At 37.9% G+C, this 72,089-nt stretch overlaps 1 protein-coding gene and 2 pseudogenes across 2 annotated transcripts in view; all 3 read right to left on the bottom strand.

Annotated features, from left to right (window-relative positions):
• Nucleotides 1-1,788: 1,788 nt before the first annotated feature.
• On the bottom strand, nucleotides 1,789-29,919 carry LOC145800290 (pyruvate decarboxylase 1-like; annotated as a pseudogene).
• A 16,163-nt stretch (nucleotides 29,920-46,082) lies between these two features.
• Nucleotides 46,083-54,864, bottom strand: LOC145800291 (receptor-like protein 7; annotated as a pseudogene).
• A 16,403-nt stretch (nucleotides 54,865-71,267) lies between these two features.
• LOC145801056 (uncharacterized) overlaps nucleotides 71,268-72,089 on the bottom strand; it is a 6,778-nt gene continuing 5,956 nt past the window's right edge. The window contains exon 3 of one of the 2 annotated variants that reach the window (XM_082891235.1): nucleotides 71,268-72,089. This exon is cut by the window's right edge and continues 308 nt beyond it. In XM_082891235.1, coding sequence (XP_082747361.1) covers nucleotides 71,560-72,089 — 530 coding nt within the window. In that variant the 3' untranslated portion in view covers nucleotides 71,268-71,559. The other variant, XM_082891236.1, reaches the window with a different exon arrangement.

The following is a 72,089-nucleotide window of genomic DNA, read 5'->3' on the forward strand; positions in this document are numbered from 1 at the left end:
CTCCTATGGTGGTGTGATGGAAGGAGTGAAACTTAAATCTTACACCTTCGTTCTAATGAAGAAGACTCTTATTCATTGAGTGATATACAATATATAATAAATGTTTTATTTTATTTTTTACTTATTTGAATTACACATAAATCGTATGTGCTACTAGTGTGTGTATATATGTATATTCATTTTTAATTGTTTTTTGATTGAAGATAATATACTTTTTCATCATAATTAATCTAGTGAAAAAATATAAGATAAATTATACTAATCTTTTTTAGATTTAAAAATAATACATCAAGTCTGATAAGTTTGATTTTGCAGGACTTTCAAGTATATATTCACCAAACATTCGTTAATCTGCCAAAGTCCTCATAAAAGTCATCTTTGAAAGTTCATTTTCAAAAAGAACTTAAACTACGAGAAGCTATAACAAGAGAAGTGATTGAGCCCCTCAATCACCAACCCCCACCACCTCCCACACACACGTGGGGTTGGTGATTGGAGGAAGAGGAAAAAAAAAAATATAGCCAATCAAAGGCCAGAGGGGGTCATGGGGGTCACCCTGGAAGGGGTCACCCCTGGAGGGATCCAGATCATTTTTCCTACAACAAACATCTAAAGTGCGAAGTATTTACAGTAAAAAGTATGTTGAGAGACTGTGTTTGGTTTAATTTAATATGAAATCATTTGTATGAAAATTCAAAACAAACCCTCTATTTACAGTAAAAAGTAGGTTGATAGACTCTGTTTAATTTATGCTTTGAGATAAAAAAAAATTAAAATTAAAAAAAAAATTGAGAGAGTTTAAAAAAAAAATTAATTTGTTTAATTGTATATTTTAAAAACAGTTTTGGAGCTTAGAAGTTTGGAATAATTTGATATTTTGTTATAGTTGAATAGATATATGTGAGAGAAAAAGTGATTGAGAATGAGAAAGGAGAACGAAAAAGTGATTGATTGATATGTAAAAGAAATAAAATAATTTTGAAAATATTCTTTCAAAAAATTTTTAAAAAAAATTAAAAAATTATATCTTAAAATACAGACCAAACAATGCGTCATTTAACAAAAATGCCGGAAAGCTATGCCCTTCTCTAGTGCAGCTAATTTTGTATAGACTTTTATTGCTATTTATAAATATCTAGTGTTTATTCCTCCAAAAAAAAAAAAAAAAAAAGATTATTTTCCTTGCTTTGAGTTTGGAAAGTTGTTATTTGGAACAAGTTGATACATCACTTTTTTATTTTTCTACATATTTTTTTATAAAAAATTAAAAAATTACTAAACAATCTCTAAAATTAGTCCCTTTTTTATTTTATTTTTTATGGTGGTACTTATTTTTTATGAGAGGGAAGGTTAGAATAAAACGACGACAAATAAATACACCATTCTGTCTCAGAACAACACTTCAGTATTATCAACTTCAAAAAGTAGTTTGAGAGACATTATTTATGCATCATTTTCCATTGACGAAGATATCCAAATCCATTTACTCCATTTCATTTTCATACCTCTCCATTTCCATCTCTCTCTCTCTCTCTGCATTGGTCCATCCAATTATTCCAAACATCTAACAGTCAAACTAAAAGGAAAGTTTTAATATGAAAAAAAAAGATAAAAAATGAGGCAAAGAGATCGGTAGATGTTAAAAATCAAAGGGAATATACACAAAAAAAATTCAGCAGAACTATGCAGAATACGCGAACAGGTGACTCAAGCGAAACCTAGAACTTAATATACCCAAGGAAGCATAAAAATGTTGTTCTATCCACTTATAGCAGCAATGATAAGTATTTACTGAGGGTTCGGTGGTCGGCTATTTGCAGCAGAGACTCTGGAGCCCCATTCAAGCAGCCCTTTGCTCGTGTCATCCTTGTGAACAATCACTTCTATGAAGCACAAGCAATCACTCTTAGCACCCATTGCTGTATCAATTGCTTCGATGAGCTCTTCCTCACAGCGCACCTGCAACAGTAAGGACAAAAAAACAAAAAATAAGTTTTTTTGATCACTAATCGTCCCATTTCAGAGTTGATACATCAAAGCGAATGTGCATTAAGCTTCCCAACTCACCTTAGCTGTCCAACACTTGCCTTCACTGTTGTGGATTGCATGGACCAAATCAGTGTAGTTCCAGTTCTTGATCACATTGAAAGGACCATCATGGCTCTCAACTTCTATGGTGTATCCCCCATTGTTTATAAGGAAGATGATGGTCCTCTGTTCACATCTCAACATTGTTGACACATCTTGTGCAGTCACCTGTGAAGCATTCACCAAAATGAGTGTTAACACGGACAAATTCAGGAGATAATCAGTAGTGAATTCCATTATTGCAGTACTTAAAGTTTCGAGTCTTTCATATTGTGTATGCAAGGTGATATAAGCTGAAGATATACAAGCATAGACAGCAATACAACACAACCCTTAAACATACGGTGGGAAATATTGCAGAGGAAGTCAACAATCTTCCAGAACATTGGGAGAAACTCATACAGATTTAATTTGAATTGGAAGAAGCATTCTCTTTCTTTCCCGAAATAGAGATCTATGTCGTATTTTTTGAGATAAATAGGAACAGCAGAGAAGTGATTGCCAGAATTCATATGAAGTATCATTAGGAAAATTTACAAGAATCAAAACTGTTAGGTTTTATTCTTGGCAACCCCGTTTGACAAAACTCCTTTCAGTTGTATTTATTTTCGCATTTTTATTTCAGTGAGGCTATGAGTGTTTAGATGTGAATCCAACCTGAATTGTACCTTTCAGAGAAGTTTGTGATGCTAATACTTTCAAGATTACCACTTCGCTGATTATGACGGGGGATCGAGCTGCCCGGTCAGCTCGCGGGGGTCTAGGGGGCAGCCCCCCTTGGCGGGTCCGGGGCAGCGCCCAGACGGGGTCGAGGGGCAGCGCCCCCGAAGCAAAATGCAAAAATGCATTCCAAGTTGCCTGTCCGCTCGAGCGAACACTTCCCTGCTCGAGCGGAGAATCCCTGGTTCCAGCAGTTTTGGTCGCCTACAAAAGTACTGAGATATGTGATTTCGTGCTCGAGCGGGTTCTATAGCGCTCGAGCGGACCTCTGTTATATCACGCGCATATTTTGCTAAAGCCGCTCGAGCGGGCTATTGGGCGCTCGAGCGAACCACGCGAACACAGTTTTTCGGATTTCAATAAGGATTGGGTTTTCTTCCAAGTCTAGGATTACTTTTGGTTTTCTATAAGTAGTTGGTTTTCTCCCAAAACTAGACTACTCAAGTCCTCTAGATCTTCTTTTTGGATTCTAAGGTTTATATCTGGGGATATTTTGTTAGTTTTCTTTGATGTTTTATTAAGTATTCAACTCATGGTTCAAAGAGAGTACATCAAAGGTTTGTTTGTTCTACAAAAGAGAGAGTTGTTCTTCGGTGGATTCTGAAGAATTCGAGCCTGAAGCTTTGGTGGATTCCGGGGTGGCTCATCGTAAAGACAATTCCGAGGTGAAGACGGGTTGGAAGAGGCACATAGAGGTTGGTTCAATTAGGCGTGAATTCGCTAGGTAATTGAGAGTATACCTGTATAATTCCTTTAAATCTTCTTAGTGGATTGTTTTGTAGCTGTTGCCCGTGGTTTTTTTATCACAGTTGGAGGTGTCCAATTGTGGTTTTTTTCACGTAAAATCGTTGTCTCTGTGTCTTGATTGTTTGATTGAGACTGTTATATTCTGCTTAAAATTGATACATAATCACAAATCAATATCTAGGAGGTTTCTAGATTTTTCAAAAACCATATGGAACACAACAAAGATGGATATGTATGCATAAATACCTGAAAGCTACCATTACCAATGCAAGCAATCACTCGCTTATTTCGTGCAGCCTGTGCATATCCAAGAGTTGCACCTATAGCCCAGCCAATTGATCCATATTGCATCTGGAACTCGTACCTGCAAACCCCAATTTCACAATGTTGTTGAATCATGAAGTGTAATAAAAAATAAAAAGAAACGCCACATTCTCTCAACCACTTACCCACATCCCTCGGGCAATTTCAGTTTCTGGCAATTAAACCAAGAGTCCCCAGTCTCAGCAATCACAGCACTGTCACTTGACAGCATCTTCTGAATGTGGTGGAACAGAACATTGACCTTTAAGGGCTCGTTAGGCTCACACTTGAGAGGATGTCCCTCGGGAACATAGATCATATGGTAATTATCATAGGCAGTTGCGTTGCGCTTAAGCCACTTTGACAGAGTTCTCAAGAAACCTTTCATCGTAACACACCCAAACGCAGGCCCATTTCCAATCACCACACGTTTAGGCTACACGATGATCACCTTCTCTCTCTTCAGAAGCAAAGAGTACCCAACAGAGTTGTAGTCATTGAAAATGGGTCCTGCAAAAGAGTAAGCATCGGCAGATTCGACGATTTCTGCACAGAATGCGGTGCTTACAACACCCCAGTAAGTCCCAATGAAATGGGGATGGTTCTCCGACACAAGTCCTTTTGCTGATGGCATCACGGCAACTGGATAGCCACAGGCATCGGCCAATTCAACAAATGCATCAGAAGCCTTTGACACTCGCTTTCGGCCCAGCCACCAACACTGGCTTCACTGCCTTGTTCAAGAACTCTGCTGCTACTTCCACTACAGCCTCCAAACCCATCTGATTACTCAATCTGCACACCATTAAAATCAAAATCAATATAAATTGAACCAAAATATATCATTCATACGTGTACACACTCACCACTGCAATACACACACATATCTATTTATATTAAAGCACACAACTCATAACTTTATCACCCGTTTTTCTATTCCGAAAATACCAATAAAATTAGTAACTGCTAAAACTCCATGTCCAATAATTATTAAATGGTTTTCAAATTCAACCATCATTCGTTAAACTGGTCAAAAATTTCTCACTTGCACAAGTCAGCAGGTGTAAACACTTTCTTGGTCACGCTTTTTTGATTTTCTAAACATAGTCATAACAATTGATGAGTTTGAAAACTACGTGTAACAAAATCAAACTGATTCAAATAATTAAATCTCATGAAAGGTTTCTACACATCCCCTTCATTCGTGAGAGGGAAATTTATATGAAAATTGGGCCGAGCTGGGTAATGGGCCGTTATGGGCAACAGTATGAAGGGCTGAGTAAAAAGGCCATAAAGTTACTCTGGTCCAAAGGGGGCTTAAAGTTACTCCGATCCAAAAGAGGCTTGAAGTTACTCCGTTCCCAAAGAGCTTACGGTAAGCTTGGTTGTCACACACAAAGTTATCCCGGTCGGGACCACGTTATTGGTTATCCCGGTCGAGACATACCATGGTTAGCACTGGGAGAAACCGGGGTAAGAGCAGTGAATGGAAGAGCCGAGCTAAAATTAGCTCGGTCTAGTCTGCGGCTTAACATAGCCATACTTACCTCAGTCATATTGGAGTCCGACCATGGTAAAACCATCTCACTTGGTTTAAGCAGTGAGGGGGATGTTGAAGGATAAGCATTATCTTTTAGGAATGTGATTCTTAGGAGGACTCTATATGGAGGAGTAAAAGTCCTACTAAGATTGTGCCACGCGGAACCTATAAAAGTTCACAACATCACCTATGGAGAGGTAACACAACTTTGATTCTCAAATTCATAGAGCTTTGTATATTTGTCTATTTTTGCTGACTTAGGCATCGGAGAGGTATCCGGCACACACCCGCCGGCCAGCTCACGTTTGTGCTTTCAGGGAGTAAAGCGACGACGTACGGAGGAGCGCAATCTTCATCAACAGGATTATACGATAAGGTTTATTTCTTTCCCGTACAATTGGCGCCGTCTATGGGAAAAAACAGAACGAACAAAACCTCTTGATTAAGTTTTCCTCACTAATTGAATGGCGCACAACGAAGATTTGCCGCAGTCTGCCATTGACGGACAAACCCCAGAGGGGGGTGGGAGGCGCGAGGGATTGCCCTCTATCCCTCCCATGGCGGACTTAGAGCCCCAGCGACAGAATCCCCGGAGGGATACAAGGGGGAGGTGGAACAACAGCCCCCGTCGCTCTCGCTCACAAAGTCCTGAAAGGCAAAGGCGAAGAATCGACCCTCAAGCTTTGGAGGATCGCGTAAAAGAGCAAGATGAACTGATAAGGAAGATGGCGGCGGACATGGAGACCATGAAGCGCCAGATCAAGGGAAAAGGGGTGGCGACAGGAGAAGGGCGCAAAGGCAATACACCTCCTCGCCACTCAGAAGATCGTGGTGGGCATACCATGCCATCGCAAGCAGAGAGTAGAAGCCTCAGGACAGGCGACACTCAATCAAGGACTTCCAGAACTCGTTACTCCAGGTCTGAGAGAACGAGATCATTGAGGTCTTACACTGAGGGAAGTACCTATCGGCCGTCACACACGCACCAGACATCATCCAAGCAAACAGAGTTGCCTAGATCATCCGACTTACGGGCTGTGCTTGAAGAAAGGGTGCGACAGAAGGAGGATGCCAGGGCACGCGACCCACACAGTGTTTTAGCCCTTCAGCGGTTGGCTCCTCGGACGCATGGAAGCGTCGAGGTTGGAATGCCAATGCCGCACCTTGCCTATGAACCAACAAATAAAGCGTTGGCAAGACTACATAGCTCGCCGTTCGTTCCGGCGATTGAGAACGCACCATTACCCTCATGCTTCATCCAGCCTAAATTTACCACGTACGAAGGGAAGACAGACCCTTACATGCACCTAAGCCACTTTCGCCAGGTTATGGCAGTATACCGGCGGAACGAAGCTTTGATGTGCATCCTATTCCCATCTAGCCTTGGCGACCTAGGTTTAACTTGGTTCAAAAGGCTACCAGAAGGTAGCATAGCCTCCTGGACGCAATTAGCGGAGGCGTTCGTGACGAGATTCAGAACGAACACCAAGACGCCAGTGGGGATTGATCAGCTACTCTCTATCGACATGGGCGACAAAGAGACATTAAGGTCCTACAACAGTTGCTACTGGGAGACGTTCAACCAGATAGGGGACTGCCCCACCAATCTCGCCATCGCACAGTACAAAAGAGGACTTCCAGTCAGAAACAGATTGAGGGATTCGATTACAATGACTCCACCCCTCACGATGGAACCCTTGATGGAAAGAGTGCACCAACATATTCGGGTGGAGGAGGATGGCGCTCGTGCCAAGGCAAAATCTGGTGCAACAACAACACCAGAAAAGAAGACTACGGCAAAGGTCGATACAGTAGAACGTCAAAGCAAGAATGGATGAGGCAGGCGAAATAACGAAGAGGACCAAGATAAAAGATGGTTGAGAGTCCGCACTGCCATCACCACGGTATTCAAGAAACCAATCTACCAAATTCTCAGTGAGATACGCGATGAACCATTCGTCAAATGGCCAGCTAAATTGGGAGAGGCGCAAAAGGACTACGACGAAAGATCACGGTGCACCTTCCATAAAGAAAAGGGGCACCACACTGAAAATTGTACACCATTGAGATAGCATCTAGAGGAGTTGGTGGCAGCCGGTCACCTGGACAAATACATTGAAGGAGGGGCGCAGCCAGCCCCCAGAATGACAACCACCCGAACGGAATGCAAATCGACACCCCACCTCAAGGCGTGATAAACGTAATACATGGGGTATGCAAACCTGAGCACGTATGTGAGCTCAGGGGCATGATCAAAAAGGCTGAGCACTTAAGGGAGGTTCTAAGTGCACAACCCACAATCAAGAAAGGAAGAACGGAGGCCACCAATGTCATCTCTTTTTCAGACAGAGACTTGGTGAGGATATATTACCATCACAACGACGCGCTGGTCGTCACACTCCGCATCAAGGATTACGACATCAAGCGGATTTTGATAGACCAAGGTAGCTCGTGTGAGATAATGTACTATGACACCTTCAAACAACTGAAATTTGAGGACAAAGACTTGGCACCAGTTGTATCCCCCCTGATCGGATTCAACTCAATGCCAGAGTGGCCAGTCGGCAAAATTATCCTTCCAGTCAGGTCAGGAAGCGTGACAAAACAAGTGGAATTTTGGGTGTTGAAGGTCCCTTCCACTTACAACATAATCTTGGGAAGAACATGGCTACATGCCATGCGAGTGGTAGTTTCATCCTACCATCAAGTAATGCGATTCCCCAACGAAGCCGGCGTAGTTGAAGAGGTCTTTGGAGACCAAATTATGTCCAAGCAATGCTTTGTCACGGTTAATGGCAACCGCGCTGCCAAGGGATATGTCCATTCGGTGGAAGAACCTAAAAGCAATGAACTGTTCGCAGATGTCGGCAAAGCAGCTAATCAAAAAGTAGTGGAAGACTTGGTAGAGGTAAGAATAGATGAAAAGAACCCGGATAAGTTCTTTTTGCTCAGTTCATCGTTGTCCAGCACTGAGAGATTAGAGGTCTTGGAATTCTTGACCTCTAACATCGAAGTGTTCGCCTAGACGCCCTACGACATGCTAGGAATTGATCCAAACTTCATCTGTCACCAACTCAATGTCCACCCATCCGCCAGACCAATCATTCAGCGCACTCGCAGATCGGCACTCCACCACGCTGAGATAGTGGCAGAAAAAGTGGGAAATCTGCTCAAGGCAGGAGCTATCAGAGAAGTGCACTACCCCAGATGGATTTCCAACACAGTCGTGGTGCCAAAGAAGAATGGCAAATGGCGTGTCTGCGTCGACTATAAGACAGTCAACAAAGCATGCCCAAAGGACAGCTTCCCCCTACCACGGATAGATCAACTGGTAGACCAAACGGCAGGGCACAACCGACTTAGCTTTCTTGATGCGTACAGAGGCTACCATCAGATCGCCATGTACGAACCAAACTAGGAGGTCACGTCCTTTACAACTCCAAGAGGACTGTATTGCTACAAGGTCATGCCCTTTGGCCTAAAGAACACAGGGGCAACATTCCAGAGAATGGTCACCAAGATGTTTGAGCCGTTGTTAGGCAGAACAATGGAGGCTTACATCGACGACATGGTGTCAAGAGCAAGGATGAGAACGACCATCTAAGGAACCTAGGTGAGATGTTTCAGATTCTGAAGAGGCACAAGTTGCACCTTAATGCATCGAAGTACGCGTTCAGTGTAGGATTTGGCAAATTCTTGGGCTTCCTAGTGACCAACCGGGGTATAGAGGCAGACCCCTCCTAGATCAAAGCTATTCAGGATCTAAAGAGGCCTAACTCAGTAAAAAAAGTGCAGCATCTCACCGGCATGGCAGCTGCACTCAACCGATTCATTAGCCGGTCGTCAGACAGACTACGACCATTTTTTCAAGCATTAAAAGCCAAGTTCGAGTGGGACGAAGAATGCGACCGCGCTCTGGAAAACTTGAAAGAATACATGTCTTCTCCACCACTGCTTGTCACCCCAATACCTGGAGAAGAACTCTTCATATACCTGGCAGTCTCTCAGCACGCAATTAGCGCAATGTTGGTCCGTGCGGAAGGAATCCAACATCTGCCCATCTTTTATGTCAGCAAGACATTGCTGGGCACCGAAACAAGGTACTTGCCATTGGAAAAATTGGCCTTGGCCTTGGCCTTGATGATGGCCTCAACGAAGTTGTCGCACTACTTTCACGCCCACACCATAGTCGTCCTCACAGCTTTCCCATTAAAAGCTTTGTTTGAGAGGGCAAACTTTTCTGGGCGAATCTTGAAGTGGGCAGTAGAGTTGGGACAATTCGACATCAAGTTCCAACCTAGAACCGCGATAAAGGCCTAAGTTTTGGCAGACTTTGTCGCAGAATTCACCCCAGGAAGTCATCATATCTGCCCAGTCGACCTGACTGACACAACCGAACTAGGGATAGAAGTTGACGCCGGAATAGCGCAACCCCTGGTGTAGGATACTCAGTCAGACCCCAATGCAGACCAGAGTAAAGAAAGCAAGGAAGAAGCGAACCATGCTACACCAAGCCAAGACTCACCAACAAATAAAGACTGGGTACAATCAGATAGCGAGGGGCAGACAGCAACCATGGACCTTGAAGAAAACACCAGCAACATTCTTGACCCCACGACATCATCTGACCCCTCAGTTGTTCATTGGAGAGATGTGGAAGCTCTTCGTAGATGGAGCATCCAACCAGCACGGCGCAAGACTTGGCATAGTCCTCTTCTCACCAGACGGCCTAGTTGTGGAGCAAGCAGTCAACCTTGGCTTCCCAGCATCAAACAATGAAGCAGAGTATGAAGCGCTTCTTGCAGGTCTCAAAACAACATTCTACATGAAGGCCACCGAGCTAATGGTTTACAGCGACTCACAACTGGTGGTAAACCAAATTTCAGGCGACTACGACGCAAAGGATGACAGGATGGCTAAGTACCAAGACTTAGTCAGAAAAGAGATCAAGAAATTTGAAGTAGTAAGGATAGAACAGATTGGCAAGGAGGAAAATAGCAGAGCAGACGAACTAGCAGGCTTTGCTTCAATGATGAATACATTCATTCCTCATCCGCTGCTAATCGACTACCTACCAAGACCAAGCATTGAAGACCCAAAGCAGAAAAGGTATGTTGCGCCGAACTAGGCCCCTCGTGGATGGATCCCATCATACTATTCTTAAAAGACGGCGTTTTACCGGAAGAAAAGAAAGAAGCCAACAAAATTAGAGCAAAGTCGCAGGGATTTGGCTCTCCCCTTCTGTGGCATTGTACAAAAAGTCATTCTCAGGACCTTATCTAAAGTGTGTTCACCCCAACAAAGTAGAAGCATTCTTGTTCGAGATACACGAAGGTGTGTGCGGAAGCCACCAAGGAGGAAGATCGTTAGCTTACAGAGCCATTTCGCAAGGATACTGGTGGCCATACATTCAGGCAGACTCGGAGAAGTATGTGAAGAAGTGCGAGAAATGTCAGAAGTTCGCACACCAAATACATCAGCCAGCCAGAGAGCTCCTACCATTGACCAGCCCATGGCTCTTCACAATGTGGGGCTTGGACATAGTAGGACCACTTCCAACAGCACCCGGAAACAGAAAGTTCTTTCTCGCAGCAACAGACTACTTCACAAAGTGGGTGGAAGCAGAAGCATTGGCATCAATCAAGGAAAAAGATGTGAAGAAGTTCGTCTGGCAGAATATCATCACTCGGTTCGGCATACCTAAAGCCCTAATATCAGACAACGGCACTCAGTTTGATGGCAGAATTTTTAGAGGCTTTTGTGAAGAATACAAGATAGAGTTCTACAATTCTACACCGGCATATCCCCAAGCAAATGGCCAAGCAGAAGCATCAAACAAGGTTGTCTTGGATGGATTAAAGAAGAGGTTAGAAAAAGCAAAAGGCAAGTGGGCTGAGGAACTGCTTCATGTCCTGTGGGCTTACCGTACCACACCTCGGCGATCAACTTGAGAGACACCATTCTCTTTAGCCTATGGCATGGAGGCAGTAATCCCACTGGAAGTTGGCCTCCCCACAATTAGAAGCGAAAATTTTGATCCAGACTTGAATGGAGAAGCCATAGCATTGGAGCTCGACCTCGCCGAAGAAAGAAGAGAAAGAGCACTGGTTCACATTGCCTCGTACTAGCAAGAGTTATCCAGAAAGTATAACAAAACAGTACATCCAAGACAATTCAAAATCGGAGATTGGGTACTACGCAAAGTGATCGGAAACACCGTGGTACCAGGAGATGGCAAGTTGGGGCCTAATTGGGAAGAACCTTACAAAGTGGTCGGATTAGCTGGCAAAAGGGCATACCACTTAGAAGATGAGGACGGCAAAGCAATTCCCTGGCCATGGAACACTGCCAATCTCAAACTATTTTATTTTTAGCCTTTTTTCAGAATACTTGTAATTTTTCCTTTCGCAATAAAATAAGTAGTTTCTTTTCAGTATAGTTGTTTCCTTCTGTAAAAGATCGTTTTAGTGAGTTAGGGACATTGAAAGCAAAGTTGGCCGGAATAAACCAACTATGCACCCTCCTAAGCCTAGGATAAGGATCCAGGCTGCAGGACGTTTGGTCGGAATAACCAAACACTTTACTCTAGGTTGGCTGGAAAAACTAATCTAGAGGTTGGCTGGAAAAACCAACACCCCTCCTAAGCCCAGGATAAGGATCCAGGCTGCAAGACGTTTGGTCGGAATAACCAAACACTTTACTCTAGGTTGGCTAGAAAAACCAATCTAGAGGTTGGCTGGAAAAACCAACACCCTTCCTAAACCCAGGATAAGGATCCAGGCTGCAGGACGTTTGGTTGGAATAACCAAACACTTTATTCTGAGAGGGCAGGAATAACCAATAAAGAGTGGTTGGCTGGATTAAACCACCTCCTAGTACTCTTCAGCCGAGGTAAGTATCTCGGCTGAAGAATAGTTGGCTGGATTAAACCAACTCTTGGTACTCTTCAGCCGAGGTACGTATCTCGGCTAAAGAGTGGTTGGCTGGATTAAACCAACTCTTGGTACTCTTCAGCCGAGGTACGTATCTCGGCTAGAGAGTGGTTGGCTGGATTAAACCAACTACTAGTACTCTTCAGCCGAGGTAAGTATCTCGGCTGAAGAATGGTTGGCTGGATTAAACCAACTCCTAGTACTCTTCAGCCGAGGTAAGTATCTTGGCTGAAGAATGGTTGGCTGAATTAAACCAACTCTTGGTACTCTTCAACCGAGGTAAGTATCACGGCTAAAGAATGGTTGGCTGGATTAAACCAACTCTTGATACTCTTTAACCGAGGTAAGTATCTCGGCTAAAGAGCGGTTGGCAGGTATACTTGTAGTTGCAATGATTAAGACCGGAATAAAGTATCTCGGCAAGAGAATGTTGTACCTCATCCAAGACTTCAGTTAGAAAGTAAAGTATAAACATAGAAATCAACCGAAATAAGAGTTGGAACAAAAAAGCAGACTTCATTAAAAATTCAAAGCAAGTACAAAAGATGGGGCCTCAGCCCGGTTACAATCTGTGTCCAAAAGCAAAGAAAAGAAAATACAGAAATCAAGCAAAGAGAAGAATAATGCAAAGTCAGGCAAACAGATCACCAAGATCCGCATCAAGTTCAACTCGCAGCCCGGTTTCAGTTGGAAGCTTGGTTTCGGTCGGGAGTATGGTCTCAGTTGGAAGCACGGTTTCAGTTGGTAGTTCGACAGTCAGGTCTTTCACCGTTGGCTCCGACCGAGCCGACTGACAGACGGGATCATTGACAATCGGGGTATCGTTGGGCACGGTTTCTTCTTCATCTGAAACTTCAAGAAACTGTTGCTGAGTGGTAGCAACATACTCCGCCAGTGAGCTCGGTATGAAGTATTGAGGAGGATTAAAGACCTCGGTCTCAGGCCCATGACCGAGCTGCACCACAGCACCCCTCCACCCGCATTTAAACAAGAGATCCTTTACAGCTTCACACTGCTTAATGTATAGGGCTTCACCCTCTTTAAAGCCCCGGTCCTCTGCAGCCTCCAACTTCTTCTCAAGCTCCGTTATTTCGGCTTTATTTTTTCCTTTGAGCTTGGCCAGCTCGCACAGGTATTTGTCTTTCATCACGGCCAGGGCCTTTTGTTTATCAGTATTAGCTGAGGAAACTAGTCCGGTTAGACGGGTCACCTCGGTCTCTAGCTCAGCCGCCTTCTGTTGACATTCTTTCAGCTCGGCCGATTTGGCATCCGTTTCTGCCATGGCCTGCCTTGTTGTTTTCCTAAGTTCCAACACTCGCTTGTGCGCGATATGGTTTTACTGAATAGCCTGCAAGAGGATAGAGAGTAACTTTTTAAACCGAGCAGACAGTTGAGAAAATCAAAAAATAATGAAAAAAGGGCAACTTACCAGCACCATGGATTTTGTGGACGAGCGAAGGGCTTTTAGCTCGGTCAGGTGGTCGTGGTGCCTCATGTCGGCTAAAAGGCAAACACCTTTAGCCAGGTTGAATGCCATCAGGTGGTCTTTCTCTGCGACCACTGAGTCAGAATCCGTGATAGCACGGTTCTGAAAGGTGATTTTTGGAGCCCATTTGGAGGAGGTAGCTTGGTCGGAGTGCTCCGGTTGTGGGCTCGGTGGAGGGCTTAGCAGAGTGGTTTGAGAAACCACGGTTTCATCTTCATCAACAAGACGTTGCTCGGTTTGGGTAGTCCGGGCACGCTTCTTTGGGCGAGATGATGAAGGTTGTTGAGAAAGAAGGGCCACCACACGGTCCCCTGAGTTTGATTGGCTGGTGGTACCTCGGTTGGGTTTGTTTCGGTCAGAAGGGCTCGCAGGGCTCTCTTTTTGGCCATTTCTTGTTCGGCAGTAAGAGGGATAAGGTTGATTTGAGGCAAGGATGGGTCCGGTTCGGGAGAAGCTTCTAGCAGAAAGTCAGTTACCCTGGTCCTTCGCTTTCCACTGTATCGGTAGGTCGGTTCAAAATTCAGTAGGTCAGTCCAACTCTGGTCTGGATATTGCAGCGCGACTCGAAGCACGTTCAAGTTGGGGTAGTTGTATTGGGACTTAAGAAAGTTCCTATCTGCAAAAAAGAAGACAACATTTAGTTCGGTTCACAATCAGAAAACTGAAATAACGAGACGAATACAGTAAAGCCGAGGCAACCCTACCAACTACACCCTTGTTCCAATTTATTCTGTGGCCGAGGATCTGGGCTTGGTGGTCTTCAAAATTCCTAGATACCCAGAAAAAATCATCATCGTTCAAGTCTTTGTCCGGTGTGTCCTTTATTATTTTTTCACGCCAGCGCTTTATTCGTAAGTAGTAAACCCAGCCATCTTCGGTTGATCCTATGGAATACTGGTGGAAGAGCTCGGCTAGACCGAGGTTAAGGCCAGCCCGGCGGTTTAGCTCGGCTATTCCGTTTATTATGCGATAAGAATTGGTGGAAAGTTGGGTAGGGCAAAGTTTGGTTTGCCTGAGGAATTCACAGAGTAAGGGCTGTACAGGGAAGCGTAGACCACACTCCGCAATGGAAATAACATTAAAAGGGACAAAGCCCTGTTTACCCCAAGGAACGGTTTCTAGTTCGGCCACTGAAAGGTGGACGTCATCTGGAATTTGATAGTCTTTTCGAAATTTGGCCATGGCACCTGGTGAGTTTACTACAAATCTATACTTTCCCATTTGTGGTTTAAGTTATGAATAAGTCAAACTCGAGTGTTAGCTCGGTCGAAGAATGATTCTGAGTAGCTCGGTTGAGAGCTCAAAGGAGTGCCTGGGCAACCTAAGTCTGCAAAGTGAAAAACAAAGGTGTTAAGCATAGATCGTTGGACCATGCAACAAGAAACAAAGGCAAGATAAATAAAGTCCTAGCTCGGCTATGTGAATTGCTTCGTGTCTTAGCTCGGTTTGAGCAAAGGGTCTGTTAGCTCGGTTTTAAGCGAAGGTTTGCAAGCTCGGTTTGAGCAAGGGATTTGTTAGCCCGGTTGAGCCTATAGGGGCAGCATTCTTAGTTCGGTTTGAACTAAGAAGGCTGGTTTAGCCCCGAGTTGTAGCTCGGTCATGGTCGAGGCTTTCAAGCATACTATTAGCACGGATCAATAGCCCGGCTAAGATAAGTGAAACAAAAGATGGTTCGACCTGATGAAACTACTAGTTTAGCATGAAGTGCTAGTCCAGTTGGTAGTCTGGCTAGATTGACATCAACTACAAACAACTTCCTAGTTCGGTTATATTGTGATTTTGGATCGAAACCAGTGTTTCTCAGGTTATTTCATGAATACAAGTGATTCTATTACAAAGTTTTTTTCCAGAAAACGCAAGGCAAAGCAAATGGAAAGAATATGTTTTGTAAAAACACAAACAAAAAGCTATGGATTAAACAAATGCGAAAACAACAAAAGCAGAATATATCTATATAGCTTACCAGGTCAAGATGAGGGCAACAGTTGCAAGAAAAAATCACGAGCTTCACAGTTACCAGGTTGAAATGGTGGGTTCAGAGGCTTGCAAGAAAGAAATGGTGAATAGTAAAGTGAGTGATTCAAAGCATTAGGGATTGTTTTGTGAATAGAGAAGGGCTAAAAGCGGGAACTGTTCAAAAAACACGAGGTACGAAGGCGGCGTGATAGCTGCCTTCAACCAATGAAAGCATGCCACGTGTCCTTGGAAGGAGGAGCGATTCAGTTGCTGTGATTGAAGAGACGTTTTGACCGGACAGGTACAGCCCGGTGTGAATCTAGGTCGGCTGGAAAGGCTAAAAGAGCTTTAGCTCGGCTGGAAAAGCTTAAAAGTTTAGCTCAGTAGTAAGATTAAAGTTTTTAGCTCGGCTGGTAGACAAGGTAATCCCTATCATGCTGCGCAGATGGAATTAAGGGGCAATTGAGAGGGAAATTTATATAAAAATTGGGCCGAGCTAGGTAATGGGCCGTTATGGGCCACAGTACGAAGGGCTGAGCAAAAAGGCCATAAGGTTACTCCGGTCCAAAAGAGGCTTAAAGTTACTCCGGTCCAAAAGAGGCTTGAAGTTACTCCGTTCCCAAAGAGCTTACGGTAAGCTCGGTTGTCACACACAAAGTTATCCCGGTCGGGACCACGTTATTGGTTATCCCGGTCGAGACATACCATGGTTAGCACTGGGAGAAACCGGGGTAAGAGCAGTGAATGGAAGAGCCAAGATAAATTAGCTCGGTCTAGTCTGCGGCTTAGCATAGCCATGCTTACCTCGGTCATATTGGAGTCCGACCATGGTAAAACCATCTCACTTGGTTTAAGCAGTGAGGGGGGTGTTGAAGGATATGCATTATCTTTCAGGAATGTGATTCTTAGGAGGACTCTACATGGAAGAGTAAAAGTCCTACTAGGATTGTGCCACGTGGAACTTATAAAAGCTCACAACATCACCTATTGAGAGGTAACACAACTTTGATTCTCGAATTCATAGAGCTTTGTATATTTGTCTATTTTTGCTGACTTAGGCATCGGAGAGGTATACGCACACACACCCGCCGGCCAGCTCATGTTTGTGCTTTGAGGGAGTAAAGCGACGACGTACAGAGGAGCGCAATCTTGATCAACAGGATTATACGAGAAGGTTTATTTCTTTCCCGTACAATTTGTATGCTAAAGATCTTCACAAACAAATCACTAGTATTTATATATATATATATATACTCGACAAGATCAAATTATCGAAGTTTTACCTGGGAGAGATTGAAAATGGAACTGGCTCGGGCTAAAAGTAGGATGTGGAATTGCTGGCAAGTTACAGCTATAGACAGGTTTGCTTTCTTTCAATGCGGTTAATATTGCGTTATCGATCAGTTCATGTGCATCCTCCAAGTTATTCACAACTGCCAAATTGCATCGCAATCCACAATTCACTCAAAAACATTCACTTCAACTAACATCATACATACACATCCACACACACATTTATACAAACAGATCTCACTCAATTGGTGTTCGATCAAGCAAAACTTGCCTTGATTTTGAAACTCAAAAATAAAATATTTTCGAAAAAATTTATTAAAAAAAAAGGGGGGGTGAATTACATCAAATGTCCCTATAGTTTGGGATTTGTGTACTAACTTTTCAATTGTGACACATTTGATCCTGAATTTTGAATCTTGTTTCAAATAAAAACAATTAAAGACACTATTGCATTTTTTAAGGGCAAATTCGTCAATTTGATAAAATATAAATTAATTTAACAAAAATAAATGTCAAAAAATTATTTTTAAATTTTTTAAAATTATTTCTACCTACTAAAGATTAAATTATATAAAATTGATAAATCTTTTAGTCATTTTTTTTTTTACCAAATTAATTTTTATTATGTATTTGGATGATGATCATATAAAATTAATTTTTAAAAATTAATTATGTAATTTTTATTAATTTTTATCAATTTTACATAATTTTATCTATGGTGGGTAGAAATAATTTTTAAAAATTTTAAAATATTTTTTTGACATTTATTTTTGTCAAATTAGTTTATATTTTATCAAATTAACGATTTTGTTTTGAAATTAAGTAATTGTATGATCAATTGTCCTTATTTGAAACAAGATTCAAAATTTAAGGTCAAATGTGTCACAATTGAAAATTCAGTCACTAAAGTGACACGAGCCCCAAACTGTAAGACTATTAGTGTAATTTGCCCAAAAAAAAAATACTAAAAACAAATCAGTACATTTTAGTTTTTTTTTTTAAAAAAAAAAATTACGTAGATTTAAAAAAACAAAAATTCAAAAACAATTCTCAAACACTAAACTCTACGGACCTGGTAGCTAGTAACAGTTTGAAAGCAGCGAAGCTCTTGATTGAAATCAGGTAGTCTGATGGTGTGATGAAGAATTCTATTAGTTCCATAATCATTCGAATTAGGACCGCCGACGATACAGATAACAGGGAGATTCTCACTGTAAGCTCCGGCGATGGCATTGATGACGCTGAGCCTCCGACGGTGAAAGTGACTGTTGGAAAAATGGTTTAATATAGGCATATTTTTTTTAGCCCAATTTGAGTGGGCCCCAAACGTCTTTTGGGGTGAGTCTGAAGAAGTGAAGTGTTCCTTGCCGCTTGGCAAATCACACCGTGAAGACGGAACGTCAAAACCATTTATGAGTGAATGGAAAGTTAACGTCGTTTTTGGATCTAACATTAATTTTTTAGATAAAATTCATTTGAATTTTTTCAATAAAAATTATTTTGGGAATTTAATTTAATTCTAAATTGAAATTTTGGATTCCTAAGTGGTTTCCTAAAGTTTGTAATTGTGGGAATTTAATTTAATTCTAAATTCAAATTTTTGTTTCCTAAAATTTGTACCTCTTCCTTTATTTATTAAACTATTTCAATAGTTTAATATATATATATTTCAAATAGTTTAATAAAATACTATTTCAAGCAGTTTTGAACTTGGTCCTCCAACGGCTACTTTTCAAATTGTTTGGAAGGAAATCAGTTCCTTGTGCAACGGGCAAAAATCTGTTTGAAACAGATTGCATCTGTTCATTTGGTTTTGGTACCTGTTTGAACAAAGTTTGTGCTTATATATACCCTTCAATTCCAGCAGTCTTGGGATCCAATTTTCCATCCAAAAATCAGTCTAGAAAATTCCTTTTATTGTCCAAACTTTGATTTTTGGTGCATTATTCTTCATTTTAGTTTTAGAATAAAATAAAGAGAGTATTAGAACACAGGTTTGGTTCGCCGAACAATTTATTTTGGAGTGCTACTACAAATTGATTAAAGATCATTGTATCCTGGGAGATAGACGCCACTCAACCGTAAGCACTATAGCGGGGCGAATCTGTCTTAAGGACAGAGTGTCACACACTCGACTTGGTCTTTGAATTATTTATTCGGTTCTACAAAATAAATACTGTAAGTTTTATTTTATTTTGTTTGAATTAGTTTCAATTTATTTTATTTACACAGAAGATTGTTCCAACAATCTTGAGACAGATTCGAATTATTCTGTTTACAGAATTTTTCGTTTGTTTCCTTTTCTCTTTCTTCTTTTAAGAAAATTATTTTCTGTGGATTTACAAAATAATATTCTGGTTGGAAAAACAAATAGTGATTATATGCTATTTGACAGATAGTAGTAATATACTGTCTATTTTCTTTGACAACTAGTAGTACGATACTGGTGTCATTAACAATTCAGAATATATTTTTGTGGAATTTTTTCAGAAATTAATTTTGGGTTTTAGAAATTATTTTCTGAGTTTTTATTACTTAAAATTCTGTTTTAGTATTTTAATTATTGAAGTGTTATAGAAATTAATTTTTTGTGTGGAATTAATTTGGTTGAATAAAATTTTATTTTATTTCCAAATTAATTGAAAAATAAAAGTTATATTCTTATTACTTTTATTTTACAGAATTTAATTTCATGTGTGGAATTAATTTGGTTGAATAAAATTTTATTTTATTTCCAAATTAATTGGAAAATAAAAGTTACATTCGTGTTTCTTTTATTTTTTACAGAATTTAATTTTGTGAATTTGGTTTAATTTTCTGTGTAGTGTAAATTCTAATTATAATTTGTTTTATAAATTAGAATTGATGGCTACTGAAACTAATGCCCAAACAAGTACTATTGTGGTGGCTACAATGACGCCAACCCCCTCTCCTGTTGTAACAGTACCAGTAAATCACAGTGAAAAGCCAGAGAAGTTGTCAAGAACTTACTTTAAAAGATGACAACAGAAAATATTGTTCTATCTTACAACTCTGAACCTGGCTCGTTTCCTCCGTGAAGATGCTCCTATCTTGAAAGAGGATGAAACCGACCGGCAAGTGGTTGCTGCGGTTGATGCCTGGAAACATGCCGATTTCCTTTGCCGGAACTACATCTTGAACGGACTTGACAACACATTATACAACGTCTACAGTCCTATCAAGACAACAAAGGAACTTTGGGAGTCTTTGGAGAAAAAATACCAAACGGAAGATGCCGACTCAAAGAAATTTGTGGTTGGCAGATTCTTGGATTTTGTAATGGTTGATTCAAAAACTGTGATCAGCCAAGTTCAAGATTTCCAACTCATTCTGCATGACATTCACACAGAAGGCGTGTCTCTCAGTGAATCCTTCCAAGTTGCAGCCTTAATTGAAAAATTACCAAAAGGCTGGAAGGAATTCAAGAACTACCTCAAACACAAGCGCAAATAAATTTCTATGAAAGAATTAATTGTGCGTTTGAGGATTGAGGAGGACAATCGCAATTCTGAAAAGCGGGCCGGTAAGCATCCTATGGAGTCTAAGGCAAATGTGGTGGAACATGCTTCAAAAACCAAGAAACGAAAGTCTTCTAGAGAAAGTTCATCACAAGGCTCTAAAGGGGGGGGGGGAATAAAAAGTACAAGTTTAATGGCAAATGTTACATCTGTGACAAAGAGGGACATCAGGCCAAAGATTGTCGTAGCAAAGGCAAAAACAAAAGAAGAACAAGCAAGAAGCCTGCTCAAGCCCATATGACCGAAGTGGACAAGATTTCCAATGGTGTAGATGACATCAATCTTTCTGCAGTTGTTTTCGACGCAAATCTTGTCGAAAATCCTAAAGAATGGTGGGTGGTGTAGACATCCCCCGAATGCCCCGGGAGGGAATCCCGTTTTGTTCGCTTGGGTCCACTACAGTTCAGGACTCAAATTGTCACGGTTCTAAATTTGAGCCAAAGAGTCCAAATCCAGCAAATTGTTTTTTGAAAAAAGATTTTTTGTAAAGAAGTGCCAAATATGGACTGCTTTGCCAGATACAGAGTCGCCACCTAAATATTTTTTATAGGGAAATTTAGGAAACCCTGACTCGTTTTCCTAAGGCCACGTGTTGCCTCGGCTCGGGAACTTGGGTACGATTGGGGAAGGTCAGCTATGAGCACCCCCGCTCGCCCGATCCGAAGATCGGCCTCCACTAACCATGATATCTAGTTTTGAAGACGTTATGTGTCCTTATTCTAATTAATTAGCTAATCTTACTATGTGATGCGAACAACACAAAAGTATAGACTAGATCACCAAATTTGGAACAAAGCATTGCATATCTGTTTGTTCGGAAAATGGTTTGAAATTTGCTACTCGCGAGTAGGCTAAAATACGGATTTCAACGAGTTGTTCCAACTCAAGCAATCCAACCTTCACCCACAGGCATTCAGGCAGTTATAACACATAAGCACATAGCCTCATGGTAAGCATGCTATCATGGCAACACTTACACTCATGCAAGGATGCTAAAACATTAATGCTCACCGAGTACTCCAAGCCAAAACAGAAACTAGTTAATAATCATATACATGATCCTAGTTCATGTTAAGATGGCTAATGCAACACATGCAAAATGCAACTACAATAGGCTCGACTATTCTAAGATGGCATATGATGATGCTATAACTAACACGTATTCAACTTGGAATTAAAATACAATGCAGTTAGTATGATGCGCCGAGCCCGGTGAATCCAAGACAAATGTATGGATGCACGCATGCATAGCATAAGGTATGCTAATTTAAATATGCCCTAATACTAACCATAGAAAGCAGGTAAGTAAAAGGGAGAAAGAAATGGGGTTGGAAGACACGCACACACGCACGCACACTTATTACACAATTGCCCTCGCTTGAAGGGTCCGAAATAATAATACATGCCAAATAATGAATTAACTATCCTAGCTAATTAATTATTACAAAACTTCTAATTAATTAACAAATTAATTACAAAAAAAAGCCTAAACATGAAACTAAAGAGACCGCCGCAGCTCTGCCTCGGAATGCGTGGATGATGCCTGCTTGACTCGCCTTGCTCGGAAACCCGGTACCATGCTACTGTTGTCTTTGTTTACACTGCCTTACTCCTCTGAAAATTATGAAAGTTTCCAGGACCCTTCTGAATAACTCCCTAAGTGTTGTGGGATGCCACCGGCCATGATAGAGCATTACCGGCTATGAGAATGTGGCCATCGGCCAAAAATTGAACCACCGGCTGGACTTTGGTAGCCGGTCGGCACTGTAAGTGGCCGGCCGGCCATTCCTTCCTGCAGAACCCTGTTTTGACAGCAGCAGAGGACAGATAGTGCATGGCATGGAAATTTCAAAGCAATGTGTGCATGGTCACTCTCCCAATCATGTTATGGACTCAAGAGAGTGCGGCCCTTGGTCCTCGGGCCACCAATCACGCATTTCGATGCATGATGGCCAAAGGCACCAAGCTTGCAAATCAATGTAAATGCATGCGACAAAACAAATGAATGCCTCATGCCCTATCATGTTGAGATCAAGGGCATCAGCGACCGAGGGTTGAGACGTGTTTCGTCACTTGGAGTACGAACACACCTCACCCCTCTTGCTTGGTTTGACACCCCAAACCAAGCAAAATGTAATGCATGTATGCAACATGGCTCAAACATGCGAAGTAGCTCAAGTATGCCATATGGGACTAAGGTAATGAACATGCCAAATGCAATGTGCCAAACATGCAAGATGCAATGCCATGCAATCTATCATGCAAGCTAGGATACGAAATGCAACTAGCTAAACAATATGCAAATGTGCAAACATGATACAATGCAAGCATGATACCAAAGCAATGCAACACATTAAACATGTGATTATATACAAAGATGGACTTAAACCGAGATGGGAAGGCCTCAGCCCATCCCAAAACAGTGGCCAAGAATACTAAAATAATGGTGCCAATCATGCAAAATAAACATGCCAACCGAAGGGCCTAAGACTAAGGCATGAAAGGCAACTCTCAAGAACACTCAAAGATGACAAAAATGGACATTAAGCACTCATGTTAAACTTTGAAAAGCATGCGAAGGATGAAGCCAAAACATGCTAGGGAATGGGTGAGAGATAGAAGACATTGAAGGCCACAAAGAAAGCATTACTCAACACCTACCCCAAGCAAACATGGCATGGATTTTTCAATGCAAAACAAAGTTTTATCATGCAAAAATGAGCCCCAAAAACCTCTGATATGGAAGTCCAAAACCTCAAACACATAGGCATGCACAAAAGCCCCAAACATGGAGCATAAGACCACATCTCTTCAAGGCATTGAAAGGGTAACAAATGCAATTATGTAAGCATAAAACAAGAACTGAAATGGCATAATAAGTGACTCCAAATCACTAAAATAGCCCAACTAAAGCATGCTTATGACTCACACACCCAAGGCTCAGTACCCAACAGACCTTAAGCATGGCAAAATAATGCTAAAACCTTCTTGGAACCAAACCAAAATCATGCTAGAATGTCATCTCATAACATAATACATATTAGACCAAAACATGAGATTACAAGGCAAGCATATAATGCATGAAATGGACCATTAATCCGACCAAAAACAGTGATATAATATGACCAAATAACATCTAAAAACCTCTGAAATGGAGCCAAAAACAACTAAGCATGCATGCTACCCTTGTGAGCCAAAAAAATTGAACAAATGAGAGACCAAGGGAGAGGGGTGTCCCTCCCCTATGCAAGACTTCAAGACCCCTTCACCACCACTGAAAATCCAATGGGTTTCAGTGGTGAGAAGGCCAATACACAAAAGGTTCTAAAGCTCAACAAAAGAAGGCACAAAAGGGGCCAAACAAGGCCTAAGAGGGGGAGGTCGACCCCAAACACAAAAGAGACCTTAATTAAAGATCTTAAGCATGCAAATACAAGACTTTTTTCAGTTATACACAAAGCTTAAATCAGTATGCAAGATAGGTTAAAAACTAGTGCAAGAATGGGGAATATAAAGCAACTATACTCACCCTTGAAGAACACTTGAAGAACAGCAAGTCCAGCCCCTTTTTCTGATCAAAACCAACCCAAAACCTCCAAGAACAATCTCTCAACACCTCAAGAACCGAAGTATGGTGTAATACTATGTGTTTTAGTGCAAAACTAAGAACAAAACACCCTTTTAGGCCCTCTAACACACACAAATGAAGAGAGAGATGGAGATATAGAGAGAGAGTGGTGTATATATTAGATATATATGTATTATCTCTGGGGTTTTTTTTTTTTTGAACCTCTTCAAAGGAGAAGGAAGGCTCTCTTATATAGACAAGGCCAAGGCCTAAGCTTCCAAGAGAAGCTAACAACAGGGGTCAAGGCTTCTCAAAGAAGCTAAGGAAAAGGGGCCAAGGCTTCTTTAGGAAGCTGAGACAGGTGTCCAAGCTTCTTGAGGAAGCTAAGACAAAGGTCCAAGCTTTCCCAAGAAGCTAGACCAAAAGGGTGCAAAGGGTGCAAATTCCTCCATACACGTGTATGGAGGACAGGTCCGTGCACTCCAGCTGGCACAGCTGGCACAACTGGCATGCATAATGCCTGAAAAAGGCAAAAAGGTGGTACCAGCCAGAAAAGGAGTCCATCGGCCAAATAAATGGTCGGCCGACCACACAAAGTGCCGACCGGCCATCACCAATGGCCGGTGGCAAGAAGACACGGCCGGTGGCCTCAAGCCATGGCCGGTGAGGCGTGGGGATGGCCAACAAGCCATTAGACCTTCTAAAGCAAAAACCAACAAGTGTTTGGTCCAACCAAGCACAAGACAACCGAGTTGAGAGATCTTGAGGCAAGGCACGTAGCCGAGACCTCCGGGAACTCAAAACGAACACGAACGTGGATGATCACCAAGTGTTCAAACGGTGACGTCCAAGTCTTGAGGACGGTCAAAAATGGGGTGTCTACAGGTGGACACTGGTGCTACTCGCCATATCTGTGCCGACAAAAAGATGTTCACATCTTATTCTACAGTGGACAATGGTGAACAACTTTTTATGGGCAACTCCTCAACTTTCAAAGTTGAAGGACAAGGAAAGATTGTTCTCAAGATGACATCAGGAAAGGAACTCACTCTCAACAATATGCTGCATGTACCGGACATTCGCAAGAATCTTGTTTCCGGATCTTTGTTGAGTAAGAATGGGTTTAGGCTAGTATTTGAGAAGGATAAATTTGTACTTACTAAGAATGGGATGTATGTAGTAAGAGGTTACATGTCTGATGGCCTTTTCAAGTTAAATGTAATGACTGTTGTACCCTCAGTTATTAATAATAATACATCTTCTTCTTACTTGCTTGAGTCTTCAAATTTATGGCATGGTAGACTAGGACATGTTAATTATGGATCTTTGCGTAGATTAATTAATATGGAATGTTTACCTAAATTTGATATTGATTCAAATCATAAATGTGAAATTTGCGTTGAGGCAAAATTATCTAAAACTCATTTTCATTCAATTGAAAGAAGTACGGAACCACTTGAATTAATTCATAGTGACATTTGTGATTTTAAATCAATTCAAACTAGAGGTGGGAAAAAATATTTTATCACTTTTATAGATAACTATACTAGATATAGTTATGTTTATTTAATTCGAACCAAAGATGAAGCTTTGGAAATTTTCATTCAATATAAGAATGAAGTTGAAAATCAACTTGGTAAGAAAATCAAGAAACTTAGAAGTGATAGAGGTGGTGAATATGAATCACCTTTTGGTGAATTTTGTAAAGAACATGGAATAATTCATCAAACCACTGCTCCTTACTCACCTCAGCAGAATGGAACTGCTGAAAGGAAAAATAGGACTTTAAAAGAAATGATGAATGCCATGTTAATAAGTTCTGGATTGCCTCAGAACTTGTGAGGGGAAACAATACTTTCTGCTAATTATATTTTAAATAAAGTACCCCGAAAGAAAGTGAATCAAACACCTTATGAAATGTGGCATGGTAGAGTACCATCCTACAAATACTTAAAAGTGTGGGGGTATTTGGCTAAAGTGGCTATTCCTAGTCCTAAAAAGACTAAGATAGGTCCTAAGACCATTGATTGCATTTTCATTGGTTATGCCAAGAATAGTAGTGCATATCGGTTTTTGATTCATAAATCAAAACATTCCGAAATACATGTAAATACTATTATTGAATCTCGGAATGTATCATTCTTTGAACATGTATTTCCAAATAAGACTAGACAAGAGACTAGTAACCAAAAGAGATCTCATGATGCTATTACTAGTCAGGATCAAGAACAAGAGTTAGATCAAAATGAGGAAGAAGAACCTAGGCGTAGTAAACGTGCTAGAACCTCAAAATCTTTTGGTCCAGATTTTCTAACATTTTTGTTAGAAAATGAGCCTTTAACTTTTATAGAGGCTATGTCTAGTCCTAAGGCTCCTTTATGGAAAAAAGCTGTCAACAGTGAAGTTGAATCCATCTTGCAAAATCACACTTGGTAATTAGTGGACTTGCCACCAGGTTGTAAACCTCTTGGGTACAAGTGGATTTTCAAAAGGAAAATGAAAGCGGATGGATCAATTGACAAGTATAAGGCAAGACTTGTTGTCAAAGGATTTAGACAAAAAGAAGGTCTTGATTACTTTGACACATACTCACCGGTTACTAGAATAACATCCATTAGAATGCTAATTGCCATTGCATCTCTATACAATCTAGAAATTCATCAAATGGATGTGAAAACCGCTTTCTTAAATGGTGAGTTAAATGAAGAAATTTACATGGAACAACCATAAGGTTTTTCTGTTCCCGAAAAAGAAAAGAAAGTGTGTAAATTGGTTAAATCATTATATGGTTTAAAACAAGCGCCAAAGCAGTGGCATGAGAAATTTGACAAGGCAATGATGTCAAATGGATTCAAAATTAATGAGTGTGACAAATGTGTTTATATTAAAAACACAGACAAAGGTTATGTCATTGTATGTCTTTATGTAGATGATATGCTCATCATAGGTAGTAATAATGATATGATTAAAACTACCAAGAAAATGTTAAATAAACATTTTGACATGAAGGACATGGGCATTGCTGATGTAATTCTTGGTATAAAAATTACCAAAACATCAGAAGGATATGCTCTGTCACAATCTCATTACATTGAGAAAATACTTGACAAATTCTGCAAAGATGATGATCATCTTGCTAGAACACCTGTAGATGTTAATTTGTTTCTATCTAAGAATGTACAGGAAAGTATTTCTCAATTAGAATATGCCCAAATTATTGGAAGCTTAATGTACTTGATGAACTGCACTCGCTCAGATATAGCTCATGTAGTAAGTAAATTAAGTAGATATACGAGTAATCCGGGAGTAGAACACTGGAAAGCAATTATAAGGGTTCTAAGGTATCTCCGATTTACTCATAATATTGGGTTGAATTATACTAGATATCCAGCAGTACTTGAAGGATACTGTGATGCAAATTGGATATCAGATACTAGAGACTCAAAGTCCACCAGTGGATATGTCTTTACTCTTGGTGGGGCGGCTGTATCTTGGAAATCTTCCAAACAGACTTGTATTGCTAGGTCTACTATGGAATCAGAATTCATAGCTTTAGACAAAGCAGAGGAAGAAGCAGAATGGCTTCGCCACTTCCTTGAAGATATTCCAATATGGCCAAAACCGGTGCTAGCTATATGCATACATTGCAATAGTCAATCAGCAATAGGTAGAGCACAGAGTCATATGTACAATGGTAAGTCTAGACACATTCGTCGTCGACATAATACCGTGAGACAACTACTCTCCAATGGAATTATTTCCATTGATTATGTGAAGTCTAAAGACAACATAGCGGATCCACTAACCAAAGGGTTAGCAAGAGAGTTAGTTGAGAATTCATCGAGGGGAATGGGACTAAAGCCTATTAAATAAGAGTTACCACAACGGCAACCCAACCTAGTTGACTGGAGATCCCAAGATCTAGGTTCAAAGGGACAATCGAGTTGTGAATGATTCAGAAGGATCACTGGGGAGTTAAACTCCTACCCATTTCTATGCTGAAATAGTGATGACTGCAGAGTTTTTGGTTAAGTAATACTTTTAATGATTCTTATATCTAGCTATACCTAGTGGAGTATAGCAGGATACTCATCATAAGCATCACCTATGTGAGTGTGAACTGGGCCGGTTCTGTGAGATTTGTGAAGGGCTACAATTCTCTAAAGCATTCACGAAAGACCAAGTTGTTCAGGGCCAAAATGAACACAATAGTGAGAACTAAACTGTGTCTGGGGATATACTGTGTGAGTTCTATTGTCCTGGTTTACACAAATGGATGAACAGTTCAAGATATCATGTTCACTGGTTAGCTAGTAAATCCGATAGTGTCTCACAAGGGAAGGTTCAAAGCCAAAAGCTACCTACCATTTGCAAAATATTTCCAATTTCTATACTCTCTGTATTTAGATCATGTTATTGCATTTTCTCTCCGTCAAATTCCATTCATGTGGGGGATTGTTGGAAAAAATGGTTTAATATAGGCATATTTTTTTTAGCCCAATTTGAGTACGCCCCAAACGTCTTTTGGGGTGAGTCTGAAGAGGTGAAGTGATCCTTGCCGCGTGGCAAGTCACATGGTGAAGACGGAACGTCAAAACCATTTATGAGTGAATGGAAAGTTAACGTTGTTTTTGGGTCTAACATTAATTTTTTAGATAAAATTCATTTGAATTTTTTCAATAAAAATTATTGTGGGAATTTAATTTAATTCTAAATTCAAATTTTGGGTTCCTAAGTGGTTTCCTAAAGTTTGTTTTGTATTTAATTTAATTCTAAATTCAAATTTTGGTTTCCTAAAATTTGTACCTCTTCCTTTATTTATTAAACTATTTCAATAGTTTAATATATATATATATATATGTACAAATAGTTTAATATATATATTTCAAATAGTTTAATAAAATACTATTTCAAACAGTTTTGAACTTGGTCCTCCAACGGCTACTTTTCAAATTGTTTGGAAGGAAATCAGTTCTATGTGCAACGGGCAAAAATCTGTTTGAAACAGATTGCATCAGTTCATTTGGTTTTGGTACCTATTCGGACAAAGTTTGTGCCTATATATAGCCTTCAATTCCAACAGTCTTGGGATCCAATTTTCCATCCGAAAATTCGTCTAAGAAAATTCCTTTTACTTTCCAAACTTTGATTTTTGGTGCATTATTCTTCATTTTAGTTTTAGAATAAAATAAAAAGAGTATTAGAACACAGGTTTGGTTCACCGAACAATTTGTTTTGGAGTGCTACAACAAATTGATTAAAGATCATTGTATCCTGGGAGATAGACGCCACTCAACCATAAGCACCATAGCGGGGCGAATCTGTCTTAAGGACAGAGTGTCACACACTCGACTTGCTCTTTGAATTATTTATTCGGTTCTACAAAATAAATACTGTAAGTTTTATTTTATTTTGTTTGAATTAGTTTCAATTTATTTTATTTACACAGAAGATTGTTCCAACAATGACGACGCAGGCACCAACGCCGCGGGACCGAGGGAAGCCATCAGCGTAGCCGGCGTTGAGCTCGTTGCAGCAGTCGATGAGGTTGAGACCGGGCTCGGCGAGGAGGTGGTCGAGGAGAGTGAGGTTGAAGTCGCCGGGAACGGAGAAGACGTCGGAGACGCCGATCTGGACGAGGCGAGGTAACGGCCGAGGATGGAGACAAAGCCATTGTGAGGTAGAGTTCCAATGACGTCGGTGGAAAAGATGTTGGTGGGTTCGACTGGTCCGATCGTAGTGTCCATTGATGATGATGATGATGATGATGATGAAAATGAAATAGAAGCACACAAATATATATAGAGTTTAGATTGTGCTTGAGGAAACCAGGAGGTTTTGCCGTTTGTGGTGTTCTGGTTTGGAGAAGACCTTTTGGGAAAGCGGTGGGTGGTGGTGTGTGATTGTAATAACCCACATTCATGTCTTAGTCATGTTCATGTACATTGCATGATTTTGTCTTGTTAAGCTTGCATTTGCAGACTTTGACTTGTTTTGCCTAAGTAAAGGTACCTGTCTTGTATTGTGCTTATGTGATTTGCCTAAGTGTTGTATGCATGTTTTGTTCCTTCCTTGCTATGCCAAGCCTAGGTCATGTCAAGCCTAGGTCATGTTAAGCCTAGGTCATGTTAAGCCTAGGTCATGCCAAGCCTAGGTCATGTCAAGCCTAGGTCATGTTAAGCCTAGGTCATGTTAAGCCTAGGTCATGCCAAGCCTAAGTCATGCCAAGCCTAGGTCATGTTAAGCCTAAGTCATGCCAAGCCTAGGTCATGCCAAGCCGAGGTCATCTTAAGCCTAGGTCACACCTTTGAACCTCTTACACCTTGGACCATCTTGGAACCGCTTTTGTGACCTCCACCATCACCTAGGCATATTGGCCGAGATGTTATCACCTAGGCGTCCGAGATCCTTAATCCTTGCACCTAGTGATCTTGTTCTGGGACTGGAATGACCTAGACCGAGGTGTGGCACATCTAGGCCAAGGTGTGGCACAGCTTAGTCAAGTGTTGTCCTTCCTAGCCGAGGTCATTGTCATCTTAGTTGCCAAAGTCTTATTGTTAGCCAATGTCACCACTTGCCGGAGTGTCATCTCGAGTAGCTTGTTAGATACGCCTTGTCAGAACCTTGTCTTGTCAATCCATCACCTTTTTGAAGAGAACCAACCAGCCGTTGCCACGTGTCCGAGCTGAGAGTTAAGTCAGCCGGCAGGGAGAGAAACCCCTCATTTGTTGTATATTGTTTTGAAGAGTAGAGAGAGAAGCTCTAGAAGAGGGAGAAGAGTTCTTGAGAGAGAGTAGATTTCCAAGCTTGATTCCTAAAGATCCAACCGTTAGATCCGCGTTCTAAGGTTAGATTCTTGATCTGCTCATGATGTTCTTTATGTTTATGATATTGCATTGCATGATTGAATATGATTTGTAAGCCATGCATTGCTTTGAAGTTCGGTTTTAGAAAGAGAAAATGGCAATCATGTGTTCTTCAAGAAAAGTCATGTTTTGATCCGAAGGCTCATGCCTAGATCCATGTTTTTGTGTTTGTTCTTGCATGATTTTCAAGTATGGGTACCCAGGTCCATGTTTTCGAACTCATGTCATGAAATCCCAGATCTTGTAATAACAAGTTATGATTTTAGCATTCATATTCTTCATGTTCTTCATGCTCATGTTCTTCATGTTCTTCAAGGAGGAAACCCAGATTTCCAGGCTTCATTTCCCTAGGTGTGATCACCGACACCACTCTTGCCTAGATCACACACTTAGGCCAAGCATCGTATCTCACCTTGGCCTACCTTACATGATCACTTGCACGTTAGTTTATCTTGCATGCACACCTAGGCTAACCACTGCACACCTAGGCCGACCATGGTACACCCATGCCGGCACCTTGTAACACCTCGGCAGACAGCTGCATACTGAAGCCTAGGTAACCACACCTCGGCCAAGAGGTGTGGGACCTCGGCCAAGACCTCCTGAGTTCGCCCAGCTAGGTCGTTTTAGCCTAGATCATCTCTGTGCATCCATTCCAGGACCTGGTTGGTACCCAGCATGTTTTCCCTAGATGTTTTCCAGCATGTTTTCCCTAGATGTTTTCCAGCATGTTTTCCCTAGATGTTTCCAGCATGTTTTCCCTAGATGTTTTCAGCATGTTTTCCCTAGATGTTTTCCAGCATGTTTTCCCTAGATGTTTTCCAGCATGTTTTCCCTAGATGTTTTCCAGCATGTTTTCCCTAGATGTTTTCAGCATGTTTTCCCTAGATGTTTTCCAGCATGTTTTCCCTAGATGATTTCCAGCATGTTTTCCCTAGATGTTTTCAGCATGTTTTCCCTAGATGTTTTCCAGCATGTTTTCCCTAGATGTTTTCCAGCATGTTTTCCCTAGATGTTTTCCAGCATGTTTTCCCTAGATGTTTCTAGCATGTTTTCCCTAGATGTTTTCCAGCATGTTTTCCCTAGATGTTTTCCAGCATGTTTTCCCTAGATGTTTCCAGCATGTTTTCCCTAGATGTTTCCAGCATGTTTTCCCTAGATGTTTTCCAGCATGTTTTCCCTAGATGATTTCCAGCATGTTTTCCCTAGATGTTTTCAGCATGTTTTCCCTAGATGTTTTCAGCATGTTTTCCCTAGATCATTTGCATTCATGTGAAGCTTGTTTCAAGAGTGCGTTCAATAGACTTTGCCACGTGTTTGTAGGACTTGGACCTTTGCCTTGATCCCGACGTCCCAAGAACTAAGTGAGTGGTATTTTTAATAAAGTTATGTTATAACGTTTTGACAAAGCTTTGCCTTGTTTTGATAAAAGTAATTGATTTAGCATGAATGATTATCCCTATTTGAATATCAAACGCTATCTTGTTTTGATGACATGTCTTGAAAGTCCTTAGTTGCAGGGGACTATAATGCAACTGCACTCTTGTCTTGAAAGTCCTTAGTTGCAGGGGACTATAATGCAACTGCACTCTTGTCTTGAAAGTCCTTAGTTGCAGGGGACTATAATGCAACTACACTCTTGTCTTGATATGTCATCACCCCATGTATTATGTAGATGTTATTTAACATCCCAAGCAAGATTTGAAAGACCAAGATTTGATTGATGAACTTGATTCATCCCATGTTTTGAACAAGCTATGATATATGTATTGTTTTGACAAGGACCTTGGAAATCATTCATTTAACCCCTTTATTACTTATACCATTCACTGAGTATCCAAGCTCACCCTCCCTATGTATATATATAGGTAATAAGCAAGAGGTCGGCTTCGCCAAGATGTGTGTTTTGCAAGATGTTTTGGATGCATGTTATGTCGGCAATATTTATGTCGGCAATTTTTGAAGCTTATGTATTTTGAACATGTCGGCTCGAGAAGCCTTTTTCCAAGATATAATATGTATTTTGTACTTCATTTCTATTTGTATTCAAGTTGTAAAGCTATGTAAAGATGTATGTCATTTCATTTGACTTATGCACTGCTCTTATGGACCACTTGTATTTTAGATTATTGCTTCCGCACTTGTGAGCCCCCTATATCTATACTCTGATTGTGTGTGAATTTTGTATGTTGGCCTTCGGTAATTACGGATTACTGGCCATCACGGCACCAAACTACTAGGGGCGGTTTGGGGGCGTGACAGAATGGTATCAGAGCACGAGATCCTTATAGTACGTTATTCACACACTTTGAGTCCTAAAGAGCATAGGATGTCCCTTAGAATGATGTTAGGATTGCATCATGTTGCTTGCTACTTGACAAGGGGTGCATCTTCTCGGCATGATCATTTATTACTTGCATGCATGTTTACTTGCTCATTTTGTTTAAGAGTCACATTTTGCATACCTCTAGCATCATGAGAAGGGGTAGACCTCCAGTCAGCCGAGATTATCTCGAAGACCGAATAGACAGATTGGAAGAACTGGTCGAAGGTTTGACACGCGAGTTAAGGCAGGTAAGACAACAGAACACTGACATCGCATCCACTCAGGCCGAGCAGACGGACGACCGACAAGCAGTACCACCTCTACCTCCTCCAGTACCACAAGTGCAACCACAGTCAGCCTCGTATAAAGATGGCACATTACTCAACATGCCGACGTATTCCAGAGCACTGGACAAGGCCATCCTGACAGGAACCAACTTGAACAAGAGTCAGAATTTGGGAGAGAAACAAAAAAAGAGACAACATTATGAGAATCGCAAAGTACCGTTCAATGCTAAGAGGAAGGCGAACATGGGCAGTTCCAGCAACACAGAGCAAGAAGGTAATAGTAAGCCGACATGTACGAGTTGCAAGAGGCAACATTTTGGAGTTTGTCATTGGGTATCGGGGGCTTGCTTTGAATGTGGCGAGATGGGTCATCGTATTAAGGATTGTCCCAAGGTAAAGGCTAGGAAAGATAAGAAGAGATAAGAACTCGACATCGGGAGTCGTTTTGGGAACAAGGTAAGCGAAGTTTGGGGACCAAACTTCTTTAAGGGGGGAAGTATGTAATAACCCACATTCATGTCTTAGTCATGTTCATGTACATTGCATGATTTTGTCTTGTTAAGCTTGCATTTGCAGACTTTGACTTGTTTTGCCTAAGTAAAGGTACCTGTCTTGTATTGTGCTTATGTGATTTGCCAAAGTGTTGTATGCATGTTTTGTCCCTTCCTTGCTATGCCAAGCCTAGGTCATGTCAAGCCTAGGTCATGTTAAGCCTAGGTCATGTTAAGCCTAGGTCATGCCAAGCCTAGGTCATGTCAAGCCTAGGTCATGTTAAGCCTAGGTCATGTTAAGCCTAGGTCATGCCAAGCCTAAGTCATGCCAAGCCTAGGTCATGTTAAGCCTAAGTCATGCCAAGCCTAGGTCATGCCAAGCCGAGGTCATCTTAAGCCTAGGTCACACCTTTGAACCTCTTACACCTTGGACCATCTTGGAACCGCTTTTGTGACCTCCACCATCACCTAGGCATATTGGCCGAGATGTTATCACCTAGGCGTCCGAGATCCTTAATCCTTGCACCTAGTGATCTTGTTCTGGGACTGGAATGACCTAGACCGAGGTGTGGCACATCTAGGCCAAGGTGTGGCACAGCTTAGTCAAGTGTTGTCCTTCCTAGCCGAGGTCATTGTCATCTTAGTTGTCAAAGTCTTATTGTTAGCCGATGTCACCACTTGCCGGAGTGCCATCTCGAGTAGCTTGTTAGATACGCCTTGTCAGAACCTTGTCTTGTCAATCCATCATCTTTTTGAAGAGAACCAACCAGCCGTTGCCACGTGTCCGAGCTGAGAGTTAAGTCAGCCGGCAGGGAGAGAAACCCCTCATTTGTTGTATATTGTTTTGAAGAGTAGAGAGAGAAGCTCTAGAAGAGGGAGAAGAGTTCTTGAGAGAGAGTAGATTTCCAAGCTTGATTCCTAGAGATCCAACCGTTAGATCCGCGTTCTAAGGTTAGATTCTTGATCTGCTCATGATGTTCTTTATGTTTATGATATTGCATTGCATGATTGAATATGATTTGTAAGCCATGCATTGCTTTGAAGTTCGGTTTTAGAAAGAGAAAATGGCATTCATGTGTTCTTCAAGAAAAGTCATGTTTTGATCCGAAGGCTCATGCCTAGATCCATGTTTTTGTGTTTGTTCTTGCATGATTTTCAAGTATGGGTACCCAGGTCCATGTTTTCGAACTCATGTCATGAAATCCCAGATCTTGTAATAACAAGTTATGATTTTAGCATTCATATTCTTCATGTTCTTCATGCTCATGTTCTTCATGTTCTTCAAGGAGGAAACCCAGATTTCCAGGCTTCATTTCCCTAGGTGTGATCACCGACACCACTCTTGCCTAGATCACACACTTAGGCCAAGCATCGTATCTCACCTTGGCCTACCTTACATGATCACTTGCACGTTAGTTTATCTTGCATGCATACCTAGGCTAACCACTGCACACCTAGGCCGACCATGGTACACCCATGCCGGCACCTTGTAACACCTCGGCAGACAGCTGCATACTGAAGCCTAGGTAACCACACCTCGGCCAAGAGGTGTGGGACCTCGGCCAAGACCTCCTGAGTTCACCCAGCTAGGTCGTTTTAGCCTAGATCATCTTTGTGCATCCATTCCAGGACCTGGTTGGTACCCAGCATGTTTTCCCTAGATGTTTTCCAGCATGTTTTCCCTAGATGTTTTCCAGCATGTTTTCCCTAGATGTTTTCCAGCATGTTTTCACTAGATGTTTCCAGCATGTTTTCCCTAGATGTTTCCAGCATGTTTTCCCTAGATGTTTTCCAGCATGTTTTCCCTAGATGTTTTCAGCATGTTTTCCCTAGATGTTTTCCAGCATGTTTTCCCTAGATGTTTTCAGCATGTTTTCCCTAGATGTTTTCCAGCATGTTTTCCCTAGATGTTTTCCAGCATGTTTTCCCTAGATGTTTTCCAGCATGTTTTCCCTAGATGTTTCCAGCATGTTTTCCCTAGATGTTTTCAGCATGTTTTCCCTAGATGTTTTCCAGCATGTTTTCCCTAGATGTTTTCCAGCATGTTTTCCCTAGATGTTTCCAGCATGTTTTCCCTAGATGTTTTCAGCATGTTTTCCCTAGATGTTTTCCAGCATGTTTTCCCTAGATGTTTTCAGCATGTTTTCCCTAGATCATTTGCATTCATGTGAAGCTTGTTTCAAGAGTGCGTTCAATAGACTTTGCCACGTGTTTGTAGGACTTGGACCTTTGCCTTGATCCCGACGTCCCAAGAACTAAGTGAGTGGTATTTTTAATAAAGTTATGTTATAACGTTTTGACAAAGCTTTGCCTTGTTTTGATAAAAGTAATTGATTTAGCATGAATGATTATCCCTATTTGAATATCAAACGCTATCTTGTTTTGATGACATGTCTTGAAAGTCCTTAGTTGCAGGGGACTATAATGCAACTGCACTCTTGTCTTGAAAGTCCTTAGTTGCAGGGGACTATAATGCAACTGCACTCTTGTCTTGAAAGTCCTTAGTTGCAGGGGACTATAATGCAACTGCACTCTTGTCTTGAAAGTCCTTAGTTGCAGGGGACTATAATGCAACTGCACTCTTGTCTTGATATGTCATCACCCCATGTATTATGTAGATGTTATTTAACATCCCAAGCAAGATTTGAAAGACCAAGATTTGATTGATGAACTTGATTCATCCCATGTTTTGAACAAGCTATGATATATGTATTGTTTTGACAAGGACCTTGGAAATCATTCATTTAACCCCTTTATTACTTATACCATTCACTGAGTATCCAAGCTCACCCTCCCTATGTATATATGTAGGTAATAAGCAAGAGGTCGGCTTCGCCAAGATGTGTGTTTTGCAAGATGTTTTGGATGCATGTTATGTCGGCAATATTTATGTCGGCAATTTTTGAAGCTTATGTATTTTGAACATGTCGGCTCGAGAAGCCTTTTTCCAAGATATAATATGTATTTTGTACTTCATTTCTATTTGTATTCAAGTTGTAAAGCTATGTAAAGATGTATGTCATTTCATTTGACTTATGCACTGCTCTTATGGACCACTTGTATTTTAGATTATTGCTTCCGCACTTGTGAGCCCCCTATATCTATACTCTGATTGTGTGTGAATTTTGTATGTTGGCCTTCGGTAATTACGGATTACTGGCCATCACGGCACCAAACTACTAGGGGCGGTTTGGGGGCATGACAGTGATCTTATTGCAAATGTTATTATTATTATTAAAATTACTTTAAAAAGGTGATTTTAGAATAGACTAGAAACGCGGTGTCCAAAAATTAACCGGTGGTGTTATATTGCATGTGGACCCAACCGCATAGTGGTAAGTTGCCGATTTATATAAAGGTGGAGGATTGATTACATATTTCTGATGGGAATTGTTAAGGTTGCGTTTGATTTTTTTAGGAATTATAATTTTAATTAAAATTTTTAATTTTTTTAAATTCATATCTAAATATATAACTTAAAATTACTTAAAATTTAATTCAAAAATTATTTTCAAAACTTATAACTAAATACATACTTTAAAACTCTTTTCAAAACTTAAAATCAAACTATTTTTAAAACTCTATTTAAAAAAAAAAATCAAATTTTATTTATTTTATTTTTTAAAATTATTTTTAAAATCATGATTTTAGTGTGGAGTCATGTTTTGAGTTCTGAGTTTTGAGAAGAGAAAATTTGTTTAGTTATGTGTTTTGAGTTATATTTTGAGATTTTTGAGATTTATTTATTTAAAATATTTAACAAATTTCTTAATTTTATTATTTTAGGGTAAATATTTTATATTTTAAATATTTATTTATTTATTTTAATGTGTTCTATATTTCATACATTTGTGTGCAGTATTTTTAAAAATATTTTAAATATTAAAAAAAATTTAAAAATTATTTTTTTATTTTAAATATATAATTTTTATTTTAAATTTTTTTATTTTTGTAAAAATTTTAATTTTTTTGCTATGTGCTTGGTTACAATTTAAATGTAGAGTTTTGAAAGTAGCGTGGAGTTTCGAGTTGTGTGTTTGGTTATCAGTTTTGAAAATAGTTTTTGAATTAGTTTTGAGTTATGTGTTTGGTTACGATTTGAGTGTGGAGTTGTGCTCTGAATTTAAAATATTAAAATTAAAAAAAATTAAAATTTTTACAAAATAAAATAAAAAATTTTTAATTAAAAAATTTAATATATTTAAATAAAAATTATATATTTAAAATAAAAATAATAAATTTTTTTTGATATTTTAAAAAAATAAATCCAAAAAATTTCAACAACTCAAAATTCAAAGACTCAAAACTCTTTTCAAAATTCAAAAACTTTTTTCAAAACTCATAACCAAACAAATTTTATCTTTTCAAAACTCAACTCACAATTCCACACTTAAATCACAACTGCACACTCAAATCATAATTTCAAAACTAAACCAAACATAATGTTCCTGTTTTTTTTTCTTAGTATCCCTTACTTTTTTTTGAATTCCTATCATCAAAATTGCTTTCTTTCTTATTTTTCTTTAGATCTTTTTCATAATTCCAAATATATATTTTAAACTCTCATCTCAATACTTTTCAACCGACAATCTCCCCCCACCTCCAGTAACCCCCTTCCGTTGCCGACAACCCTCCAACAGCCCTTCTCCTCCACTGGAGACCCTCATTCAGCACCATTTCCCTCACCGGTGACTTTTCTTTTTCGACGGCTCACTCCTTAGCTCCATCTCCCTTTCCCTTCTTCCACTGGCGATTCTCTACTTTGTTTCTTTCACCCAAATCTTTCATTCCACGAATCTCAGTCATTTGTCATCGCTGTCACCCATACAACTACCTTGGAGCCCTTTCCTACATACTCGTGCTCGATTTTTCTTCATTTGAAATTTTCTTGCTTGGTTCAAAAAACCAGTACGAAACAAATGGTGGAAGTTCAAGTGTAAACCACTGAACAAACGGTGGTAGTTTAGTTGTAGACCACCGAACAAATGGTGGTGGTTCAGCCTTGAACTACCAAACGAAATCTAGAGAAATCATAAGCGATACTACAATCGTGACAATCATGCAAGGAGGGTAGATTTGCCATCATCACTGGTCTTCTGTAATCGCGATTACGATCTGACGAGAGACAGATAGATAGAGATAAAAGAAAGTGAAAGAGAGTCTATGAGTGGTGTGGGTAATGGCGTTGTTGGTAGTTGGTGAGTAAGGGTGGAGGTGTTAATGGCTAGAGGTGATGTTTGTGAGATGGTTGGTGGGATTAGAGTTAGGGTTTGAAAATTTAAGGTTAGAAAGTTAGGGATGGGAATATAAATGGAATTTTATGTTCAGACAAAATTGAAATTAAAAAAATAAATAAAAGATGTGGGGGTCTTAAGAAAAATGCTAGAGGTAAATAGCACTAGTCATTTATGATACTCAGTATAATGCGCTCAAATTAAAAATATTTGTTCTACTAATTTTATGTATTTCAATAATAAGTCGCAGACTCATATATAGACGGAGATAAAGATTTATTCTATCAACTGTGTCTGACGCTCGAGCGAGGCTTTCTACGCTCGAGCGGACTACGTGTATAAACAGTCCGTGAAGATGATGTTTTGTATCACTTTTTCACTTCTCTCTCTCTCTAAAACTCACATTCTCTCTTAGATTTCATCTAAATCTATTGACCTTTTCACCCTAGTGTCTTTGAGAAAAAGGTAGAGTGCATCAAGATTTACATTTTGATCCGAATAGAAGTGGGTTTTGATGTTCTCGGAGTTCCACTCTTGCTTGGCTCATCTTCTCTCTTTGAGGTAGGGATTTTCTACACTTTGTTATGGTTTTTAACTTAGTTATTTGTACATTGTGTAACAATGGTGGTCTTGGAGGTATTATGGACAAACCTAGGGTTTAGGATATAAAATGAAAAGAGGGGCTTTAGAGGAATGTGGAATAAGTGGGTTTGGGGTTTGAATATAAGACTATATTGTATTAAAATGGTTGATTTGATGCTTGGGTTGATCTTTGAAAAAATGGAAGTTGTGCCCTAAATGACTAGAATAGCTATTTTATATAAATAGTTGAAATTGATGTTGTAAATTTGAAATTGGGCAAGTATTGAAATGGATGGTGAAATTGAATAGATGGTATGTTTCATCTTCGGAAATTTTGAATAAATTATCTGTCTTGAGATTGTATATCTGTTTAGAAATATCTTTATTGGATTATCGGCGGAGGATAGTTTTGATTGTTGTAGAAATTGCATGTGAATTAGGTGAATTGAAACTAATCACTTGTTGGTTGTCATTGAACATGACTATGCTTATATACATTGTATATGTATGATTATTTGGGAGTGGAAAGGGGATGTGCTCCATATATGATTATGTGTTTAAATACATTGCATATGTATGAATGATTGTTTGGGATGAGAAAGGGGATGGACTTCATTATAATTAAGTTGGCCAAAGTGTCTTGGGTGAAAGTCCCGAAATTATACATGGGTGCTAATCACGCAGACGAAATATCTGTAAAATGGCAATTGAAATTATACATGGGCGTCGATCCCGCAGACGAAATATCCATAAAATAACAAGCTGGAAGTATTATCTGTTGAGTGTGAAATTTGTTGGACCATTGAGTTGTAGGCTCATTTGGATTATTGATAAGTAGTGAAATTGACTTATGTATTGAGATGAATTAAAAGAGAATGAAATTGAATAAGGAATTGATATTTTATGAATATGTATAAGGGTATGAATGTTACATCCCGAACATTGTTTATGCATACTGTATTTATACATTTGTTAAACCTCAGATATTGTGTTAGATTATTTCTACTGGGTTGTGGCTCACCCTATTTAGGAAAAACCATTTTCAGGTAATGATGGCATACCTCCACCAAGGCAATAGCATTTAAGGGATTTTGGAAAGTAAGAGCTTCTTGTTTTGTTTCATTTTGTATAGCCTAGGACTAAATTTGGAAGGGCTAGTCCCACTTTTGTTGTAACCAAGTCAAGGCTTGGAAAGGTGTAAGCCCGAAGGGAATTTATTCATGATAAACTCTTTTTGTATTATTAACTTTATGTAATGAATCGACTGTTTACTCTGATTTATGTAGCTATAAATGAATGTTTTGGGTTACACTTACTATATTATTTTGGGGGCGTTACAATTGAGACATTGGCAATGTACTGGAACAATACAAATGCAGAAGATCAAGAGAATAGTGATAGAGAAAAGCCAAGCAAAGAATGCAATTATCATGTTTAAGGGTATTGTGAAGCACAAGCACAACAATGGAATTGAAATGAATTGCTCAAGTTAGGAGTGGTGGCTTCTAGTAAAAAGCCTCTTGCAAAATTTAAAGGCTAGTGTTCCAATATTTTCTCCTTCTATTAGTGTAGTTCCTTTGACTGTTTGGCAAAATAGCATCACCTTTCCTTTGTCATGGGATGATAATCTAAAAGGTACTCTTTTTGGATATTTTGGTCTTGAGATTTCTCTCTAGCCCCATTCCCAATGACTAGGTAAATCATTTGGTCACTTAATTCATTGGGTTTAATATAAGAAATTTTAAAAATTCTTATAATCAAAGGTTCTAATTTTTCAAAATTGTAATATCATAAGGTTTTAATGTTTGGACGAAATTTAAAAAATTTAATCCACTACTATTCTTGAGTTGATTCAGGTACACTACCCCTCACCAGAGGTGCTAAAGGTCTTGGAAAGACTAGCAAATAATAATGGGTAATATACAATAAGGAAAGTAGAGATCTCCATTTCAATTTATAAGATTGTAATATATTAAATTTTCAAGCAATGATTACTAGGTCAATATGAATTTAAAATCTACTACCTTAACTATTTTTGAAATATGCCAACCAACTCTATGGCTGCTTTAGTTAAAGCCACGAGAATTTGACATATTCCACATACTCTGTTTTTACTATTTGTTCTTCTATTTTGCCTACAAGTCAAGATTGGTGTAATTGATTTGATCTAGATCAGTCCAAGAAATGGGTTAGATGTCTTAATCTGGAATTCATGTTCTTGGTGATTTCACACCCACTCAAATTTTTATTTATTTATTTATTTATTTTTCTGACAACTACTTCTCGAGAAAATTCGAAAAGATAACCGGTCATGTAAGTTAGTCATATCGTTAGCTTCTCTTTAATGTAAATAATAGACAATGATTTGAACCATCTATTTCTTTGACATGATTTTGTGGTGATCATATAACTATCGCTATCCAATTAACTTAATTTTTACATAAATAATCTTCTCGATGGGTTCAACAAGATTGTTAGGTTTTTGTAATTGACAATCTTGTTGGACAAAACTTTATTTAATTATATATTCATTTGCTCTATTGTATCTGTGAGTTATGAGACTTTAGATGCGAATCTAACCCAAGTTGTGCCTGTGTAGAGGAGTTTGTGCTAACATTCTATATTTTGACTTGAGCATTCCTTATTTGCCACTTCACTGACTAAGCACGAGGTGTACTCAAGTGGTGAAATGGTTCATCCAGTATCTCTGCCTGCATTCTGAACTTCTGGGAAACATATTTTATCGCTCGAGCGGTAGATTTTACGCTTGAGCGGTTGGCCTATATGTGAGTACCACCTTTAGTCACACCACTCAAGCGGTAAACTGAGCACTCGAGCGGTCTTCATGGCTTTGTTTAGTATAAAGTGCACTGTTTGTTATTTTTAAGATTTAACCCATCCAGATTCTTAGAGAGGAGAAGAAAACAAAGTATTCTATATTGGATGGTATTTATGTATTGATTTTCTTGATGATTTGAGAGTGATTAATTGATTAATGAGCTTCATATTAACTATCATCAAGGGTTTTTTTGTTCTTTTATTCACAAAAGGTGAGATGTGTTCATCGGTGGATTCCGGGAAACTTAAGCCTGAAGTTTTGGTAAATTTCGAAATAACTCATCGTTGTGAATTTGACATTGGCATTGTGGATTTAACATTGGGCAAAACAATTTCGAGGTGTAAACGGTGGTGGAAGAGGCACATCGAGTTTTATTTAATTAAGGCACGAATTCACTAAGTAATTGAAGGTTCTCGTATGTAATTCCTTTTTATCTTCTTAATGGATTATTTTATGGCTTTGGCGCATGATTTTTTTTATCACAATTAGACTCCTCTAATTATTGTTTTTTCCACATTAAATTATTATACCGATTTGTTGTTGATTGTTTGATTAAAATTATTATTCATTGTTTAAAATTGAATCTGTTGGTTTTTTTGGCTTTCGAAGGTTAATAATGTAATTTTAAGCATACCAGCAAGGATCAATAAGTCCTTACAGAAATTTTAATTGCCAACCAATTGTCAGACGATTGTGTTAAAGTTCTTTCAACTTCAATGAAGAGGACTTTTTACTGGTGGTTTTGCTTAGGGGAGAAAGTTAAAGCTATTGAAAATAACAATAGATAAAAACAGTTTCATGAATTGAATTTCATTAAGTAATGAGAACTTACAATGATACTTTCGCACTTCCATAGTCTCGAAAGGGTTTTATAGCAACAGACTACTTGTAATTACTCCTAAGAATTGAAGTGCAGTACAAGAATTGAAGAACATGAAATGTAAAAACTGGAAAGAAAATATAAAGTATATAACTAGTTTCTGAACCTGAGTCTTGGTCCTTCTTCTGTTAACCTTCTCTTCTATTTATATGGTAACCGTCAAAGTGGGCTTCTAACAGTCGAAGTGCCCTTCCACGATCACTGATTGCTTCTACTATGCCATTATTGCAGTTGGGCTTCCCTCATGAATTTGAATTTGAATTTGAATTGTGAGTAACTGTTGAGCCATGTCACCTTGCGCCTTCTAACTACTTTAATGCTGCGCAGATCCATTGTCACCAAGTTGAACTATCACGTGTCTGCCGTTGACTGGAGACTTGCATTAACTCCTCAAATTATCCTTTACGAGTCATGTGTTAAGCTGCGATTGGCTTATACAAAATATATAGTCAACAAAATCAGAATCACAAATCAATATATCAGGAGTTTTTAAATTTTTTAAAGATGAATGATTTTAATTATTATGAATTCATAGTAAGCAAACCAATCTAATTATCTAGATCAAAGAATAAGCATTATTCTTATTCTTATCTTATTCTTATTATATACCGAGTAAAGGAAAAAATGTCGAGTAGGGCATTGGCTAGTGGATTGTACTTCAGAATGCAGTAACCTTTTTTCTTTTCCTGTTTTTGTGAAAATATTGTAATGACAAACTATTGGAGGATGGAGGGATATGAATTTTACGTCTTACTGAACCAAGCTTCACGGTATTGGACCACCTGGATGGAGTTTGATTTTGACCTCGTTTGGAAAATTGATTATTTTATTAAGTTATTTTAATTTTTGATTATTTTAATAAGTTAAAATATTTATATTTAGAAAGATCGTTAAATTTTTTTGTAATTGGATATAATGTTTGTGAGAAAAAAAGTAAAATGATTATGGATTTGATGTCATATTTTGAATTGTTTTGAAAAGTTGGTTAAAAGCAGACTTTTTAATTTTTTTTAACTTCTTTTAAAAAAACGTGTAAAAAAGTATAGGTGATGTGATCCAAATTTGACTTTTAACCATGTTATCAAATTAATCCTTTATCTTATTGACTATTTTAACTTATTTTATTTTTTTGTAATTTTTAATTAGAAAAAAATAAAAAAGAAAAAAAGCATTGGTTCGTTGTGAACATTACTCATCTCCATCATTGATTCTTTCATTCGAATTCACCTCCATCAAGGTTACAAGCTCTAAATGGTGCCTTAACGCTAGCATAGAGTGTTTTGGAAAGATGGTTAAAATTTAATTTTTTAATTTTTTTTAACTTTTTTTTAAAAAATGTATAAAAATATATAAGAGATCATATGTCCTAAAATGAGTTAAAATATAGGAAGTGACTTTTAACCTATTTCCCAAAAGATGCCTTAATTAGGGCAAAATGTAAGCAAATATACTGTTCATATTCATATTCATATTCATATTCATATTCATATTCATATTCATGTTCATCTTCTTCTTTTTTTTCCTTCTTTTTTTTTGGTAAATTACAAATGCAAGTTTATAAAGTTTGGTTAAAATATCAATTATTCCCTGTAATTTTGAAAATTATATCCCGCCCCCTAAAATTTTTAATTTTATAACAAATAATCCTTTTTATTAATAAATAATTAAATCAATTAACAGTTTTTAATAATAGAATAAATTTATTTTAATTGATAATTTAGATAATATTATTATTGTATTTTGTTCCAACTTCACTATGTAGTATATATAGATATAGGACTTATTACAAATTATATTTTGTTCACACACTTCTCAAATGTATGACCAAAACAATTTTCGTTTTCGAGGTACATTTGACTGTAGAAAACATCAAGAGCTTTTAATCATTATAGAAAAGATAGTAACCTAGGCAAATTGTCAAGAAATGTACTCTGAATAGTGAGATGTGTTCTAGATTTTTTAATATTTGTAAGGTAGGACTCACGCATCAAATTAGTCATAACCACACAATACATTTTAGAATTTTTTTAACAAAAATGTTTCATGCCCCTTTTCCCCGACCCCTTTTGACCCCCTCTCTCTCTCATTGGTTACATTTTTTTTTTTTTCCTGCTCCTCCAATCACCACCCGCCACGTGTCTGTGGGGGTTGTGGAGGCGGTGATTAGAGGGGGTCTCTATCATGACTCTTTTTTTAAAATAAATTTTCTGAGTCCTGACGTTGTTGTCATCATTATAGTTTCTGAATCACTCCTTTCAGCAATGAACTTAACACTACCATTTATCTTAACATTACAGCGATGAACACACTTCAACTATAACCAAAAAAAAGGGGGGGGGGGAAATCAAGCAAGTCCTAAACAATAATATAGTGTTGTTAAGATTTATTCTAACCTTCCACCACCACTAAAGTCTCCGAAAGGGATCTCTGTAAGCTTGTCGTCTACGATTTCTTCTTCTTCTTCGTTTTTCTTCCTGATGGAAAATCCTCTCAAGAACTTGTTCAACATGTTTGAAGTACCATTCATTCCATCTTTTACAACAAACAAGTAACCCAATGAAGATTCCCAAACCCACCACAAATCCAACAGAAGCATTTATAAAGATTTCGGGCTCTAAAGTTAGTGGAAATTCTAAGGGCACTCTGTCAGATCTCGACACCGGTGATGGTACCGGTGAGGCATTGTTGCAACTAATGTTCAAAGGATACCCACATAATGCCTTGTTTCCTTGAAAGGAAGTGTCTCAAAATGTTTGTTTGAGAGCCTTTTGGGATCATTCCAACTAATTGATTATATGATAAGTTCAGGAATGCAAGAAATGTAAGGCTTTCAAGTTGCATTGGGATGCTCCCACTTAGCTTGTTATGTGAGAGGTCTAATGATCCAAGCTGTGTCAAGTTCCCAATTGATGATGGAATTGGACCTGTGAGAGCATTGTGCGATGGGTTAAGAACATAGAGAGATTTGAGAAACCCTACTGTATTTGGTATCACCCCTTGGAAATTGTTGTTCGAGATATCAATGGAGGTAAAAATAGTTAAAATTTTCACTAGCTCCATCTCCATCCCTTTATTGTTGAGTGTTACTGTATCTTGATAGTAGAAGCCGTTAAGTTTTAGGAACTCAAACTGCAGGTGACTGAAATTTGATTTTGCATTATGATCAGCAGCAGTCATTGCTGTCCAATGTAAGAAGACTTTATATGGCAGATCACCACTAAAGTTATTCGAAGCTAGGTCAATGATTTGAAGCTTTGGCCACATATAATAGCCTAGTAGACGAATGTGAATGCCTCCATGAAACTTGTTGGATCGCAAAACTAGTACACGCAAGCTAGATGAGTTCCCCAAGAAGCACGGGAAACTATCATTTATCTGATTGTTACCAACATTTAAAACCTCTAACACTGTGCAATTGGCAAGAGATTTGGGAACCTGCCCTTCCAAATGATTCCTACTGATGTCTAGTGTCTTCAAAGCACAACTTTTCGGAAATGTACCCAAGATTACCACCAAGACTGTTATTTCTCAAAGTCAGCACCCCAAGAGTCTCAGTACTCCTTTCAATCAAGCATGGAGGTATTGTGCCACTGAAATTATTATTGGATAAATCAAGAACATTGAGGAACCTTGCGTTGCATATTGATTTGGGGATGGTTCCTGTGACGCTATTACTTGAAAGAGAGAAGAAATAAGCAAAGGTGAGCTTGTTGCCAATTTTAGCAGGTATAGAAGAGTTGAAATTATTGCTTGAGGAATCCATATAGGTAACAGATTCTAGTGGTATTGGAATTTCCCCATGAAGTTGGTTAGAATGCAGGTCAAGGACAGAAAGACTAGGAAATTTATATGGGTTTTCCAAATCTACTAGGAGATTATGAGAGAGATTCAACTGCATCAAAGATCTAATTTTTGAAATCCAGTTTGGTATTCTCCTTGAAATTTGATTGGCTGAGAGGTCCAAACTAATCATTTTTTATCGGTTCCGTAGCTCAGAAAATCTTCGCAGCTTGCAAGAAGCCATTTTTAATATACTGAGCTAGGGAAAGGAAGACAAGCTAGACTCACTGTCACTTGCATTAATTGACAAGCTATTGTATGAAAGCTCAAGACTTGTGAGATTTTGGAGCCTCTGGATCATTTCTAGCTGTATGGTGCCACTGAAGTTGTTGAAAGAAAGTGAGAGGACATTGAGACTCCGAAGTTCAAAGAAAGATGAGGGAATTGTTGGCTCCATCCACTACCCACATGGTAATGGAACCACCATTCACATAGTGTGGGTAGCACCATGTTGTAAAAGAAGATGGTGGAGGGCTACACCAACCCACTATGGAAGATAGTGAGGGTAGCACCACCTTGGCCAATTATGGCTAGCACTTCACCTACTCCTGCTCTCTTGGTTATAAATTGAGATGAGTGAGGAGAGGTTTGTATCATCAGAAATTAGAGAGAAAAGAGCTGTGAGTTGAGTGAGTTTCATCTCCTCCTCTGTATTTTGTATTTTGCTCCATTTTAGTGAAAATTCTCATTTCTGTCCGTGGATGTAGGCATTGGGCCGAACCACGTAAATATTGTGTTCTCTGTGTGTGCGAGATATTTTTCTGGGTGTGTTTGATCCTAACAAAGTGGTATCAGAGCCAAGTTGTACGTTTTTCGGAAAAACAGAGTATTGTTTCGAAACTGCCCAGAAATCGTATTGCTCGAAATCCGATTTTGAGCATACCAGGAGCAAGGACTCGACGAGAGGAGTCCAGAAATATAAAACAGACACCAAACGGAGGCCGCACGCGCTCCCACGCGCCCCTGGAAGTTGGCGCGTGAATCCCACTCTCATCACGCGCCCACACGCGCCGTTCAGGCACCCGGCGCGTGATCCCACTCGCAGACACGCGCTCCACGCGCGGTTCAAGGAGGAAGACGACTGAGGGAACAGCGCGTGCCTTACACGCGCCATCAGCACGCGCGCGCACCAAGCCGAGCCGGAGCCGAGTTGACCAAGCCGCTGACTGGGCCGCTGACGTCAGCAAAACAGGAGGAATAATCTGGTGCTTCGCAGGCGCACCAGATTCTGCCGATCTGAACCATTCAATCTGTTTTGGCTTGATCTAAGCCATTTGAGATCCGATTTGGGTGATCCAATAGTGGTTTCCGACTATTTGGAGTATTCCGGACACATCCGTACGGTCATATTTTGCAAATAAGTTTTGAAAAATTTGAAGTTTTTATTTTGGCAATCCGAAGTGCTTTTCCGGCTAATTTGAGCAGTCCGGACTTCACAGCAAAGCCTATTTTTCAAACAGAGATCATTTTTGTATTATGGAGGAACCAACGTCGACTTCAGGTTCCATGATAAAGTTAAATGCTTCCAATTATGCCATTTGGAAGCCCAGAATGGAAGATGTCCTGTATTGCCGAGATTTGTTTGACCCCATTGAGCTTAATGGAGTTAAACCACCAACGGAAAAAGACGAAGACTGGAAGCGGAAGAACCGAAAGACCATTGGTCAAATCAGACAATGGATTGATCACAGTGTCTTCCACCATGTCGCCCAGGACACTGATGCCTATGCTCTCTGGACAAAGTTAGAAGGCATGTACCAGTCAAAGACTGCTCGGAACAAAGCCCTCCTGATGAGAAGACTTGTGAATTTGAAGTTGAAAGGCGGTATCTCTGTTGCTGAACATACCAGTGAGTTTCAAAATTTGGTGAACCAACTAACAACTGTCAAAATGGAGTTAGATGATGAGATGCAGGCCCTATTGCTGCTCAGTTCTTTGCCAGACAGTTGGGAGACATTGGTGGTGTCTCTCAGCAACTCTGCCCCAGAAGGGAAACTGACTATGAGCATGGTTACAGATGCCTTATTTAGTGAAGAGGCAAGAAAGAAAGAAATGGGTGGAGATCAATCCCATGCCCTCGTCACAGAAAATAAAAGCAGAGGCAGGGGCAGGGGAAGAAGCAAAAGTAGAGGACGCAGCAGAGGAAGATCTCAAGACAGAGGGAAATCCAAAGAAGGAACGAGTCGGCCAAGGTTCAAATGTTACCATTGTGGCCAGGAGGGTCACATAAAGAAGTATTGCTATGCCTTGAAGGCAGAACAACAACAAGGCAATAGACAGCCAAAGACCGAAGATGGGACCACTGCAGTTTCTGTCTCAGAGGATATTGCATTATTCTCTGTTGAAGAAGAAGAATGCCTCCATATGTCAGACAACGACACCGAGTGGGTGGTAGATACAGCAGCTTCCTACCACGCTACATCCCAGAAGGAGTTCTTCAGTACGTACCAAGCTGGAGATTTTGGTACAGTGAAAATGGGTAACTCCAGTTTTTCAAAAATTGTGGGAATTGGTGATGTTCATATCGAAACCAAAGTTGGGTGCACGATGGTGTTGAAAGATGTCAGGCATGTTCCCGATTTACGCCTGAATCTTATTTCAGGGATAGCCTTAGATCGACAAGGCTATGAGAACTACTTTGGCAAAGGCATATGGAAGTTGAAAAAGGGATCTCTCGTGGTAGCCAAAGGACAGGCAATTGGCACACTATACAAGACTCATGTGGAGGTGAATTCAAATAGTCTCAACGCAGCAGAAGATGAGACGTCACCAAATTTGTGGCACAAAAGGCTGGGTCACATGAGTGAGAAAGGGTTACAGATTTTGGCAAAGAAGTCACTTATTCCCTTTGCCAAAGATGCAAAATTAAATCCTTGTGACAACTGCTTGTTTGGGAAGCATCATAGAGTAGCTTTCCATTCATCATCTAGAAGACAATCAGAGTTGTTGAGCAGAGTATACTCTGATGTTTGCGGTCCCATTGAAGTGGAATCTTTGGGTGGTAGAAAATACTTTCTGACATTCATTGATGATGCATCACGGAAGGTATGGGTTTATGTCTTAAAGACCAAAGCTGAGGTGTTCCAGCATTTTCAGACTTTCCATGCTATGGTGGAAAGGGAGACTGAAAAGAAGATGAAATGTCTCCGAACAGACAATGGAGGCGAGTACACGTCAAAGGAATTTAAAGCATACTGTGCTACTCACGGCATCCGGCATGAGAAGACTGTTCCTGGAACCCCACAACACAATGGTATAGCCGAGAGAATGAACCGAACCATTGTGGAGAAGGTCAGATGTATGCTCAAAATGGCAAAGCTACCAAAGCCATTTTGGGGAGAAGCTGTTCGTATTGCTTGCTATTTGATCAACAGATCGCCATCAGTTCCACTAAATTTTCAGATTCCAGAAGAAGTATGGTCTGGAAGGGAGATTTCTTACTCTCACTTGAGAGTGTTTGGGTGCAAAGCATTTGCACATGTATCCAAGGAGCACAGACAGAAGCTGGATGACAAAGCCACTCCATGCATCTTTATTGGCTATGGAGATGAAGAATTTGGATACAGATTGTGGGATCCGAAACACAAAAAGGTCATTCGAAGCCGAGATGTGGTGTTTCAAGAAGGCCAGAGCTTTGAAGACTTTGGGCAACCAGCCAAACCCAAAGTTGATGATGTTTCAGAAATTATTCCAAACCCTGCACCATCACAGCATGCCACTGATGAAGAAGAGTTACCGCAGCATGCAGTCAATGATGTAGAGTTACAGGATGGATTTCTAGAAGAAGAAAATCCAGAAGCAGAGGGTGTTGAGCAGGGGGAGCCACAACCCCCTCTACCAGAGACTGTTGGTCCACAGTTACGAAGATCAACAAGAGAATTTAAGCCGTCAACCAAATACCCTGCTTCTGAGTATATTTTGCTTACCGATGAGGGGGAGCCAGAAAGTTTTCAAGAAGCTCAAAATCATAAGGAGAAGAGTAGCTGGCAGCAAGCTATGCAAGAAGAGATGCAATCCTTGCAGAAGAATCAGACTTATGATTTGGTGAAACTTCCCCAGGGTCGAAAAGCATTGCAGAACAAATGGGTGTTCAAGTTGAAGAAAGATGGCAGCGGAAAGCTAGTCAAGTATAAGGCTCGATTGGTTGTCAAAGGTTTTGGGCAGAAGAAAGGTATTGATTTTGATGAAATCTTTTCGCCAGTTGTAAAAATGACATCCATTCGAGTAGTTTTGGGACTAGCAGCTAGTTTGAATTTGGAACTTGAACAAATGGATGTGAAGACAGCATTTCTCCATGGTGATCTGAAGGAAGAAATTTACATGGAGCAGCCAGAAGGTTTTGAAGTCAAAGGGAAAGAAAACTTAGTCTGCAGATTGAAGAAGAGTCTCTACGGCCTCAAACAAGCGCCGAGACAGTGGTACAAGAAGTTTGACTCATTCATGGTAGGTCATGAGTACAATAGAACTGCTGCAGACCAGTGTGTTTATGTCAGGACATTTCCCGGTGGAAACTTTATCATACTTCTGCTCTATGTTGATGACATGTTGATCGTTGGACAAGATGCCACAACAATCAGATCACTGAAGAAGGAGTTATTACAGTCCTTTGACATGAAGGACCTAGGCCCTGCACAACAAATTTTGGGCATGAATATTGTGCGTGACAGGAAAGCCAAAAAGTTGTGGCTGTCACAGGAGAAGTACGTTGAACGAGTGATTGAGAAGTTCAACATGAAATATGCCAAGCCAGTCAGTACTCCGCTGGCTAATCATTTCAAGCTGAGCAAGAATTCTTGTCCCTCCTCTACGAAGGAAAGACAAGAGATGGAGGCGATTCCCTACTCATCCGCTGTAGGGAGTTTGATGTATGCAATGGTGTCCACCCGACCAGATATTGCTCATGCGGTTGGAGTTGTAAGCAGATTCCTTTCCAATCCAGGAAAAGAGCATTGGGAAGCAGTCAAGTGGATTCTGAGGTACCTCAAGGGTACATCAAAAATGTGTTTGTGCTTTAAAGATGCTAAACCAGTCTTGGAAGGCTATACTGATTCAGATATGGCAGGCGATCTTGATGGTAGGAAATCTACATCAGGATTTTTGTTCACTTTCGCAGGGGGAGCTGTGTCTTGGCAGTCCAAGCTGCAGAAATGTGTTGCTTTATCCACAACAGAGGCAGAGTATATTGCTGCAGCGGAAGCTGGGAAAGAGATGTTGTGGTTGAAGCGGTTTCTCCAAGAGTTGGGATTAAAGCAAGAAAAGTTCACGGTACATTGTGATAGCCAGAGTGCCATAGACCTGAGCAAGAATTCGATGTACCATTCTCGCACAAAGCACATTGATGTTCGGTATCATTGGATACGCGAAGTGATGGACAAGCAGTTATTGGAACTGATCAAGATCCACACAGATAAGAATCCTTCTGACATGATGACCAAGGGTGTCACCAGAGACAAACTGGAAGTTTGCAAGCATCTGATCGGGATGGACTTCAAGTGAGAAGTCAGTTGTCCATGTGGGCGTGGAGGGGGAGAATTGTTGACTCCATCCACTACCCACATGGTAATGGAACCACCATTCACATAGTGTGGGTAGCACCATGTTGTAAAAGAAGATGGTGGAGGGCTACACCAACCCACTATGGAAGATAGTGAGGGTAGCACCACCTTGGCCAATTATGGCTAGCACTTCACCTACTCCTCCTCTCTTGGTTATAAATTGAGATGAGTGAGGAGAGGTTTGTATCATCAGAAATTAGAGAGAAAAGAGCTGTGAGTTGAGTGAGTTTCATCTCCTCCTCTGTATTTTGTATTTTGCTCCATTTTAGTGAAAATTCTCATTTCTGTCCGTGGATGTAGGCATTGGGCCGAACCACGTAAATATTGTGTTCTCTGTGTGTGTGAGATATTTTTCTGGGTGTGTTTGATCCTAACAGGAATTGACCCTTGTAATTTGTTTCTACTCAAATCCAATGCATCCAATGAAGGCAAGGATTCGTTAGAAAATCCAATAACAGGACCATCAAATTGATTTTTGGAAAGCTGAATTTTTTGCAGCAATGGTAGTGAAAACAAAGACAAAGGAATTCTCCCATTGAATGAATTGTGCGCTAAATCAATATTTAGAAGATTTGAAAGGCCTTGAAAGTGAGTGGAAGGAGCATGACCTGTTACAGCATTATGAGATAGGTCTATGTATTTAATATTCTTGGACGCCTGAAAGGATGGGATTGTACCGGTAAAACTGTTGGATGACAAGTCCAAATAAACAAGTTGATTAAGGTTTGCCATAGTACTCAGAATCGTTCCGTTGACATTGCAGCCTGGAAGCTCTATTATGGATAGCATCTTCAGGTTACCAACAGAATCTGGTAATGTCCCTGAAAAATTTGTGTTGCTAAGGACCAGGGTGTGAAGGGATCCATTTGGAGGAAACTGTGGCAAAACCCCTGAAGATAACTATTTCCTGACAAGTCAAGAGCCTCCAATGTTGATACTTGGAATATCTTTTTCGGAAATTTTCCATGCAAGTTGGAAGAATAGAGATGCAAGGATCTCAAATTAGGCAAATCTGCAAAGAACTTCGGAACTTGGGCATAGAGACTGTTTTGACCAAGTCGGATGTCGGAAAGAAACTGAAGCTTCTAGAGAGAAGAATCAATAGGACCTGAAAGATTACAATTGGACAAGCTCAAGACTCGCAGATTAGGTAGTGAAGACGAAATGGCCTCACACCACTGGCTTGCCTGGGCCGAAATATTTACCCCACCAAGTAGGAGTGTTTTCAGCCCCGTGAGGTTTTGAACGAGCTTTAATAAATTTGGGTTCTCAAGTTTCAGTGAAGGTGCTCCAGGGAAGTATAGGGTAGATAGATCAAGAGTAACCTATGTTGTCATGCGCGACAATACAATCGGAATTTGCCCAGCAAAATTTGCATTTGACAAATTCAAATATGTCAGTCTGGTAAGATTGCCGAAATTGGGTGGAATTTGTGTGAAGTTGAAGTTGTTGTAAGCCAAATTCAGGTTTTGAAGAAATTGGAGAATGAAAAGACTACTCAAGTGGCTGATTCCACCTGAGATTGATTCTCTGTTCAAGTCAAGACCAATAACATGACCCTCTTTGTCGCAAGTAACGCCCTTCCAACGGCAACAATCAGTTGTTTGAGTCCAATTTACCAACTTGACAGAAACTGCTGAATTATATCTGAGGTTGTTCTTCAATTGGAGCAACAGTGAGCTCTGATCATTGAGGCATTGGCTGTGTACTGGAACAGTACTAATGCAGAAGCTCAAGAGAAGAGTGATAGAGAAAAGCCAAGCAAAGAATGCAATTCTCATGTTTAAGGGTGTTGTGAAGCACAAGCGCCACAATGGAAATGAAATGAATTGCTCAAGTTGGGAGTGGAGGCTTCTTTATCAGGTCTATTCTTCTAGTAAAAAGCCACTTGGAAAATCTAAAGGCTGGTCTTCCAATATTTTCTCCTTCAATTGGTGCAGTTCTTTTTACTGTTTGGCAAAATAGCATCACCTTTCCTTTTTCATGGGATTATAATCTTAAAGGTTTGATTCACAAGATTAATAGTGAATGTGTAAATAATCCTATCAAATTAGTGTAGTATTCATTATCTAATTGGATTAGTAGGATAAATTATCCCTTTGTCAATTGTTTGATTTGCATTGGATTAGTAGGTAAAAGAGTTTTTTATTTTATTTCCTAACTTAGGATATATAATCTCACCCCTACCCCATTACTAATAATCTTACAAATTTGTTGGATTAATTATCCATATAATAATTCTTAAACAAAATTTCAAAACAAACACAGAATTATTGGACTCACGAATTAATAATCTCAATCTCATGCTCTAATTCTATCAATCAAACAAGCCCAAAGGGTACTCTTTTTTTGGATATTTGGTCTTGTAATTTCTACTCTAGTCCCATTCCCAATGACTAGGTAAATCATTTGGTGACTTAATTCATTGGATTTAATAAAAGAAAATTTAAAATTTCTTACAATCAAAGGTTCTAATATCATAAGGTCATGTTTTAATATATAGACTGATGAAATCAACAAATCTTTAGCCTCTACTGTTCTTGAGTTGATTCAAGTACAATACCCCTCAGCCGAGGTGCTAAAGGTCTAGGAAACTAACCCAAATCTGCTATAAATGTGGTTTTGAGATGGCTATGGACAATATTCCTCAGCTTTGACGATTACCATTTGGACTTGATTCAATATCTTTGGAAAGACAAGCAAATAATAATGGGTAACACAATAAGGAAAAGTATGTTATTATTTATGAATGGATAAATTGTTAATAGGTCTTAATAATTGGACTTAATTCCCATTAAGTTCTATTGAAAATAAATCTTAGTAAAATTGTCGCTAAAAATAATTTTTTACATATATAACTAAAAGTTGACAATTAGTGACTTTTTTTGTCACGTTTTTATGAATCGTCGCTAAAACTTACAATTAGTTACCTTTTTTGTGATGAATTTTTCAAACTGTCGCTGAAAGTTAAACATTAGTAACTTTTTTGGTGACGATTTTTTTAAACTGGCACTAAAAATTAGTAATTAGTGACTTTTTATAATAGTATTTGATGAAAAACGTCATTAATTATTAGAGGACATATTGAACAATAAGTTCACCTATGAAAATTTATACATAAGTCCCTGTATGACATAGATTAGAGATCTCCATTTCAATTTACAAGATTGTAATATATTATTGAATTTTAAATCAACAATTACTAGGTGAATATGAATTTATTAATATGCCAACCTGCTCTGTGGCTGCTTAAAGCCACGAGAATTTGACATATAGTTTCCACATACTCTGTTTTTGCTATTTGTTTCTTCTATGTTGACTAGAAGTCAAGATTGGTGTAATTGATGTGATCTAGATCAGACCAAGAAATGGGTTAGACATCTTAATCCGGAATTCATGTTCTTGGTGATTTTACACCCACTCATTTTTTATTTATTTATTATGACAAATACCTCTAGAAAAAATTGGAGAAGATATCCGGTCAAGTAAGTTAGTCATATTGTTAGTTTCTCTTCGGTATAACTAGTAAACAACAATATGACTTATCTATTTCTTTTACATAATTTTGTGGTGATCATATAACTATCGATATCTAATTAACTTAATTTTTTACATAAATAATTTTCTTAGTGGATTCAACAAGATGAATAGTTCAGATTATCAAAATGGATTCATGATAAACAAACTATATGCTCCAATCTAATTATCTAGATTGGAGAAAAGCGTTATTTATTCTTATTCTTATTATTTCTATTATATACCAGTGTAGAGAGAGAGAAAAATGTTGAGTAGGGCATCGGCTAATGGATTGTAGTTCAAAGTGCAATAACTTCTTTGAGAAAATATTGTAATGACAAACTATTGGAGGATGGAGGGATATGAATTTAAGTCTTACTGAACCAAGCTATACACGGCATTGGACCACCTGGATAGAGTCTTATTTTGTTCATTGTGAACATCACTCATCTCCATGATTGATTCTTTCATTGGAATTCACTTCCGTAATTGGTTTCAAGTTCTAAATGGTGCATTGACGCTAACAAACTTAATTAGGGCAATATGTAGACAAATATACATTTCATATACTAAAAAAAAAAAATTTGTAACCATCATAAGCCATCGCAAATAATAAAAATACAGTCGTAAAAGATGTTTTGCAACAATCATGCAAATAGGAGACGCAAATGTGGCGGTAGCAAATACTTTTTACGACATCACTTTAACTACTTTTTGTGATAGCTATGTTGCAGTTGCAAAAAAATAAAAAACAACATCTATGTTTTAGCGACCATTTTTTTAAGGTCACAAATAATTATTTATTATAAAAATCATATATAGGTTTGCTACAACAAAAAATCAATTGCAAGCACCCAACAATTTTTTTAATGAAAAATAACATGAAATTAACAAATTAATTTAAATATAGACATGTGAACACAAACACACATATAAACTAGTGAAAAAATCTCGTACAAGGCACATGCTAGTATGATTTTTAACTCTAATGTTTTATTGAGTATACTAAATGAAATGGAATAATATGACATTTTTTTGAAAATATTTATTTTATATTTGATTCATTCAAAAAAATAATAAAAAATGCATTGTAAAAGAAATAATAATTATTCCATAAGAAAATAAGAAAATAATTATTTCATTCCATTCCACTACCTGAACTTTTTTTCAAAAATAAGCTTAGCTTCTTACAAAATTGAATAGAATCAATGATTAAATATATGATAGAAACTTTAATTTCTATTATAAAATATAATTATGGAATAAAGAGATGAGATAAAATTTTAATTCAAATGAGTGGATTCTTTTTTTTATTAATTTTTATTAGGATGGAATAATTGAATGGTGATATTACACTACAATGATCATATGGTATCACCGTTAAACTTTGATTTAGTTTTATTTGTAAAAAATTGCTTTTAAACCCATGCAAGGCATGGACTATTCTTTTGATATATTTCCAAAATGCAAATCTTATAACAAATTATTATGTTTAGTTTGATTTTTTAAAAGTTATTTTAGACAATTTTTCATTTGTTTTAATAAATTTTCATATTTTATTCATTTTTTTTATTTTGTTAAATTAAAAATTCTAATAAGGAATAGTTGTGATTTCTAGTCTTATAACCTCATCCAAATTAGTACTACTAATATTGGTCAATAATACAAAGTAAAAAACAACGACTCAATTATTGCACATTAATATGTGTTTAGAAGGGAAAAGATTGAGTACATATTTAACTTTTAGCATAATATACAAAGTGACTTGAACTCATAATCTCAAGATTATTAGGTCAAATCTTAATCATTGAACCAATGGTCACACTACAACATTTTCTTAGTTTAGTGACATTTGAAAGTGCCACAAAACTATTCTTCTAATGACATTTTTTGGTCTTGAGGCATTTTGAACAAATGCCACTTCTATTAGTGCCACGGTAGATACGAGTGCCACGATAGATACTTTCAAGTGTCACTGCACCATCATGGCTAAAAACTTTCAATGACATTTTAATGTCATGGTAGATATTATTTGTGGCACTATTAAGTGCCATTAAAAAAACAGTTAGTGACATTTATAAGTGTCATTACACCGTCAAGACTAAAACATTTCAGTGACACTTTAATGTCATGGTAGGCACTATTCGTGACGCTATCAAGTGCCATTCGTGACGATAATTCGTTGAAGAATAATTTGATCCGCTCTTGCAGAGACTCGAACCGCCAACCTCCCGCACCATAAACCTTATACACCACACTCTTCCCACTACACCTCTATAGCACCATATGATTATATATGCAACATATATTATTTATATAGTACATACATCTATATTAATATAAAAGTATATGTAGAAACATAATTATTTTATTGAACATAAATTATGTAAAATAAACTATTTACTAGTAAAATAAAAAAGACCACTTTTGGCGACTAAAAATATTTTTTGGTCGCCAATTCTATACTTTTGGCTACTAATTATTTTTTAGTTGCTAAAAAACTTAACTTTTGCCGACCAAAATCGGATTTGGTCATCGAAGATGCACTTTCAGCTACCAAAATTTTGGTCGCCAACAAATTTAATTCCCGCCTTAGGATTTTAGTTCTCCCGCGCTAAAAATAACCACTTTTGGCGACTGAACTTATTTTTTAGTCGCCAATTATAGACTTTTGGCTACTAAAATTTTTTTAGTCACCAAAAAGCTTTACTTTTGGCTACTAAAATTTTTTTAGTCAGTAAAACTCATATAATCAGTGACCAAACTTATTTTTAGTCGCCAATTGTAAACTTTTGGCTACTAAATTTTTTTAGTTGCCAAAAAGTTTTACTTTGGGCTACTAAAAATTTTTTTGTCACTAAAACCCATATAATCAGCGACCAAACTTTTTGGTCGCCAATTGTAGACTTTTGGGTATTAAAATTGTTTAGTCGCCAAAAAGCTTTATTTTTTACTACTAATGCTGTTTTGGTTGCTGAAAGCTATACTTTCAGCGACCAAATTTTTTTTGGTCAGGAAATTTAGTCGTCGAATATGCTTTTTCCTGTAGTGTATATTGAGTTTAATTTATTTATTTTTAATCATTTACTGTATTGTAAAAATTTTAAAAATATATTGGCTTTTTTTGTTTTTTCAAAAATGCCATTATAAGCTTGGAAAGTTTTTGACTTAGTGGCATTTCTCAAAATGCTATAAAATATTTGTTTATGAAACTTTTCACCTAAGTGCCATAAAAAGTAATTTGCACCTACCTAGTGTCCTGGCATTTTTTAAAAAATGCCATTGCTACTAAAGTTTAGTGGCATCTGTTGGTAAATGTCACGAACATAATTTTTTGTGTTATTATTTTATAAAATGCCATAAAATTGATGTGACATTTCTTTATTGAAATGCCACTAGAGCCTTATATGTTTGTGGCTTTGTGGCATTTATCTAAATGTGTCACCAAATATTATTTTTGTGGCATTTTCTAAAAACATGCCCCTAGTATAGTGTCACTAAAGTGTGTTTTTGTTATAGTTTTGTGACACTTGTTCATTGAAATGTCACTAGAGCCTTTTATGTTTATCGTTTTGTGGCATTTTTCGAAAACATGCCACTAAATATCATTTTTGTGGTATTTTCTAAAAATATGACACTAGTGTAGTGCCACTAAAGTATGTTTTTGTTGTAGTTTTGTGACACTTGTTCATTGAAATGTCATTAGAGCCTTTTATGTTTGTCGTTTTGTGGCATTTTTCAAAAACGTGCCACTAAATGTCATTTTTTGTGGCATTTTCTAAAAATATGCCACTAGTATAGTGCCACTAAAGTATGTTTTTGTTGTAGTGTCACCCCTTGATAAATAATACAAAATAAAAGAGCAAAATAGAAAAATTAAAATGCAAGCCTCTAATAATAAATAATTTTTTGGGATACTTACGTGTAGGTCCTAATAAGTAGACTTATTGTCTAGTAGGTCCTATAGAAAAAATTTGTCATAAAAAAAAGTCACTAATTGTAAGTTTTAGCGACAATTTATAAAAATCATGACAAAAAAAAGTCACTAATTATCAATTTTTAACAACATATATAAAAAATTGTCACAAAAAAATTATTTTTAGCGACAATTTTACCAAGATTTATTTTCAATAAGACTTGATAGGAATTAAGTCCAACTATTAAGACCTATTGATAGTTTACCCTAATTTTTTTTTCTAAACCAACGGATAAAATTAAACAAAAAAAACACAAGTCTCAAGCAGATAAACACTTCCTTTGCATATATATATATATATATACGCTTATCCTTATCGCTAGTGAATATTACTTTTAAGTCAGGAATGAACGGTGCTTTTCAATGCGTGAAAAGTCAATTTTGCCAATCTGTCTAATAATCTTTGTCATTAGGTCGTGGGGGCATTTATGGAAATATGTAGACTTTTTGCCCTTTCTCTTAACAAATACTTTGCTGACAACTATCTATTTGAGGGGTAATTTAGGAACTTCACGTACAGTGTCTACTTACACCCAATGGAGATAATTTGGACGAGTTGGAAGTAAAGTTGCCCAAGTAAAAGATGTGTCATGTTCATATGAATAAAATGGGACTCCATCCAAGCATTCCAAAGTAGTGTACATTGGTTTTGTTGGAAAATTTAGTTTTATAAGGCTTATTTTGGATCATTTTTGAGCTCAAAATTGAGTGGGCTCCAAACGTCTTTTGGGATGGGCTTGAAAAGGTGACATGTTCCTTGTCGCGTGGCAAGTCACAAAATGAAAACGGTTCGTCAAAACCATTTATGAGTGAATGAGAACTTGATGTCGTTTTCAGGTTCGTGGAATGAATGTTTAAAGAAGTAAAATGTGGGTTTCCTTGAAATGGTTATCCCACATTGAAACTTTAAGAGAGCTTTTGTGAGTATATAAGCTCTAGATTACAACACTTGGGTTGGGCCCCAAGGGGCACCCCAAGTTTGTAGAAGGGAGGAGTTATGGACAAACTGAACCTTAGCCCAAATCGCCGCTGCTGCTAGCTGTCCGTACCGGGTGTGGGTCAGGTCAGTTCTTATATTAATTTTTTGGACAAAATTTGTTTGAATTTTTTCCAAAATTTCTTGAGGGAAAAATTAAATTTAATTCGTTTTTTGTCCATTATTTATGCCCCTTATCAGGTCCGAATTCCACTAATTTTCCATCTGTTGAACAGTTAGAAAACTGCCCAGACAGATTCAAATCTGTCCAGCAGTTCTGCAGATCTGTCTAGGTTTTGAACTACATCTGTTCAAAGCAGTTGCATATCTGTTAGGCAGATTGAACAAATTCAAACAGTTTTTTGACCTGTTGGAACCTTAACAGATTCATAACTGTCCAGACAGATTCAAAATCTGGACAGTTTATTTAACTACTGTAGTTATCTGTTTGAATTTCAAACTGTATTTGTTGAAACAGTGCACTTGTTCCATATCTGTACCAGTTTGAAATTAACACCTGTTCAGGTCTATAAAACCAGATCTGTTCCGGCATTTTTCCAGATCCGAAATCAGTTTGAAAATCATCCAAAAAAATTCTGTTCTCTTCATTTTCTTGCTCTGTTTGCATAAATTCTTCATATTAGTTTTAGAGAAAATTAAAGAGAGTATAGAACACAAGGTTCTAGTTCGCCGGACAAATTTGTTTGGAGTGCTACTACAAATTTGTGAAGATCATTATATCCTGGGAGATAGACGCCACATAACCGTAAGCACCGTAGCGGGGCAAATCTGTCTTAAGGATAGAGTGTCACACACTCGACTTGTTCTTTTATTTTTCATTTGGCTCGGTAAAATAAATTCTGTAAGTTATTTATTTTATTTTGTTTGATTTAGTTTCAATTTATTTATTATAGACAGAAGATTGTTCCAACAGGTTCAGTAGAACTCAGTTTCATAACCCTTCAATTACACTCTCCAGTGTTTGTCTAGCGGGTGACAGACGCGATATTTGTGCAATTCAGATACCTAATAATAAAAATAAATATCATAATATGTATGTTACTTAAGTGATAAATATGTTCTTAATGAAACTCTAGTTCTTGAGTTGAAAATTTGTTTACGCTGTGTATAATAATTTTTTTATTTTATAATATATATAAAGTTATCACGTGATATGAGGAGAAGAATGTTTCACTAAACCAATTTAGGCCTTCATTTAATAATAGTAAAATAGATAGATATTTAATCTAAATATATTGAAAAGACAAAATATCTATTAAAAAAATTAAAATTTCAACAAGCGCTTCTTATAAAATATCTATTAAAAAAATTGAAATTTCAACAAGCGATACTTATCTATCTATCTATACTATTATTAAGTGAAGGCTTAAATTGGTTTAAAGCTTAAATTGATTTAGCGAAACCTTTTTTTTCCTTATGCCACATGGCAACTTTATATATGCTAAAATAAAAAAATTATTATATATAGTGTAAGCAAATTTTGAATCCAAAACCTTGGGTTTCATTAAGAATATATTTATTACTTAAGTAACGTACATATTATGATATTAAATTCTTTATTATTTATTTTTATTATTAGTTATTTAAATTATACACGTATCACGTATGCAACCCCCTAATATTCTTTTATAAGAAGGTAATCGATCACCACCACCACCGCCACTATCTGCTACCACCACCCACCCGCCATCCACCACCCACCTGCCACCACCATCCACCCATCCGTCACCGCTTTCCACCACCGTCTTCCGCCGCCACTACCCACCACTTGGCATCACTTTCCAGCACCGTCTTCCGCCACCACCACCCATCCACCCGCCACTTGCCACCACTTTCCACCACCGTTTTCTGCCACCATCACCCACCACTTGTCACCATTTTCCATCACCATCTTCCGCCGCCACCACCACCTGCCATCATTTTCCACCACCGTCTTCTGCCGCCACCACTCGTCACCACCCACCACCCGCCACCACTTGTCATTTCTCACTTTTTTTATATTTTTAAATTTTTTTAAACATTTTGTCTAAACCAAACGCGTTTGTAGTTTATGTTTTTTTAAAAATAAACAAAAACCAGTTTATAAAATTTTTGTAAATATAAACTGAAAATGTAAACGTTACCAAACAGGCCCAAAGTTTTTACTGATTTGCAACTTGTTACTCATTTCCCATTTAAATGATATTTGGGGGAATTGCAAAAAGGTGAAAATAAATCAAAATAATTGCGAGCAAATGGATGCAAGTGATAGGTATGTTTTACACAGATCCATTTGTATTTTCATAAAGATGCAATTATTTTGAATTGTTTTCGTTTCACTGAATTGCAATTTCCCCATGATGTTTTTATTTTCTTTAGAAACCCATAAGTAGATTGAGCGAAAACAATTTGAATAATTGTCATTTTTTCTTTGAGATTAAGGCTCTTGAGTTGAGTTGAGTTGAGTTTATTGCTCGTATGATTTGGCTAGCAAGTGACACCATTTATCAATTAGCTTCTCGCTTAATCATTGCTATGGAACACTGAATTATGCAATGATAATACTTTAATATGGACATTACATTTAATAACGGGATACTTCATCCACTAAAAACTCGTTTGAGAATTGATTATTTTAATTAACTTTTTAACTTTTTATGAAAAGATTGCAAAAATTAAAAAGACTGATGTGACAACTTATAGTGTCTTTTTGGCTTTTTGTCTATTTTTACGTATTGACAAACGAGGTTAAGTTAATCTTTGATATCTACCTTATCAATCGGCTTTCCCATTATTACCCAAATTGCATCTCATTCGACAACCAGTTTTACTAGATAGATGTTACATGTCAATTTTTTTTTATCACACTATAACATTGGCATCAATCAAGTCACAACAATCTGAATGTCTGGCCTTTTCAGCCAATTAATGGAGACAAACTCCCAAAAGAGTATTCACCCAAAAAACTCCCAAAAGAGTATAAGCTGAAGTAGAATTGTGACAGAGCACAAGCCTATGTGATGAACTTACTTGAAAGAGGGGATTTCAATGCACGACACTTGAATGAAACCTTTTCTGGTTGATTTATGGTAATGTGGACAGCTTTGTGACTGGGAAAGATTGAGAGCATATGTGTTTTGTATTTTCCTCGTGTTAAGAGATTTTCTTTTTCACTTTTGTGAATGTTTTTTTTTTTTTTTAGCTGTATTGAGCCTTGGGAAAGTATCATATATTCTATTGTAATAAATTTTGCTCACTTAGCCAATAATAAATAAATAAAAAGTCTCACACTAGTTGGCTTCTTGATTTCAGTATTAAATCATTCTTACTCTCTCAAGAGGAATTGATTTAGGATGAAAATGTTAATTAACTACACTTATTGCTCTTCTATTTGCAACTAGAGAGGATGGTGCAACTGAATAATATGTTTTTCCCAAAAGATACCAATGCTCTGAACACTATCAAGGCAAACAAAATGAAATGAAATTTATGAAATAATTTCACACTTTTCCCCCATTTTCTTCTTACTTTTTCTGGTTTCTTTTACCCTCCCCTTTCTTCACAATCCATGATTCAATTTTTCTTCAAGGAAAATGATATTTTGTCACTGTCCTCGTTAATTCTCCTATATGAAGAGAGGCACACAATACAAATGCTGTTTATATTGGTCTCGTTCAATTACAGCTGGTCCATTTTCCACCAGTCAGATCCAAATCAATATTTGCAATCGACACTCAGATCAACTAGATACAGAGGCAACTCTACAGCTATCATTAGGTGTTCAATTGGACACCTTGAAATTTTTTATTTTATTTGATACATATATGTAATTTAGTTTAAAACTTTATGTTGAACACTCTAATCCACCTTCCTAAACATCCAACTCAGTTGAACACCCACTCAAGCTCACTTTCTTAAACACCCAACCCAACTCATAACCCTTTAATTGTATATGCTTTGTGAAGCAATACATAGTATGTTTTGAAGTTTTGCTTCCTCATGTGTGCAAAGTATTTCTTTGACAAAATTATGTAATTTACAATTCCCAACAAGTATACCACTTGAATGTTAATATCGATCAACAGTTTTATACCTTATCTCAATTTAAATTAAAGGAGATTTCTTCTTCTTTTTTTTCTTTTCTTTATCATGCTAGTGATAAAAACAAAATATATTTATGTAAATTTTTGTATTTACATTTTATTTTTTAAAACAATGATATTAATATATTAGAATTTCATTTTATTTATTTATTTGTGTGATCTGAAAAGTAAAAAAAAAAAATTAAGTTTTTAAATGTTTACTCTGAAAAAAAAGTCACCCACAGTGAACACCTTGAAAAAAAAAATTTGGAGTCTCCACTGACTAGATGAACATCCGAATGATCCACTTCCGAGGGATCAGAGGCGGTTGATTTTGTGATTGGGCAATGGATGCTTCCTATCATCAGCTGTGATGAAGAGAAACAAAGATACTGCAATGAGGTTGAGGAACACCAGAACAGAACCATTAGAAAATCGTTTACTTTGACATTAGATTGGCAACAAAACCATTTACTTGTTATGTCTTGAAAATATGTAATCAGAGTAACTGCTAATTTCTCTTCTTCCATTGCAAATCCTAAAATGCAAATATGATTATAAGATTAAAATTTTACTTTTATGTTTGCACTTTCTGATCGGCTTTGAAGTCTGTGTTGTAAAGTACAAAATTTAGAAAGAAAAGAGAATGTATTAAATGTGAAAAAAAAAAGTATTACAGTTATATTTCTTTATTAAATTAATGAGTACCAAGAATTTTATTTTTGTTGTTTTTAATAAGTAATCCAACATGATTGATAAGGTAGAGATCAAAGATTGACTTACTGGATGAAGTATCCCGTTATTAAATTTCTGGATGAGTAATTGTATGGTGAAAATTAAATTTATATAGTGTAGGATCTATGTATAAAATAAATATGAATCACAAGATAATTCTGAATAGTTAAATCTGAATTTATAATATTACTGTAAATGTAAGGGAAAATTAGTCTAAGGTCCCTCTCCCATTTTCAGTAATGGAAGAGATCCACAAAATTATTTTTTGATGTCTAAGGTCCCTAAACATATATCAGAGAAATTTGACTCTTTGTCTCTCCTCCTTTACTGCAGAGCAGCACTTTCTCTCTCTCTTTCTCTCCGAAACCCTAGAGAGAAGAGATGGGCAAAGTCAAGGGCAAGCATCGTTTGGACAAGTACTGCCACCTAGCACAAGAACACGGCTATAAATCTCTCTCTTTGTCATATAAATCTCTCTAAGGTCCCTAAACATATATCAGAGAAATTTGACTCTTTGTCTCTCCTCCTTTACTGCAGAGCAGCACTTTCTCTCTCTCTTTCTCTCCGAAACCCTAGAGAGAAGAGATGGGCAAAGTCAAGGGCAAGCATCGTTTGGACAAGTACTGCCACCTAGCACAAGAACACGGCTATAAATCTCTCTCTTTGTCATATAAATCTCTCTAAGGTCCCTAAACATATATCAGAGAAATTTGACTCTTTGTCTCTCCTCCTTTACTGCAGAGCAGCACTTTCTCTCTCTCTTTCTCTCCGAAACCCTAGAGAGAAGAGATGGGCAAAGTCAAGGGCAAGCATCGTTTGGACAAGTACTGCCACCTAGCACAAGAACACGGCTATAAATCTCGTGTCGCATGGAAGATCATCCAGTTCGAGTCCAAATTCAGCTTCCTCTGCTCCTCCCGCGCCATCTTCGACCTCTACGCCGAGCCCTCCTTTGTTTCTGAATTGTTCAATAATGATGATGACTTGCTTAACTGAGTCTCTGCATCGAAAAATGCGAATGAAGCCTTGGATTTGATCGAAGAAAACTTGAATCCAAGTGGTGGTGGTGTTGTGAGCGGTTCAGATTGTTGTTTGATCATATCTGCTGTGTTTGATCGGAACATTGTTGACTTGGCATTGTCAGTTTTCTCCGCCATGCGTTCTAGCTTTAATCCTGGTACATAATACTATATATATGCACTTGCATTTACCAAATTTGAAACTAAAAGTAGAAGAATCGGTGCTTAAATTAGGTGAATATTGATGTTCTATGCTGTAAATTGTGTTGTTTGTTATTGTAATGCTGAGCCACAGCTGCTTTTAATGCACATTGCTTATTATGATATGAAATTATTAAGTTTAGTTGAAAGTATCTAATTTTTTTTTTTATATATTTCTTTATATTCATTTGCTTAGTAATCATAGTGAGATGATGAAGATACAATACTGTGCTTGAAAAGGAGAAAAGATGTGGTTTAACTTGGTATTTATCATCAATTAGCATAGTATTCTGTAGATGGAAATTATTTTTCACTTATTTTTCTTGGCAACCAAACAAACTTTATGCTTTATAGTTCACTTGAAATCCAAAGAAAATTCAGAAAAAATCCAGAGAAATTCTCTAAAAATCAAAGAAGATTGGGTTTTAGATAATGTGACTCATCCAATATACAGAGAAGATGAATATGAGTTCCTCATAGCTCGAGTTCATCTCTCTCTCTCTCCCTCTCTCGCTACTTGATCTCTATACCATTTTCACTAAGCTTCAAGCAGTTCGATTTCATCTCTTATTCTCTGAAAAAGGCCAGAGAAATTCCCATAATTTGCTTGACACCAAGATTGAAGGCAAGCAAAGCATGCTGCTCAGTCGTCTGACCATCCTTGGAAATACCAGCTTCAAAACTACCAGTGGTGGAGTTGATGAAATCACGATGGCCAGGAGCATCAATGACAATGCAGTAGTATTTGGTGGTCTCAAACTTCCACAAAGCAATATCAATGTTCCCTGTTGAAAAATATTTCTCCAGCTGCAAATCATGCATGGATATATTTTGCTTCAAGAAATGATGTTGAAAAGAGAAAACATGATGGGATGAAGTACACAAACATGCCTGCAGAAGTATCCTTGATGTTGATACAATAGTTAAACCTGTTGCTGTTAGGGGAAATAGAAGCAAATCAATGTTGTTTGATGCTTGCATTCTTACCACGTTCACATTCAAAGGTCCATAGAAATTCTGGAGAGAAATTTCTTTGGACGAAATTTCTCTGGATGAGAATTTCTCTGGGAAGTCTAGAGAAATTCTCTAGATGAAATTTCTTTGGATCAAATTGAGGGACCTTAGACATTATGAAAATATTTGGTGTCATTTATACTATAAAATTTTAATACCATGGACCTTAAAAAAAATCCCCTAAATGTAATGTCCATATTCAAGTATTATTATTGCATAATTCAGAACTTTCTGTATTTCTTTTCTCCTCCCAAATTGTGTTTAAAAAAATTAATAATTTGTTTGAAATTAAATTATTATATAATTAGAAACTAGTAATTTTGTTTCAAACTGCCTTATTGGACTTGCAATGAGACCAATTCACCATCGTTTAGACACAGCCTTGCAGTGATTTCTTTTTTTGGTTCTCGCATTAGCTGCTATTTTTTGTAAGGTTTGCTGTCAAATATTAAAAAATAAGATCAATGAATTATTTTACAAGTAAAAAGTTTTACAAGAAAAATATTTTTCTTGTAAAATATACATTACAAAGGTTAAAAGTTAAAAATAATTTATATTTATTCTGTACACTACACAAGTCAACTGCTAATAATAACTTATTCTTTTACACTTCCAACTCATTTTTACATAATTTTCACATTGTTAGAATAGTAAAGATAGAGGAAATAATATATATTGTATTAAATGAAGTAATCATATACAATAGAAGGCTTGTATATATATGCTGAAAAAGAGTATCCTACTAGAAGTCTAACTATAAGAAAAAGTATCTTATAAGAAACCTAACTATGACAATATAAATATATTTAGGAAATCAATACCTAATATATCTAAGAATATATACTATATATATATATATATTAATATCTCCCGTCAAACTCAAGAAGGATAAACATCTTGAGTTTGGAGAGAGAAACTAAAATATGAAATAAAACTAAATAAAATGAAAGACAAATAGATTGCAAAGTCTAGAACGGAAGCGCAAGAGCGCTTGAGATATATCAGAGACTAGAGCTAATACCGGGAGATAGTTTTATGATCGTGTCGAATCGTTATAGGAACTGGCCAAAACTAATGCCGAAACAGTTTAAAGTCATGCCGGACCGTTGTAGGAACTGACTAGAATCAATGTTGGAACAGTTTACGGGGTCATGCCGAACCCTTGTAGAGATTGGATGTTGAACCAACAAGTGTGGCACACACAACTTATAACGTGGTACTGAACGATAATGGTAACAGATGACTAAGTGCGCTAAGGGGCGGTTTGGATGGTACACAAGGAGCGGCTTAACTTGTGCGCTAGAGATTGGATGTTGAACCAAGCAAGCGTGGTATACACATAACTTATGACGTGGTACTGAATGATGATGGCAACAGATGACTGAGTGCGCCAAGGGCGGCTTGGGTTGCGTGCCAAAAGAGGCAGCTTAGATGGTACGCCAAGGGGCGGCTTGGATGGTGCGCCACAAGGGACAACTTGAATTGTGTGCTAGAGAAGGCGACTTAGGTGGTTCATATGGTATATCACCATACTCACCATGATATAGGTATAATACCCCTCTCAAATTCAAATAGGTTTGAAGATAAAAACTTATTTGAGGTTAAAACAGAGGGAATGACAAAGTGGAGCAAAAACACACAAAAAAATAGATTGTGAGTAAAAAAAATATGATAGAGATATGAATAAACTAGTAGACAGAGAAAGATCGCCACAGAGCAATGCTGAAAAGAAAATATAGTAGCAAAATGGAATAAGATCCGATTGGCGGCCAAGGCAAAGCTACCACCGCCTGCCGGTAAAACAAAATTATTAGGTACTTAACCTAACTCTGATACTATGTTAGAATAGTAAAAAAAGGGAAAAAATAATATATATTATATTAAATGAATTAATCTTATATAATAGAAGACCTGTATATATAACCTGAAAAAGAATATCCTATTATGAGAAAGAGTATCCTACAAGAATATCCTATTATGAGAAAGAGTATCCTACAAGAAACCTAACTATGACAATACAAATCACTGTGTTTGGTTTGAGTTTTCTGGATTAAGTTTTTTAAAATCTAAGTTTTTTGATTTTCGTATTTTTTTGTTTTTAGTAAATATTTTTAAAATTTTAAACATTTTTTTTACTTTTTTAGATGCATCTTACTTAGATGTGTCTAAAAAGTAAAAAAATTGTGAAAAAATATTTTAAAAAATTAAGAAATACATAAAAATACAAAAAATATACTAAATTCTTGTATTTTTTTTATATTTTTGGTATTTAATGAATTTTTAAAAAAATATTTTACAATTTTTTTACTTTTTAGGTATATTTATGTTAGGTGTGTCTAAAAAATAAAAAAATTACATAAAATATTTTAAAAATTCAGTAAAAACAAAAAAATACGAAAAATAAGAATGTAAAATTTTCTGAAAGGTGAATATATCTAAAAAATCAATACTTAATATATCTAAGAATATATACCATACATATATTAACGCATTGAATTTCAGAAGACTTTATACAAATACTACCCTTACCACTGTGAATTTCAGAAGACTTTATACAAATAATACCCTTAACCAGGGCTCAACGCGTGATAGAATTCCTCTGAAAATGAACCAAGGTTGTTGGGTAGTACACAACTACACATTGGTGATTCAAATCCACTAATCTATCACAAACTATTTTGGTTTTGATTTTCTTGTTCTTTTTCGTTTTAAAATAAGATTTCAAATAGACAAACAAAAAAATACGTACTCCAAATTATTTCCACATTTTAATTCCAGTGGCATCCTTCTACTTGTAGCAGTATCTTGGGACCTCCTTAAATAACAGAAAAACAAGCGGAGCACAACATACATAACAAGCTACCCCAGGGCGGGGATGAGCTATTTCTTACAGACAGTGGAAATTGGTAACAATGTCTCCAACAAATTAGACACCAAACACCCAAGCTTGGTTCAGCATGAACATAAATTACACAGGCAGTTCGTGATGCTGATGCTGATTTTCATCCTGCATTCCATACTCGTTGCTCATTTGCATTGCCATTCTCATTGCCCTTCTAATTTCTTCAACAGCTTTGAGAAGTTCATCATGCATTCCATTAACTTGTTGCTCATTTGCATTGCCATTCCTCAATGCATTCATTGCACTTCTAATTTCTTCAACAGCTTCGAGAAGTTCATCCTGCATTCCATTAACTTCTTGCTCATTTGCATTGCCATTCCTCGATGTATCCATTACCCTTCTTCTAATTTCTTCAACAGTGTTGAGAAATTCAACCAGCATTCCATTAACTTGTTGCTCATTTGCATTGTCATTCCTCAATGTATTAACCCTTCTAATTTCTTCAACAGCATCGAGATTTTCACCCTGCATTCCATTAACTTGTTGCTCATTTGCATTGCCATTCCTCAATGTATTCATTACCCTTCTAATTTCTTCAACAGTGTTAACAAAGTCACTTTTGATCTGAAATAACGAGTTACGTACAACAATTCCAA

The sequence above is a fragment of the Camellia sinensis genome, chromosome 10, assembly GCF_055761805.1.
Source record: "Camellia sinensis isolate YWXY chromosome 10, ASM5576180v1, whole genome shotgun sequence".
Lineage (NCBI taxonomy): Eukaryota > Viridiplantae > Streptophyta > Magnoliopsida > Ericales > Theaceae > Camellia > Camellia sinensis.